The 67443-nt window shown below is 38.1% G+C and overlaps 15 non-coding genes across 15 annotated transcripts; all 15 read left to right on the top strand.

Annotated features, from left to right (window-relative positions):
- The first annotated feature begins 211 nt into the window (after positions 1-211).
- TRNAF-GAA (transfer RNA phenylalanine (anticodon GAA)) lies at positions 212-284 on the top strand. Its single transcript has one exon. It is a non-coding gene; the product is annotated as a tRNA-Phe (tRNA).
- Positions 285-17808: 17524 nt separating this feature from the next.
- Positions 17809-17891, top strand: TRNAL-CAG (transfer RNA leucine (anticodon CAG)). Its single transcript has one exon. It is a non-coding gene; the product is annotated as a tRNA-Leu (tRNA).
- An 872-nt stretch (positions 17892-18763) lies between these two features.
- On the top strand, positions 18764-18836 carry TRNAF-GAA (transfer RNA phenylalanine (anticodon GAA)). Its single transcript has one exon. It is a non-coding gene; the product is annotated as a tRNA-Phe (tRNA).
- Positions 18837-20233: 1397 nt separating this feature from the next.
- Positions 20234-20316, top strand: TRNAL-CAG (transfer RNA leucine (anticodon CAG)). Its single transcript has one exon. It is a non-coding gene; the product is annotated as a tRNA-Leu (tRNA).
- Positions 20317-21188: 872 nt separating this feature from the next.
- On the top strand, positions 21189-21261 carry TRNAF-GAA (transfer RNA phenylalanine (anticodon GAA)). Its single transcript has one exon. It is a non-coding gene; the product is annotated as a tRNA-Phe (tRNA).
- Positions 21262-26706: 5445 nt separating this feature from the next.
- TRNAL-CAG (transfer RNA leucine (anticodon CAG)) lies at positions 26707-26789 on the top strand. Its single transcript has one exon. It is a non-coding gene; the product is annotated as a tRNA-Leu (tRNA).
- An 872-nt stretch (positions 26790-27661) lies between these two features.
- Positions 27662-27734, top strand: TRNAF-GAA (transfer RNA phenylalanine (anticodon GAA)). Its single transcript has one exon. It is a non-coding gene; the product is annotated as a tRNA-Phe (tRNA).
- A 995-nt stretch (positions 27735-28729) lies between these two features.
- Positions 28730-28812, top strand: TRNAL-CAG (transfer RNA leucine (anticodon CAG)). The gene has a single exon. It is a non-coding gene; the product is annotated as a tRNA-Leu (tRNA).
- Positions 28813-30753: 1941 nt separating this feature from the next.
- Positions 30754-30836, top strand: TRNAL-CAG (transfer RNA leucine (anticodon CAG)). Its single transcript has one exon. It is a non-coding gene; the product is annotated as a tRNA-Leu (tRNA).
- Positions 30837-31708: 872 nt separating this feature from the next.
- TRNAF-GAA (transfer RNA phenylalanine (anticodon GAA)) lies at positions 31709-31781 on the top strand. The gene has a single exon. It is a non-coding gene; the product is annotated as a tRNA-Phe (tRNA).
- A 995-nt stretch (positions 31782-32776) lies between these two features.
- TRNAM-CAU (transfer RNA methionine (anticodon CAU)) lies at positions 32777-32859 on the top strand. Its single transcript has one exon. It is a non-coding gene; the product is annotated as a tRNA-Met (tRNA).
- Positions 32860-39112: 6253 nt separating this feature from the next.
- TRNAL-CAG (transfer RNA leucine (anticodon CAG)) lies at positions 39113-39195 on the top strand. The gene has a single exon. It is a non-coding gene; the product is annotated as a tRNA-Leu (tRNA).
- Positions 39196-55488: 16293 nt separating this feature from the next.
- On the top strand, positions 55489-55561 carry TRNAF-GAA (transfer RNA phenylalanine (anticodon GAA)). Its single transcript has one exon. It is a non-coding gene; the product is annotated as a tRNA-Phe (tRNA).
- Positions 55562-60498: 4937 nt separating this feature from the next.
- Positions 60499-60571, top strand: TRNAF-GAA (transfer RNA phenylalanine (anticodon GAA)). The gene has a single exon. It is a non-coding gene; the product is annotated as a tRNA-Phe (tRNA).
- Positions 60572-63483: 2912 nt separating this feature from the next.
- Positions 63484-63556, top strand: TRNAF-GAA (transfer RNA phenylalanine (anticodon GAA)). The gene has a single exon. It is a non-coding gene; the product is annotated as a tRNA-Phe (tRNA).
- Positions 63557-67443: the final 3887 nt, after the last annotated feature.

Genomic DNA, 67443 nt, shown 5'->3' on the forward strand with positions numbered 1-67443 from the left:
ATGTAAAAATTCAATGGCAAAATTGCTGTCTTTTTCTACTCATTCACAAATAGTTAATGAATGTTATTAAATATGTACAGCAAAATGGAAGGCGTTTCAAATAGAAATCATGCTTCAAAAAACAGTCAAATGAAAAATTATAATATATCCCTCCAGGTGTGACACTTGACATTTGCAGAGTGTCAACCCCCCTAGAAAATGTATAGATACGGCCGAAATAGCTCAGTTGGGAGAGCGTTAGACTGAAGATCTAAAGGCCCCTGGTCCAATCCCGGGTTTTGGCAAAATTCTTTTTCTTCACCGTTTCCATTTTAAGGAGATATTAAACAAATCACATGGACTGATTATTTACAGCTAATGTAAAAGGCCTAAAAATCTTAACTATCTACAGAAAACAAAATGTTAAAAATTTGAGAAACGGTAACTTTTTCCTTTTGAACACATGAATGTTTTTTAGTAATTTTTCCTCTATTTTGTTTTATTTCAGATTGACTTAGCTGTAAGAGGATTAAAAGGTAACCTGATAGCTGAAACAGACAGCACTTATCACACTAGCTGAATGATTATAGTCAGCTTGTTTGACTTTGAAACATTGAGGCATTACTGAGACAAATGTCCTTAAAAAATATGCTGTGGACAAAGTCAAAAAGGCAAAAAACACAAGCTCCACACAGGTCCATCATCTTTAATTTGAAATATAGGAGGTTTCTACTTTAATGGTAAGACAAAGCATCTACATATTTGACATTGCTCCAGTGAGTAGAGCCCACTTAAAAATGTATGGGTTGCTTGTCTCTGCAAGCAAAAGCTGGGCACTAAACTGGCATGCTTGCAATGCTGGATGGTTCAGAGTGAAAACACCTATAGGCTGACAATAGTAATTGCAGGTGTTGATTAACTCATTGTGCAAAATAATTTCTAAATTGTGGTCACTTTGGGAGGATTTCTGCTTTTTTGGTACTCTGCAAATTTCATCTGCAAGGTATTCCTGCAAAATCTGCATTGCAAAACCCAAATAGGGCTCTTCCTTTCAAAGCCCTGCTGTGTGGCCAAACAGTAGTTTCTGAAGAAATGTGGTGCATCACCGCATTTGTGAGAAATCTAACATTTCTAATATCCAAACAAAATAAATGGAGGTTTAAAAATTAATGCAGACGAAAAGTACGCATATTAAAAATGTTATTTATTGACTTTTTTGGGGTGGTGGGACAAGTTTTTAATCACAAGAAATGGTAACATTTCTGCTGACTGGCATGGAAGGATTTAAGTTACAAATGCAACACAAAGTCAGGATATCTGAGCGGTCTAAGGCGCTGCATTCAGGTCGCAGTCTCCTCTGGAGGCGTGTGTTCAAATCCAACTTCTGACATCAACTTTTCATTTCAAGAAACTTTATCTTCATATATTGATTAGATGAGGTCAAACAAAACTTAGTAATGTGGTTTTGAAAAATTTCTTCCTGAGAGTCTTTGGAGTGAATCTGAATTTGTCCCCTCAAAAAAGAACTCTAGGAACATCAAACAGATTTTTTGTGCATATGTCTGTTGTTCTTTTGGCACTAGAAAAATCCTTTGGACAGTCAATGAGGAGGGACTATTTAACCTCTTTGTGTTCTCTGTCCCTATTAGGGTAGGGAATCAACCTTCTACAGTGCTGTCATGAAATATATCTAGAATCGGATTTGCTGGTAAGTCTACTTTCATAGTTTTTACCTCATACATCAATAGACCATAACGATACTTAATAAACAAAAACTTAAAAAGTAGGTAATCATAGTTTAAAAAATGTGAAATGCCCATGTCCTTCTGACATTTTTCAGCACATTTTGGGACAAATGGTCTCACTTTTAACATTAACAATCAATAAAATATTTTCTCTAAATTTTTGTCTCTTTTTTGCTCCAATTGTTTGCATCTCATAAAAAACAAAACTTGATGTAACATTATGCATGCAAATTGTGTTTTATGTGTGACCATGACCTATCCTAGAAGCACAGGGTCAGAATTATACTGGTGCATGGAGACAAATTGAAAATGTAAAAATTCAATGGCAAAATTGCTGTGTTTTTCTACTCATTCACAAATAGTTAATGAATGTCATTCTGACATGTTTCACCACATTTTGGGACAAATGTTATCACTTTTAACATTAACAATCAATAAAATATTTTCTCTAAATTTTTGTCTCTTTTTTGCTCCAATTGTTTGCATCTCATAAAAAATAAAACTTGATGTCACTTTATGCATGCAAATTGTGTTTTATGTGTGACCATGACCTATTCTAGAAGCACAGGGTCAGAATTATACTGGTGCATGGAGACAAACTGAAAATGTAAAAATTCAATGGCAAAATTGCTGTCTTTTTTTACTCATTCACAAATAGTTAATGAATGTTATTAAATATGTACAGCAAAATGGAAGGCGTTTCAAATAGAAATCATGCTTCAAAAAACAGTCAAATGAAAAATTATAATATATCCCTCCAGGTGTGACACTTGACATTTGCAGAGTGTCAACCCCTCCAGAAAATGTATAGATATGGCCGAAATAGCTCAGTTGGGAGAGCGTTAGACTGAAGATCTAAAGGCCCTTTTACATTTAGCGATGCACCAGTGATCCAACCAGCGATCCGACCCGGTCAGGATCGCTGGTGCATCGCTAAATGATCGCTAGTGAGCTTTCATACAGAAAGACCTCACAGCGATGCAGCAGCGCACGATACTCACCTTTCACACACAGCGATCCTGACGTCCTCCCGCCCGCCTCCACGCGTCGCTGGACGTCACAGCAGGAAGTCTCAGCAGGAAGCGCCCGACGAGAAATGGAGCCGGACATTCTCGCGCGATCAGCGATGAGCAGCGGGGGAGCCGGTCGGAGGTAAGTATCACACATAGCGATATCACTAGCAATATCGCTATAACGTCACAAAACCAGTGACGTTTTAGCGATATTGCTAGCGATATTGCTTAGTGTAAAACCCCCTTAAAGGTCCTGGGTTTCGGCAAAATGCTTTTTCTTCACCGTTTACATTTTAAGGAGATACTAAACAAAGCACATGGACTGATTATTTACAGCTAATGTAAAAGGCCTAAAAATCTTAACTATCTACAGAAAACAAAATGTTAAAAATTTGAGAAACAGTAACTTTTTCCTTTTGAACACATGAATGTTTTTTAGTAATTTTTCCTCTATTTTGTTTTATTTCAGATTGACTTAGCTGTAAGAGGATTAAAAGGTAACCTGATAGCTGAAACAGACAGCACTTATCAGACACTAGCTGAATGATTATAGTCAGCTTGTTTGACTTTGAAACACTGAGGCATTAGGCCGGTTTCACATTAGCGCATTTTCAGCGCGCGCACGGCCGGGGGTAGCTCCGCCCCGATCCGGCTCTCTGCCCGGCGTGCCCGCCCCTTGCTTGTAGCACCGCCTACTAGCGGACAGCGGCGCCTGCGATCGGCGCACCCTATCTTTAGCATAGGGTGCGCAGATCGTGCGCAGGCCGTGCGCTAGTTGCGCTTTGACCTGTGCTGCGCACTTTTGACGGTGCGCCGTGCGCGCCAAAATCCGAAAAGTTTGATTTTGGCGCGCATGGCGCACCGTCAAAAGTGCGCAGCACAGGTCAAAGCGCAACTAGCGCACGACCTGCGCACGATCTGCGCACCCTATGCTAAAGATAGGGTGCGCCGATCGCAGGCGCCGCTGTCCGCTAGTAGGCGGCGCTGCAAGCAAGGGGCGGGCACGCCGGGCAGAGAGCCGGATCGGGGGCGGAGCTACCCCCGGCCGTGCGCGCGCTGAAAATGCGCTAATGTGAAACCGGCCTTACTGAGACAAATGTCCTTAAAAAATATGCTGGGGACAAATTCAAAAAAGCAAAAAACACAAGCTCCACACAGGTCCGTCATCTTTAATTTGAAATATAGGAGGTTTCTACTTTAATGGTAAGACAAAGCATCTACATATTTGACATTGCTCCAGTGATTAGAGCCCACTTAAAAATGTATGGGTTGCTTGTCTCTGCAAGCAAAAGCTGGGCACTAAACTGGCATACTTGCAATGCTGGATGGTTCAGAGTGAAAACACCTATAGGCTGACAATAGTAATTGCAGGTGTTGATTAACTCTTTGTGCAAAATAATTTCTAAAATGTGGTCACTTTGGGAGGTTTTCTGCTGTTTTGGTACTCTGCAAATTTCATCTGCAAAGTATTCCTGCAAAATCTGCATTGCAAAACCCAAATAGGGCTCTTCCTTTCAAAGTCCTGCTGTGTGGCCAAACAGTAGTTTCTGAAGAAACGTGGTGCATCACCGCATTTGTGAGAAATCTAACATTTCTAATATCCAAACAAAATAAATGGAGGTTTAAAAATTAATGCAGACGAAAAGTACGCATATTAAAAATGTTATTTATTGACTTTTTTAGGGTGGTGTGACAAGTTTTTAATCACAAGAAATGGTAACATTTCTGCTGACTAGCATGGAAGGAGTTAAGTTCCAATTGCATATCGAAGTCAGTATGGCCGAGTGGTCTAAGGCGATGCGTTCAGGTCACAGTCTCCCCTGAACGCACTTCTGACATCAACTTTTCATTTCAAGAAACTTTATCTTCACTTATTGATTAGATGAGGTCAAACAAAACTTAGTAATGTGGTTTTGAAAAATTTCCTGAGAGTCTTTGGAGTGAATCTGAATTTGTCCTCTCAAAAAAGAACTCTAGGAACATCAAACAGATTTTTTGTGCATATGTCTGTTGTTCTTTTGGCACTAGAAAAATCCTTTGGACAGTCAATGAGGAGGGACTATTTCACCTCTTTGTGATCTCTGTCCCTATTAGGGTAGGGAATCAACCTTCTACAGTGCTGTCATGAAATATATCTAGAAACGGATTTGCTGGTAAGTCTACTTTCATAGTTTTCACCTCATACATCAATAGACCATAACGATACTTAATAAACAAAAACTTAACAAGTAGGTAATCATAGTTTAAAAAATGTGAAATGCCCATGTCATTCTGACATGTTTCAGGACATTTTGGGACAAATGGTCTCACTTTTAACATTAACAATCAATAAAATATTTTCTCTAAATTTTTGTCTCTTTTTTGCTCCAATTGTTTGCATCTCATAAAAAATAAAACTTGATGTAACATTATGCATGCAAATTGTGTTTTATATGCGACCATGACCTATCCTAGAAGCACAGGGTCAGAATTATACTGGTGCATGGAGACAAACTGAAAATGTAAAAATTCAATGGCAAAATTGCTGTCTTTTTCTACTCATTCACAAATAGTTAATGAATGTTATTAAATATGCACAGCAAAATGGAAGGCGTTTCAAATAGAAATCATGCTTCAAGAAACAGTCAAATGAAAAATTATAATATATCCCTCCAGGTGTGACACTTGACATTTGCAGAGTGTCAAACCCCCCAGAAAATGTATAGATATGGTCAAAATAGCTCAGTTGGGAGAGCGTTAGACTGAAGATTTAAAAGTCCCTGGTCCAATCCCGGGTTTCGGCAAAATGCTTTTTCTTCACCGTTTACATTTTAAGGAGATATTAAACAAAGCACATGGACTGATCATGATCAAAAGGCCTAAAAATCTTAACTATCTACAGAAAACAAAATGTTAAAAATTTGAGAAACGGTAACTTTTTCCTTTTGAACACATGAATGTTTTTTAGTAATTTTCCTCTATTTTGTTTTATTTCAGATTGACTTAGCTGTAAGAGGATTAAAAGGTAACCTGATAGCTGAAACAGACAGCACTTATCAGACACTAGCTGAATGATTATAGTCAGCTTGTTTGACTTTGAAACACTGAGGCATTACTGAGACAAATGTCCTTAAAAAATATGCTGGGGACAAAAGGGGGTTTTACACTAAGCAATATCGCTAGCAATATCGCTAAAACGTCACTGGTTTTGTGACGTTATAGCGATATTGCTAGCGATATCGCTATGTGTGATACTTACCAACGACCGGCTCCCCCGCTGTCCATCGCTGATCGTGCTAGATTGTCCCCCTCCATTTCTCGTCAGGCGCTTCCTGCTGAGACTTCCTGCTGTGACGATGAGTGACGCGTGGAGGCTGGCGGGAGGACGGCAGGATCGCTGTGTGTGAATGGTAAGTATCGTGCGCTGCGTCGCTGCTGCATAGCTGTGAGATCTTTCTGTATGAAAGCTCACTAGCGATCATTTAGCGATGCACCAGCGATCCTGGCCGGGTCGGATTGCTGGTCGGATCGCTGGTACATCGCTAAATGTAAAAGGGCCTAAAGGCAAAAAACACAAGCTCCACACAGGTCCGTCATCTTTAATTTGAAATATAGGAGGTTTCTACTTTAATGGTGAGACAAAGCATCTACATATTTGACATTGCTCCAGTGAGTAGAGCCCACTTAAAAATGTATGGGTTGCTTGTCTCTGCAAGCAAAAGCTGGGCACTAAACTGGCATACTTGCAATGCTGGATGGTTCAGAGTGAAAACACCTATAGGCTGACAATAGTAATTGCAGGTGTTGATTATCTCATTGTGCAAAATAATTTCTAAAATGTGGTCACTTTGGGAGGTTTTCTGCTGTTTTGGTACTCTGCAAATTTCATCTGCAAGGTATTCCTGCAAAATCTGCATTGCAAAACCCAAATAGGGCTCTTCCTTTCAAAGCCCTGCTGTGTGGCCAAACAGTAGTTTCTGAAGAAATGTGGTGCATCACAGCATTTGTGAGAAATCTAACATTTCTAATATGCAAACAAAATAAATGGAGGTTTAAAAATTAATGCAGACGAAAAGTACGCATATAAAAAATGTTATTTATTGACTTTTTTGGGGTGGTGTGACAAATTTTTAATCACAAGAAATGGTAACATTTCTGCTGACTAGCATGGAAGGAGTTAAGTTCCAATTGCATATTGAAGTCAGGATGGCCGAAGCGGTCTAAGGCTCTGCGTTCAGGTCGCAGTCGCCCCTGGAGGCGTGGGATCAAATCCCACTCCTGACATCAACTTTTAATTTCAAGAAACTTTATCTTCATTTATTGATTAGATGAGGTCAAACAAAACTTAGTAATGTGGTTTTGAAAAATTTCCTGAGAGTCTTTGGAGTGAAACTGAATTTGTCCTCTCAAAAAAGAACTCTAGGAACATCAAACAGATTTTTTGTGCATATGTCTGTTGTTCTTTTGGCACTAGAAAAATCCTTTGGACAGTCAATGAGGAGGGACTATTTCACCTCTTTGTGTTCTCTGTCCCAATTAGGGTTCGGAATCAACCTTCTACAGTGCTGTCATGAAATATATCTAGAAACGGATTTGCTGGTAAGTCTACTTTCATAGTTTTCACCTCATACATCAATAGACCATAACGATACTTAATAAACAAAAACTTAACAAGTAGGTAATCATAGTTTAAAAAATGTGAAAAGCCCATGTCCTTCTGACATGTTTCAGCACATTTTGGGACAAATAGTCTCACTTTTAACATTAACAATCAATAAAATATTTTCTCTAAATTTTTGTCTCTTTTTTGCTCCAATTGTTTGCATCTCATAAAAAATAAAACTTGATGTAACATTATGCATGCAAATTGTGTTTTATGTGCGACCATGACCTATTCTAGAAGCACAGGGTCAGAATTATACTGGTGCATGGTGACAAACTGAAAATGTAAAAATTCAATGGCAAAATTGCTGTCTTTTTCTACTCATTCACAAATAGTTAATGAATGTTATTAAATATGTACAGCAAAATGGAAGGTGTTTCAAATAGAAATCATGCTTCAAAAAACAGTCAAATGAAAAATTATAATATATCCCTCCAGGTGTGACACTTGACATTTGCAGAGTGTCAAACCCCCCAGAAAATGTATAGATATGGCCGAAATAGCTCAGTTGGGAGAGCGTTCGACTGAAGATCTAAAGGTCCCTGGTCCAATCCCAGGTTTCGGCAAAATGCTTTTTCTTCACCGTTTACATTTTAAGGAGATATTAAACAAAGCACATGGACTGATCATGATCAAAAGGCCTAAAAATCTTAACTATCTACAGAAAACAAAATGTTAAAAATTTGAGAAATGGTAACTTTTTCCTTTTGAACACATGAATGTTTTTTAGTAATTTTTCCTCTATTTTGTTTTATTTCAGATTGACTTAGCTGTAAGAGGATTAAAAGGTAACCTGATAGCTGAAACAGACAGCACTTATCAGACACTAGCTGAATGATTATAGTCAGCTTGTTTGACTTTGAAACACTGAGGCATTGCTGAGACAAATGTCCTTAAAAAATATGCTGTGGACAAAGTCAAAAAGGCAAAAAACACAAGCTCCACACAGGTCCGTCATCTTTAATTTGAAATATAGGAGGTTTCTACTTTAATGGAGAGACAAAGCATCTACATATTTGACATTGCTCCAGTGAGTAGAGCCCACTTAAAAATGTATGGGTTGCTTGTCTCTGCAAGCAAAAGCTGGGCACTAAACTGGCATACTTGCAATGCTGGATGGTTCAGAGTGAAAACACCTATAGGCTGACAATAGTAATTGCAGGTGTTGATTAACTCTTTGTGCAAAATAATTTCTAAAATGTGGTCACTTTGGGAGGTTTTCTGCTGTTTTGGTACTCTGCAAATTTCATCTGCAAAGTATTCCTGCAAAATCTGCATTGCAAAACCCAAATAGGGCTCTTCCTTTCAAAGTCCTGCTGTGTGGCCAAACAGTAGTTTCTGAAGAAACGTGGTGCATCACCGCATTTGTGAGAAATCTAACATTTCTAATATCCAAACAAAATAAATGGAGGTTTAAAAATTAATGCAGACGAAAAGTACGCATATTAAAAATGTTATTTATTGACTTTTTTAGGGTGGTGTGACAAGTTTTTAATCACAAGAAATGGTAACATTTCTGCTGACTAGCATGGAAGGAGTTAAGTTCCAATTGCATATCGAAGTCAGTATGGCCGAGTGGTCTAAGGCGATGCGTTCAGGTCACAGTCTCCCCTGAACGCACTTCTGACATCAACTTTTCATTTCAAGAAACTTTATCTTCACTTATTGATTAGATGAGGTCAAACAAAACTTAGTAATGTGGTTTTGAAAAATTTCCTGAGAGTCTTTGGAGTGAATCTGAATTTGTCCTCTCAAAAAAGAACTCTAGGAACATCAAACAGATTTTTTGTGCATATGTCTGTTGTTCTTTTGGCACTAGAAAAATCCTTTGGACAGTCAATGAGGAGGGACTATTTCACCTCTTTGTGATCTCTGTCCCTATTAGGGTAGGGAATCAACCTTCTACAGTGCTGTCATGAAATATATCTAGAAACGGATTTGCTGGTAAGTCTACTTTCATAGTTTTCACCTCATACATCAATAGACCATAACGATACTTAATAAACAAAAACTTAACAAGTAGGTAATCATAGTTTAAAAAATGTGAAATGCCCATGTCATTCTGACATGTTTCAGGACATTTTGGGACAAATGGTCTCACTTTTAACATTAACAATCAATAAAATATTTTCTCTAAATTTTTGTCTCTTTTTTGCTCCAATTGTTTGCATCTCATAAAAAATAAAACTTGATGTAACATTATGCATGCAAATTGTGTTTTATATGCGACCATGACCTATCCTAGAAGCACAGGGTCAGAATTATACTGGTGCATGGAGACAAACTGAAAATGTAAAAATTCAATGGCAAAATTGCTGTCTTTTTCTACTCATTCACAAATAGTTAATGAATGTTATTAAATATGCACAGCAAAATGGAAGGCGTTTCAAATAGAAATCATGCTTCAAGAAACAGTCAAATGAAAAATTATAATATATCCCTCCAGGTGTGACACTTGACATTTGCAGAGTGTCAAACCCCCCAGAAAATGTATAGATATGGTCAAAATAGCTCAGTTGGGAGAGCGTTAGACTGAAGATTTAAAAGTCCCTGGTCCAATCCCGGGTTTCGGCAAAATGCTTTTTCTTCACCGTTTACATTTTAAGGAGATATTAAACAAAGCACATGGACTGATCATGATCAAAAGGCCTAAAAATCTTAACTATCTACAGAAAACAAAATGTTAAAAATTTGAGAAACGGTAACTTTTTCCTTTTGAACACATGAATGTTTTTTAGTAATTTTTCCTCTATTTTGTTTTATTTCAGATTGACTTAGCTGTAAGAGGATTAAAAGGTAACCTGATAGCTGAAACAGACAGCACTTATCAGACACTAGCTGAATGATTATAGTCAGCTTGTTTGACTTTGAAACACTGAGGCATTACTGAGACAAATGTCCTTAAAAAATATGCTGGGGACAAAAGGGGGTTTTACACTAAGCAATATCGCTAGCAATATCGCTAAAACGTCACTGGTTTTGTGACGTTATAGCGATATTGCTAGCGATATCGCTATGTGTGATACTTACCAACGACCGGCTCCCCCGCTGTCCATCGCTGATCGCGCTAGATTGTCCGGCTCCATTTCTCGTCAGGCGCTTCCTGCTGAGACTTCCTGCTGTGACGATGAGTGACGCGTGGAGGCTGGCGGGAGGACGGCAGGATCGCTGTGTGTGAATGGTAAGTATCGTGCGCTGCGTCGCTGCTGCATAGCTGTGAGATCTTTCTGTATGAAAGCTCACTAGCGATCATTTAGCGATGCACCAGCGATCCTGGCCGGGTCGGATTGCTGGTCGGATCGCTGGTACATCGCTAAATGTAAAAGGGCCTAAAGGCAAAAAACACAAGCTCCACACAGGTCCGTCATCTTTAATTTGAAATATAGGAGGTTTCTACTTTAATGGTGAGACAAAGCATCTACATATTTGACATTGCTCCAGTGAGTAGAGCCCACTTAAAAATGTATGGGTTGCTTGTCTCTGCAAGCAAAAGCTGGGCACTAAACTGGCATACTTGCAATGCTGGATGGTTCAGAGTGAAAACACCTATAGGCTGACAATAGTAATTGCAGGTGTTGATTATCTCATTGTGCAAAATAATTTCTAAAATGTGGTCACTTTGGGAGGTTTTCTGCTGTTTTGGTACTCTGCAAATTTCATCTGCAAGGTATTCCTGCAAAATCTGCATTGCAAAACCCAAATAGGGCTCTTCCTTTCAAAGCCCTGCTGTGTGGCCAAACAGTAGTTTCTGAAGAAATGTGGTGCATCACAGCATTTGTGAGAAATCTAACATTTCTAATATGCAAACAAAATAAATGGAGGTTTAAAAATTAATGCAGACGAAAAGTACGCATATAAAAAATGTTATTTATTGACTTTTTTGGGGTGGTGTGACAAATTTTTAATCACAAGAAATGGTAACATTTCTGCTGACTAGCATGGAAGGAGTTAAGTTCCAATTGCATATTGAAGTCAGGATGGCCGAAGCGGTCTAAGGCTCTGCGTTCAGGTCGCAGTCGCCCCTGGAGGCGTGGGATCAAATCCCACTCCTGACATCAACTTTTAATTTCAAGAAACTTTATCTTCATTTATTGATTAGATGAGGTCTAACAAAACTTAGTAATGTGGTTTTGAAAAATTTCCTGAGAGTCTTTGGAGTGAAACTGAATTTGTCCTCTCAAAAAAGAACTCTAGGAACATCAAACAGATTTTTTGTGCATATGTCTGTTGTTCTTTTGGCACTAGAAAAATCCTTTGGACAGTCAATGAGGAGGGACTATTTCACCTCTTTGTGTTCTCTGTCCCAATTAGGGTTCGGAATCAACCTTCTACAGTGCTGTCATGAAATATATCTAGAAACGGATTTGCTGGTAAGTCTACTTTCATAGTTTTCACCTCATACATCAATAGACCATAACGATACTTAATAAACAAAAACTTAACAAGTAGGTAATCATAGTTTAAAAAATGTGAAAAGCCCATGTCCTTCTGACATGTTTCAGCACATTTTGGGACAAATAGTCTCACTTTTAACATTAACAATCAATAAAATATTTTCTCTAAATTTTTGTCTCTTTTTTGCTCCAATTGTTTGCATCTCATAAAAAATAAAACTTGATGTAACATTATGCATGCAAATTGTGTTTTATGTGCGACCATGACCTATTCTAGAAGCACAGGGTCAGAATTATACTGGTGCATGGTGACAAACTGAAAATGTAAAAATTCAATGGCAAAATTGCTGTCTTTTTCTACTCATTCACAAATAGTTAATGAATGTTATTAAATATGTACAGCAAAATGGAAGGTGTTTCAAATAGAAATCATGCTTCAAAAAACAGTCAAATGAAAAATTATAATATATCCCTCCAGGTGTGACACTTGACATTTGCAGAGTGTCAAACCCCCCAGAAAATGTATAGATATGGCCGAAATAGCTCAGTTGGGAGAGCGTTCGACTGAAGATCTAAAGGTCCCTGGTCCAATCCCAGGTTTCGGCAAAATGCTTTTTCTTCACCGTTTACATTTTAAGGAGATATTAAACAAAGCACATGGACTGATCATGATCAAAAGGCCTAAAAATCTTAACTATCTACAGAAAACAAAATGTTAAAAATTTGAGAAATGGTAACTTTTTCCTTTTGAACACATGAATGTTTTTTAGTAATTTTTCCTCTATTTTGTTTTATTTCAGATTGACTTAGCTGTAAGAGGATTAAAAGGTAACCTGATAGCTGAAACAGACAGCACTTATCAGACACTAGCTGAATGATTATAGTCAGCTTGTTTGACTTTGAAACACTGAGGCATTGCTGAGACAAATGTCCTTAAAAAATATGCTGTGGACAAAGTCAAAAAGGCAAAAAACACAAGCTCCACACAGGTCCGTCATCTTTAATTTGAAATATAGGAGGTTTCTACTTTAATGGAGAGACAAAGCATCTACATATTTGACATTGCTCCAGTGAGTAGAGCCCACTTAAAAATGTATGGGTTGCTTGTCTCTGCAAGCAAAAGCTGGGCACTAAACTGGCATACTTGCAATGCTGGATGGTTCAGAGTGAAAACACCTATAGGCTGACAATAGTAATTGCAGGTGTTGATTAACTCTTTGTGCAAAATAATTTCTAAAATGTGGTCACTTTGGGAGGTTTTCTGCTGTTTTGGTACTCTGCAAATTTCATCTGCAAAGTATTCCTGCAAAATCTGCATTGCAAAACCCAAATAGGGCTCTTCCTTTCAAAGTCCTGCTGTGTGGCCAAACAGTAGTTTCTGAAGAAACGTGGTGCATCACCGCATTTGTGAGAAATCTAACATTTCTAATATCCAAACAAAATAAATGGAGGTTTAAAAATTAATGCAGACGAAAAGTACGCATATTAAAAATGTTATTTATTGACTTTTTTAGGGTGGTGTGACAAGTTTTTAATCACAAGAAATGGTAACATTTCTGCTGACTAGCATGGAAGGAGTTAAGTTCCAATTGCATATCGAAGTCAGTATGGCCGAGTGGTCTAAGGCGATGCGTTCAGGTCACAGTCTCCCCTGAACGCACTTCTGACATCAACTTTTCATTTCAAGAAACTTTATCTTCACTTATTGATTAGATGAGGTCAAACAAAACTTAGTAATGTGGTTTTGAAAAATTTCCTGAGAGTCTTTGGAGTGAATCTGAATTTGTCCTCTCAAAAAAGAACTCTAGGAACATCAAACAGATTTTTTGTGCATATGTCTGTTGTTCTTTTGGCACTAGAAAAATCCTTTGGACAGTCAATGAGGAGGGACTATTTCACCTCTTTGTGATCTCTGTCCCTATTAGGGTAGGGAATCAACCTTCTACAGTGCTGTCATGAAATATATCTAGAAACGGATTTGCTGGTAAGTCTACTTTCATAGTTTTCACCTCATACATCAATAGACCATAACGATACTTAATAAACAAAAACTTAACAAGTAGGTAATCATAGTTTAAAAAATGTGAAATGCCCATGTCATTCTGACATGTTTCAGGACATTTTGGGACAAATGGTCTCACTTTTAACATTAACAATCAATAAAATATTTTCTCTAAATTTTTGTCTCTTTTTTGCTCCAATTGTTTGCATCTCATAAAAAATAAAACTTGATGTAACATTATGCATGCAAATTGTGTTTTATATGCGACCATGACCTATCCTAGAAGCACAGGGTCAGAATTATACTGGTGCATGGAGACAAACTGAAAATGTAAAAATTCAATGGCAAAATTGCTGTCTTTTTCTACTCATTCACAAATAGTTAATGAATGTTATTAAATATGCACAGCAAAATGGAAGGCGTTTCAAATAGAAATCATGCTTCAAGAAACAGTCAAATGAAAAATTATAATATATCCCTCCAGGTGTGACACTTGACATTTGCAGAGTGTCAAACCCCCCAGAAAATGTATAGATATGGTCAAAATAGCTCAGTTGGGAGAGCGTTAGACTGAAGATTTAAAAGTCCCTGGTCCAATCCCGGGTTTCGGCAAAATGCTTTTTCTTCACCGTTTACATTTTAAGGAGATATTAAACAAAGCACATGGACTGATCATGATCAAAAGGCCTAAAAATCTTAACTATCTACAGAAAACAAAATGTTAAAAATTTGAGAAACGGTAACTTTTTCCTTTTGAACACATGAATGTTTTTTAGTAATTTTTCCTCTATTTTGTTTTATTTCAGATTGACTTAGCTGTAAGAGGATTAAAAGGTAACCTGATAGCTGAAACAGACAGCACTTATCAGACACTAGCTGAATGATTATAGTCAGCTTGTTTGACTTTGAAACACTGAGGCATTACTGAGACAAATGTCCTTAAAAAATATGCTGGGGACAAAAGGGGGTTTTACACTAAGCAATATCGCTAGCAATATCGCTAAAACGTCACTGGTTTTGTGACGTTATAGCGATATTGCTAGCGATATCGCTATGTGTGATACTTACCAACGACCGGCTCCCCCGCTGTCCATCGCTGATCGCGCTAGATTGTCCGGCTCCATTTCTCGTCAGGCGCTTCCTGCTGAGACTTCCTGCTGTGACGATGAGTGACGCGTGGAGGCTGGCGGGAGGACGGCAGGATCGCTGTGTGTGAATGGTAAGTATCGTGCGCTGCGTCGCTGCTGCATAGCTGTGAGATCTTTCTGTATGAAAGCTCACTAGCGATCATTTAGCGATGCACCAGCGATCCTGGCCGGGTCGGATTGCTGGTCGGATTGCTGGTACATCGCTAAATGTAAAAGGGCCTAAAGGCAAAAAACACAAGCTCCACACAGGTCCGTCATCTTTAATTTGAAATATAGGAGGTTTCTACTTTAATGGTGAGACAAAGCATCTACATATTTGACATTGCTCCAGTGAGTAGAGCCCACTTAAAAATGTATGGGTTGCTTGTCTCTGCAAGCAAAAGCTGGGCACTAAACTGGCATACTTGCAATGCTGGATGGTTCAGAGTGAAAACACCTATAGGCTGACAATAGTAATTGCAGGTGTTGATTATCTCATTGTGCAAAATAATTTCTAAAATGTGGTCACTTTGGGAGGTTTTCTGCTGTTTTGGTACTCTGCAAATTTCATCTGCAAGGTATTCCTGCAAAATCTGCATTGCAAAACCCAAATAGGGCTCTTCCTTTCAAAGCCCTGCTGTGTGGCCAAACAGTAGTTTCTGAAGAAATGTGGTGCATCACAGCATTTGTGAGAAATCTAACATTTCTAATATGCAAACAAAATAAATGGAGGTTTAAAAATTAATGCAGACGAAAAGTACGCATATAAAAAATGTTATTTATTGACTTTTTTGGGGTGGTGTGACAAATTTTTAATCACAAGAAATGGTAACATTTCTGCTGACTAGCATGGAAGGAGTTAAGTTCCAATTGCATATTGAAGTCAGGATGGCCGAAGCGGTCTAAGGCTCTGCGTTCAGGTCGCAGTCGCCCCTGGAGGCGTGGGATCAAATCCCACTCCTGACATCAACTTTTAATTTCAAGAAACTTTATCTTCATTTATTGATTAGATGAGGTCTAACAAAACTTAGTAATGTGGTTTTGAAAAATTTCCTGAGAGTCTTTGGAGTGAAACTGAATTTGTCCTCTCAAAAAAGAACTCTAGGAACATCAAACAGATTTTTTGTGCATATGTCTGTTGTTCTTTTGGCACTAGAAAAATCCTTTGGACAGTCAATGAGGAGGGACTATTTCACCTCTTTGTGTTCTCTGTCCCAATTAGGGTTCGGAATCAACCTTCTACAGTGCTGTCATGAAATATATCTAGAAACGGATTTGCTGGTAAGTCTACTTTCATAGTTTTCACCTCATACATCAATAGACCATAACGATACTTAATAAACAAAAACTTAACAAGTAGGTAATCATAGTTTAAAAAATGTGAAAAGCCCATGTCCTTCTGACATGTTTCAGCACATTTTGGGACAAATAGTCTCACTTTTAACATTAACAATCAATAAAATATTTTCTCTAAATTTTTGTCTCTTTTTTGCTCCAATTGTTTGCATCTCATAAAAAATAAAACTTGATGTAACATTATGCATGCAAATTGTGTTTTATGTGCGACCATGACCTATTCTAGAAGCACAGGGTCAGAATTATACTGGTGCATGGAGACAAACTGAAAATGTAAAAATTCAATGGCAAAATTGCTGTCTTTTTCTACTCATTCACAAATAGTTAATGAATGTTATTAAATATGTACAGCAAAATGGAAGGTGTTTCAAATAGAAATCATGCTTCAAAAAACAGTCAAATGAAAAATTATAATATATCCCTCCAGGTGTGACACTTGACATTTGCAGAGTGTCAAACCCCCCAGAAAATGTATAGATATGGCCGAAATAGCTCAGTTGGGAGAGCGTTCGACTGAAGATCTAAAGGTCCCTGGTCCAATCCCAGGTTTCGGCAAAATGCTTTTTCTTCACCGTTTACATTTTAAGGAGATATTAAACAAAGCACATGGACTGATCATGATCAAAAGGCCTAAAAATCTTAACTATCTACAGAAAACAAAATGTTAAAAATTTGAGAAATGGTAACTTTTTCCTTTTGAACACATGAATGTTTTTTAGTAATTTTTCCTCTATTTTGTTTTATTTCAGATTGACTTAGCTGTAAGAGGATTAAAAGGTAACCTGATAGCTGAAACAGACAGCACTTATCAGACACTAGCTGAATGATTATAGTCAGCTTGTTTGACTTTGAAACACTGAGGCATTACTGAGACAAATGTCCTTAAAAAATATGCTGTGGACAAAGTCAAAAAGGCAAAAAACACAAGCTCCACACAGGTCCGTCATCTTTAATTTGAAATATAGGAGGTTTCTACTTTAATGGAGAGACAAAGCATCTACATATTTGACATTGCTCCAGTGAGTAGAGCCCACTTAAAAATGTATGGGTTGCTTGTCTCTGCAAGCAAAAGCTGGGCACTAAACTGGCATACTTGCAATGCTGGATGGTTCAGAGTGAAAACACCTATAGGCTGACAATAGTAATTGCAGGTGTTGATTAACTCATTGTGCAAAATAATTTCTAAAATGTGGTCACTTTGGGAGGTTTTCTGCTGTTTTGGTACTCTGCAAATTTCATCTGCAAGGTATTCCTGCAAAATCTGCATTGCAAAACCCAAATAGGGCTCTTCCTTTCAAAGCCCTGCTGTGTGGCCAAACAGTAGTTTCTGAAGAAATGTGGTGCATCACCGCATTTGTGAGAAATCTAACATTTCTAATATCCAAACAAAATAAATGGAGGTTTAAAAATTAATGCAGACGAAAAGTACGCATATAAAAAATGTTATTTATTGACTTTTTTGGGGTGGTGTGACAAGTTTTTAATCACAAGGAATGGTAACATTTCTGCTGACTAGCATGGAAGGAGTTAAGTTCCAATTGCATTTCGAAGTCAGGATGGCCGAGCGGTCTAAGGCGCTGTGTTCAGGTCGCAGTCTCCCCTGGAGGCGTGGGTTCAAATCCCACTTCTGACATCAACATTTAATTTCAAGAAACTTTATCTTCATTTATTGATTAGATGAGGTCAAACAAAACTTAGTAATGTGGTTTTGAAAAATTTCCTGAGAGTCTTTGGAGTGAATCTGAATTTGTCCTCTCAAAAAAGAACTCTAGTAACATCAAACAGATTTTTTGTGCATATGTCTGTTGTTCTTTTGGCACTAGAAAAATCCTTTGGACAGTCAATGAGGAGGGACTATTTCACCTCTTTGTGTTCTCTGTCCCTATTAGGGTAGGGAATCAACCTTCTACAGTGCTGTCATGAAATATATCTAGAAACGGATTTGCTGGTAAGTCTACTTTCATAGTTTTCACCTCATACATCAATAGACCATAACGATACTTAATAAACAAAAACTTAACAAGTAGGTAATCATAGTTTAAAAAATGTGAAAAGCCCATGTCCTTCTGACATGTTTCAGCACATTTTGGGACAAATGGTCTCACTTTTAACATTAACAATCAATAAAATATTTTCTCTAAATTTTTGTCTCTTTTTTGCTCCAATTGTTTGCATCTCATAAAAAATAAAACTTGATGTAACATTATGCATGCAAATTGTGTTTTATGTGCGACCATGACCTATTCTAGAAGCACATTGTCAGAATTAAACTGGTGCATGGAGACAAACTGAAAATGTAAAAATTCAATGGCAAAATTGCTGTCTTTTTCTACTCATTCACAAATAGTTAATGAATGTTATTAAATATGTACAGCAAAATGGAAGGCGTTTCAAATAGAAATCATGCTTCAAAAAACAGTCAAATGAAAAATTATAATATATCCCTCCAGGTGTGACACTTGACATTTGCAGAGTGTCAAACCCCCCAGAAAATGTATAGATATGGCCGAAATAGCTCAGTTGGGAGAGCGTTAGACTGAAGATCTAAAGGTCCCTGGTCCAATCCCAGGTTTCGGCAAAATGCTTTTTCTTCACCGTTTACATTTTAAGGAGATATTAAACAAAGCACATGGACTGATCATGATCAAAAGGCCTAAAAATCTTAACTATCTACAGAAAACAAAATGTTAAAAATTTGAGAAATGGTAACTTTTTCCTTTTGAACACATGAATGTTTTTTAGCAATTTTTCCTCTATTTTGTTTTATTTCAGATTGACTTAGCTGTAAGAGGATTAAAAGGTAACCTGATAGCTGAAACAGACAGCACTTATCAGACACTAGCTGAATGATTATAGTCAGCTTGTTTGACTTTGAAACACTGAGGCATTACTGAGACAAATGTCCTTAAAAAATATGCTGGGGACAAAAGGGGGTTTTACACTAAGCAATATCGCTAGCAATATCGCTAAAACGTCACTGGTTTTGTGACGTTATAGCGATATTGCTAGCGATATCGCTATGTGTGATACTTACCAACGACCGGCTCCCCCGCTGTCCATCGCTGATCGCGCTAGATTGTCCGGCTCCATTTCTCGTCAGGCGCTTCCTGCTGAGACTTCCTGCTGTGACGATGAGTGACGCGTGGAGGCTGGCGGGAGGACGGCAGGATCGCTGTGTGTGAATGGTAAGTATCGTGCGCTGCGTCGCTGCTGCATAGCTGTGAGATCTTTCTGTATGAAAGCTCACTAGCGATCATTTAGCGATGCACCAGCGATCCTGGCCGGGTCGGATTGCTGGTCGGATTGCTGGTACATCGCTAAATGTAAAAGGGCCTAAAGGCAAAAAACACAAGCTCCACACAGGTCCGTCATCTTTAATTTGAAATATAGGAGGTTTCTACTTTAATGGTGAGACAAAGCATCTACATATTTGACATTGCTCCAGTGAGTAGAGCCCACTTAAAAATGTATGGGTTGCTTGTCTCTGCAAGCAAAAGCTGGGCACTAAACTGGCATACTTGCAATGCTGGATGGTTCAGAGTGAAAACACCTATAGGCTGACAATAGTAATTGCAGGTGTTGATTATCTCATTGTGCAAAATAATTTCTAAAATGTGGTCACTTTGGGAGGTTTTCTGCTGTTTTGGTACTCTGCAAATTTCATCTGCAAGGTATTCCTGCAAAATCTGCATTGCAAAACCCAAATAGGGCTCTTCCTTTCAAAGCCCTGCTGTGTGGCCAAACAGTAGTTTCTGAAGAAATGTGGTGCATCACAGCATTTGTGAGAAATCTAACATTTCTAATATGCAAACAAAATAAATGGAGGTTTAAAAATTAATGCAGACGAAAAGTACGCATATAAAAAATGTTATTTATTGACTTTTTTGGGGTGGTGTGACAAGTTTTTAATCACAAGGAATGGTAACATTTCTGCTGACTAGCATGGAAGGAGTTAAGTTCCAATTGCATTTCGAAGTCAGGATGGCCGAGCGGTCTAAGGCGCTGTGTTCAGGTCGCAGTCTCCCCTGGAGGCGTGGGTTCAAATCCCACTTCTGACATCAACATTTAATTTCAAGAAACTTTATCTTCATTTATTGATTAGATGAGGTCAAACAAAACTTAGTAATGTGGTTTTGAAAAATTTCCTGAGAGTCTTTGGAGTGAATCTGAATTTGTCCTCTCAAAAAAGAACTCTAGTAACATCAAACAGATTTTTTGTGCATATGTCTGTTGTTCTTTTGGCACTAGAAAAATCCTTTGGACAGTCAATGAGGAGGGACTATTTCACCTCTTTGTGTTCTCTGTCCCTATTAGGGTAGGGAATCAACCTTCTACAGTGCTGTCATGAAATATATCTAGAAACGGATTTGCTGGTAAGTCTACTTTCATAGTTTTCACCTCATACATCAATAGACCATAACGATACTTAATAAACAAAAACTTAACAAGTAGGTAATCATAGTTTAAAAAATGTGAAAAGCCCATGTCCTTCTGACATGTTTCAGCACATTTTGGGACAAATGGTCTCACTTTTAACATTAACAATCAATAAAATATTTTCTCTAAATTTTTGTCTCTTTTTTGCTCCAATTGTTTGCATCTCATAAAAAATAAAACTTGATGTAACATTATGCATGCAAATTGTGTTTTATGTGCGACCATGACCTATTCTAGAAGCACATTGTCAGAATTATACTGGTGCATGGAGACAAACTGAAAATGTAAAAATTCAATGGCAAAATTGCTGTCTTTTTCTACTCATTCACAAATAGTTAATGAATGTTATTAAATATGTACAGCAAAATGGAAGGCGTTTCAAATAGAAATCATGCTTCAAAAAACAGTCAAATGAAAAATTATAATATATCCCTCCAGGTGTGACACTTGACATTTGCAGAGTGTCAAACCCCCCAGAAAATGTATAGATATGGCCGAAATAGCTCAGTTGGGAGAGCGTTAGACTGAAGATCTAAAGGTCCCTGGTCCAATCCCAGGTTTCGGCAAAATGCTTTTTCTTCACCGTTTACATTTTAAGGAGATATTAAACAAAGCACATGGACTGATCATGATCAAAAGGCCTAAAAATCTTAACTATCTACAGAAAACAAAATGTTAAAAATTTGAGAAATGGTAACTTTTTCCTTTTGAACACATGAATGTTTTTTAGCAATTTTTCCTCTATTTTGTTTTATTTCAGATTGACTTAGCTGTAAGAGGATTAAAAGGTAACCTGATAGCTGAAACAGACAGCACTTATCAGACACTAGCTGAATGATTATAGTCAGCTTGTTTGACTTTGAAACACTGAGGCATTACTGAGACAAATGTCCTTAAAAAATATGCTGGGGACAAAAGGGGGTTTTACACTAAGCAATATCGCTAGCAATATCGCTAAAACGTCACTGGTTTTGTGACGTTATAGCGATATTGCTAGCGATATCGCTATGTGTGATACTTACCAACGACCGGCTCCCCCGCTGTCCATCGCTGATCGCGCTAGATTGTCCGGCTCCATTTCTCGTCAGGCGCTTCCTGCTGAGACTTCCTGCTGTGACGATGAGTGACGCGTGGAGGCTGGCGGGAGGACGGCAGGATCGCTGTGTGTGAATGGTAAGTATCGTGCGCTGCGTCGCTGCTGCATAGCTGTGAGATCTTTCTGTATGAAAGCTCACTAGCGATCATTTAGCGATGCACCAGCGATCCTGGCCGGGTCGGATTGCTGGTCGGATTGCTGGTACATCGCTAAATGTAAAAGGGCCTAAAGGCAAAAAACACAAGCTCCACACAGGTCCGTCATCTTTAATTTGAAATATAGGAGGTTTCTACTTTAATGGTGAGACAAAGCATCTACATATTTGACATTGCTCCAGTGAGTAGAGCCCACTTAAAAATGTATGGGTTGCTTGTCTCTGCAAGCAAAAGCTGGGCACTAAACTGGCATACTTGCAATGCTGGATGGTTCAGAGTGAAAACACCTATAGGCTGACAATAGTAATTGCAGGTGTTGATTATCTCATTGTGCAAAATAATTTCTAAAATGTGGTCACTTTGGGAGGTTTTCTGCTGTTTTGGTACTCTGCAAATTTCATCTGCAAGGTATTCCTGCAAAATCTGCATTGCAAAACCCAAATAGGGCTCTTCCTTTCAAAGCCCTGCTGTGTGGCCAAACAGTAGTTTCTGAAGAAATGTGGTGCATCACAGCATTTGTGAGAAATCTAACATTTCTAATATGCAAACAAAATAAATGGAGGTTTAAAAATTAATGCAGACGAAAAGTACGCATATAAAAAATGTTATTTATTGACTTTTTTGGGGTGGTGTGACAAATTTTTAATCACAAGAAATGGTAACATTTCTGCTGACTAGCATGGAAGGAGTTAAGTTCCAATTGCATATTGAAGTCAGGATGGCCGAAGCGGTCTAAGGCTCTGCGTTCAGGTCGCAGTCGCCCCTGGAGGCGTGGGATCAAATCCCACTCCTGACATCAACTTTTAATTTCAAGAAACTTTATCTTCATTTATTGATTAGATGAGGTCAAACAAAACTTAGTAATGTGGTTTTGAAAAATTTCCTGAGAGTCTTTGGAGTGAAACTGAATTTGTCCTCTCAAAAAAGAACTCTAGGAACATCAAACAGATTTTTTGTGCATATGTCTGTTGTTCTTTTGGCACTAGAAAAATCCTTTGGACAGTCAATGAGGAGGGACTATTTCACCTCTTTGTGTTCTCTGTCCCAATTAGGGTTCGGAATCAACCTTCTACAGTGCTGTCATGAAATATATCTAGAAACGGATTTGCTGGTAAGTCTACTTTCATAGTTTTCACCTCATACATCAATAGACCATAACGATACTTAATAAACAAAAACTTAACAAGTAGGTAATCATAGTTTAAAAAATGTGAAAAGCCCATGTCCTTCTGACATGTTTCAGCACATTTTGGGACAAATAGTCTCACTTTTAACATTAACAATCAATAAAATATTTTCTCTAAATTTTTGTCTCTTTTTTGCTCCAATTGTTTGCATCTCATAAAAAATAAAACTTGATGTAACATTATGCATGCAAATTGTGTTTTATGTGCGACCATGACCTATTCTAGAAGCACAGGGTCAGAATTATACTGGTGCATGGAGACAAACTGAAAATGTAAAAATTCAATGGCAAAATTGCTGTCTTTTTCTACTCATTCACAAATAGTTAATGAATGTTATTAAATATGTACAGCAAAATGGAAGGTGTTTCAAATAGAAATCATGCTTCAAAAAACAGTCAAATGAAAAATTATAATATATCCCTCCAGGTGTGACACTTGACATTTGCAGAGTGTCAAACCCCCCAGAAAATGTATAGATATGGCCGAAATAGCTCAGTTGGGAGAGCGTTCGACTGAAGATCTAAAGGTCCCTGGTCCAATCCCAGGTTTCGGCAAAATGCTTTTTCTTCACCGTTTACATTTTAAGGAGATATTAAACAAAGCACATGGACTGATCATGATCAAAAGGCCTAAAAATCTTAACTATCTACAGAAAACAAAATGTTAAAAATTTGAGAAATGGTAACTTTTTCCTTTTGAACACATGAATGTTTTTTAGTAATTTTTCCTCTATTTTGTTTTATTTCAGATTGACTTAGCTGTAAGAGGATTAAAAGGTAACCTGATAGCTGAAACAGACAGCACTTATCAGACACTAGCTGAATGATTATAGTCAGCTTGTTTGACTTTGAAACACTGAGGCATTACTGAGACAAATGTCCTTAAAAAATATGCTGTGGACAAAGTCAAAAAGGCAAAAAACACAAGCTCCACACAGGTCCGTCATCTTTAATTTGAAATATAGGAGGTTTCTACTTTAATGGAGAGACAAAGCATCTACATATTTGACATTGCTCCAGTGAGTAGAGCCCACTTAAAAATGTATGGGTTGCTTGTCTCTGCAAGCAAAAGCTGGGCACTAAACTGGCATACTTGCAATGCTGGATGGTTCAGAGTGAAAACACCTATAGGCTGACAATAGTAATTGCAGGTGTTGATTAACTCATTGTGCAAAATAATTTCTAAAATGTGGTCACTTTGGGAGGTTTTCTGCTGTTTTGGTACTCTGCAAATTTCATCTGCAAGGTATTCCTGCAAAATCTGCATTGCAAAACCCAAATAGGGCTCTTCCTTTCAAAGCCCTGCTGTGTGGCCAAACAGTAGTTTCTGAAGAAATGTGGTGCATCACCGCATTTGTGAGAAATCTAACATTTCTAATATCCAAACAAAATAAATGGAGGTTTAAAAATTAATGCAGACGAAAAGTACGCATATAAAAAATGTTATTTATTGACTTTTTTGGGGTGGTGTGACAAGTTTTTAATCACAAGGAATGGTAACATTTCTGCTGACTAGCATGGAAGGAGTTAAGTTCCAATTGCATATCGAAGTCAGGATGGGCGAGCGGTCTAAGGCGCTGCGTTCAGGTCGCAGTCTCCCCTGGAGGCGTGGGTTCAAATCCCACTTCTGACATCAACATTTAATTTCAAGAAACTTTATCTTCATTTATTGATTAGATGAGGTCAAACAAAACTTAGTAATGTGGTTTTGAAAAATTTCCTGAGAGTCTTTGGAGTGAATCTGAATTTGTCCTCTCAAAAAAGAACTCTAGGAACATCAAACAGATTTTTTGTGCATATGTCTGTTGTTCTTTTGGCACTAGAAAAATCCTTTGGACAGTCAATGAGGAGGGACTATTTCACCTCTTTGTGTTCTCTGTCCCTATTAGGGTAGGGAATCAACCTTCTACAGTGCTGTCATGAAATATATCTAGAAACGGATTTGCTGGTAAGTCTACTTTCATAGTTTTCACCTCATACATCAATAGACCATAACGATACTTAATAAACAAAAACTTAACAAGTAGGTAATCATAGTTTAAAAAATGTGAAAAGCCCATGTCCTTCTGACATGTTTCAGCACATTTTGGGACAAATGGTCTCACTTTTAACATTAACAATCAATAAAATATTTTCTCTAAATTTTTGTCTCTTTTTTGCTCCAATTGTTTGCATCTCATAAAAAATAAAACTTCATGTAACATTATGCATGCAAATTGTGTTTTATGTGCGACCATGACCTATTCTAGAAGCACAGGGTCAGAATTATACTGGTGCATGGAGACAAACTGAAAATGTAAAAATTCAATGGCAAAATTGCTGTATTTTTCTACTCATTCACAAATAGTTAATGAATGTTATTAAATATGTACAGCAAAATGGAAGGCGTTTCAAATAGAAATCATGCTTCAAAAAACAGTCAAATGAAAAATTATAATATATCCCTCCAGGTGTGACACTTGACATTTGCAGAGTGTCAAACCCCCCAGAAAATGTATAGACATGGCCGAAATAGCTCAGTTGGGAGAGCGTTAGACTGAACATCTAAAGGTCCCTGGTCCAATCCCAGGTTTCGGCAAAATGCTTTTTCTTCACCGTTTACATTTTAAGGAGATATTAAACAAAGCACATGGACTGATCATGATCAAAAGGCCTAAAAATCTTAACTATCTACAGAAAACAAAATGTTAAAAATTTGAGAAATGGTAACTTTTTCCTTTTGAACACATGAATGTTTTTTTAGCAATTTTTCCTCTATTTTGTTTTATTTCAGATTGACTTAGCTGTAAGAGGATTAAAAGGTAACCTGATAGCTGAAATAGACAGCACTTATCAGACACTAGCTGAATGATTATAGTCAGCTTGTTTGACTTTGAAACACTGAGGCATTACTGAGACAAATGTCCTTAAAAAATATGCTGTGGACAAAGTCAAAAAGGCAAAAAACACAAGCTCCACACAGGTCCGTCATCTTTAATTTGAAATATAGGAGGTTTCTACTTTAATGGAGAGACAAAGCATCTACATATTTGACATTGCTCCAGTGAGTAGAGCCCACTTAAAAATGTATGGGTTGCTTGTCTCTGCAAGCAAAAGCTGGGCACTAAACTGGCATACTTGCAATGCTGGATGGTTCAGAGTGAAAACACCTATAGGCTGACAATAGTAATTGCAGGTGTTGATTAACTCATTGTGCAAAATAATTTCTAAAATGTGGTCACTTTGGGAGGTTTTCTGCTGTTTTGGTACTCTGCAAATTTCATCTGCAAGGTATTCCTGCAAAATCTGCATTGCAAAACCCAAATAGGGCTCTTCCTTTCAAAGCCCTGCTGTGTGGCCAAACAGTAGTTTCTGAAGAAATGTGGTGCATCACCGCATTTGTGAGAAATCTAACATTTCTAATATCCAAACAAAATAAATGGAGGTTTAAAAATTAATGCAGACGAAAAGTACGCATATAAAAAATGTTATTTATTGACTTTTTTGGGGTGGTGTGACAAGTTTTTAATCACAAGGAATGGTAACATTTCTGCTGACTAGCATGGAAGGAGTTAAGTTCCAATTGCATTTTGAAGTCAGGATGGCCGAGCGGTCTAAGGCGCTGTGTTCAGGTCGCAGTCTCCCCTGGAGGCGTGGGTTCAAATCCCACTTCTGACATCAACATTTAATTTCAAGAAACTTTATCTTCATTTATTGATTAGATGAGGTCAAACAAAACTTAGTAATGTGGTTTTGAAAAATTTCCTGAGAGTCTTTGGAGTGAATCTGAATTTGTCCTCTCAAAAAAGAACTCTAGTAACATCAAACAGATTTTTTGTGCATATGTCTGTTGTTCTTTTGGCACTAGAAAAATCCTTTGGACAGTCAATGAGGAGGGACTATTTCACCTCTTTGTGTTCTCTGTCCCTATTAGGGTAGGGAATCAACCTTCTACAGTGCTGTCATGAAATATATCTAGAAACGGATTTGCTGGTAAGTCTACTTTCATAGTTTTCACCTCATACATCAATAGACCATAACGATACTTAATAAACAAAAACTTAACAAGTAGGTAATCATAGTTTAAAAAATGTGAAAAGCCCATGTCCTTCTGACATGTTTCAGCACATTTTGGGACAAATGGTCTCACTTTTAACATTAACAATCAATAAAATATTTTCTCTAAATTTTTGTCTCTTTTTTGCTCCAATTGTTTGCATCTCATAAAAAATAAAACTTGATGTAACATTATGCATGCAAATTGTGTTTTATGTGCGACCATGACCTATTCTAGAAGCACATTGTCAGAATTATACTGGTGCATGGAGACAAACTGAAAATGTAAAAATTCAATGGCAAAATTGCTGTCTTTTTCTACTCATTCACAAATAGTTAATGAATGTTATTAAATATGTACAGCAAAATGGAAGGCGTTTCAAATAGAAATCATGCTTCAAAAAACAGTCAAATGAAAAATTATAATATATCCCTCCAGGTGTGACACTTGACATTTGCAGAGTGTCAAACCCCCCAGAAAATGTATAGATATGGCCGAAATAGCTCAGTTGGGAGAGCGTTAGACTGAAGATCTAAAGGTCCCTGGTCCAATCCCAGGTTTCGGCAAAATGCTTTTTCTTCACCGTTTACATTTTAAGGAGATATTAAACAAAGCACATGGACTGATCATGATCAAAAGGCCTAAAAATCTTAACTATCTACAGAAAACAAAATGTTAAAAATTTGAGAAATGGTAACTTTTTCCTTTTGAACACATGAATGTTTTTTAGCAATTTTTCCTCTATTTTGTTTTATTTCAGATTGACTTAGCTGTAAGAGGATTAAAAGGTAACCTGATAGCTGAAACAGACAGCACTTATCAGACACTAGCTGAATGATTATAGTCAGCTTGTTTGACTTTGAAACACTGAGGCATTACTGAGACAAATGTCCTTAAAAAATATGCTGTGGACAAAGTCAAAAAGGCAAAAATCACAAGCTCCACACAGGTCCGTCATCTTTAATTTGAAATATAGGAGGTTTCTACTTTAATGGTGAGACAAAGCATCTACATATTTGACATTGCTCCAGTGAGTAGAGCCCACTTAAAAATGTATGGGTTGCTTGTCTCTGCAAGCAAAAGCTGGGCACTAAACTGGCATACTTGCAAGGCTGGATGGTTCAGAGTGAAAACACCTATAGGCTGACAATAGAAATTGCAGGTGTTGATTAACTCATTGTGCAAAATAATTTCTAAAATGTGGTCACTTTGGGAGGTTTTCTGCTGTTTTGGTACTCTGCAAATTTCATCTGCAAGGTATTCCTGCAAAATCTGCATTGCAAAACCCAAATAGGGCTCTTCCTTTCAAAGCCCTGCTGTGTGGCCAAACAGTAGTTTCTGAAGAAATGTGGTGCATCACCGCATTTGTGAGAAATCTAACATTTCTAATATCCAAACAAAATAAATGGAGGTTTAAAAATTAATGCAGACGAAAAGTACGCATATAAAAAATGTTATTTATTGACTTTTTTGGGGTGGTGTGACAAGTTTGTAATCACAAGGAATGGTAACATTTCTGCTGACTAGCATGGAAGGAGTTAAGTTCCAATTTCATATCGAAGTCAGGATGGCCGAGCGGTCTAAGGCGCTGCGTTCAGGTCGCAGTCTCCCCTGGAGGCGTGGGTTCAAATCCCACTTCTGACATCAACATTTAATTTCAAGAAACTTTATCTTCATTTATTGATTAGATGAGGTCAAACAAAACTTAGTAATGTGGTTTTGAAAAATTTCCTGAGAGTCTTTGGAGTGAATCTGAATTTGTCCTCTCAAAAAAGAACTCTAGTAACATCAAACAGATTTTTTGTGCATATGTCTGTTGTTCTTTTGGCACTAGAAAAATCCTTTGGACAGTCAATGAGGAGGGACTATTTCACCTCTTTGTGTTCTCTGTCCCTATTAGGGTAGGGAATCAACCTTCTACAGTGCTGTCATGAAATATATCTAGAAACGGATTTGCTGGTAAGTCTACTTTCATAGTTTTCACCTCATACATCAATAGACCATAACGATACTTAATAAACAAAAACTTAACAAGTAGGTAATCATAGTTTAAAAAATGTGAAAAGCCCATGTCCTTCTGACATGTTTCAGCACATTTTGGGACAAATGGTCTCACTTTTAACATTAACAATCAATAAAATATTTTCTCTAAATTTTTGTCTCTTTTTTGCTCCAATTGTTTGCATCTCATAAAAAATAAAACTTGATGTAACATTATGCATGCAAATTGTGTTTTATGTGCGACCATGACCTATTCTAGAAGCACAGGGTCAGAATTATACTGGTGCATGGAGACAAACTGAAAATGTAAAAATTCAATGGCAAAATTGCTGTATTTTTCTACTCATTCACAAATAGTTAATGAATGTTATTAAATATGTACAGCAAAATGGAAGGCGTTTCAAATAGAAATCATGCTTCAAAAAACAGTCAAATGAAAAATTATAATATATCCCTCCAGGTGTGACACTTGACATTTGCAGAGTGTCAAACCCCCCAGAAAATGTATAGACATGGCCGAAATAGCTCAGTTGGGAGAGCGTTAGACTGAACATCTAAAGGTCCCTGGTCCAATCCCAGGTTTCGGCAAAATGCTTTTTCTTCACCGTTTACATTTTAAGGAGATATTAAACAAAGCACATGGACTGATCATGATCAAAAGGCCTAAAAATCTTAACTATCTACAGAAAACAAAATGTTAAAAATTTGAGAAATGGTAACTTTTTCCTTTTGAACACATGAATGTTTTTTTAGCAATTTTTCCTCTATTTTGTTTTATTTCAGATTGACTTAGCTGTAAGAGGATTAAAAGGTAACCTGATAGCTGAAATAGACAGCACTTATCAGACACTAGCTGAATGATTATAGTCAGCTTGTTTGACTTTGAAACACTGAGGCATTACTGAGACAAATGTCCTTAAAAAATATGCTGTGGACAAAGTCAAAAAGGCAAAAAACACAAGCTCCACACAGGTCCGTCATCTTTAATTTGAAATATAGGAGGTTTCTACTTTAATGGAGAGACAAAGCATCTACATATTTGACATTGCTCCAGTGAGTAGAGCCCACTTAAAAATGTATGGGTTGCTTGTCTCTGCAAGCAAAAGCTGGGCACTAAACTGGCATACTTGCAATGCTGGATGGTTCAGAGTGAAAACACCTATAGGCTGACAATAGTAATTGCAGGTGTTGATTAACTCATTGTGCAAAATAATTTCTAAAATGTGGTCACTTTGGGAGGTTTTCTGCTGTTTTGGTACTCTGCAAATTTCATCTGCAAGGTATTCCTGCAAAATCTGCATTGCAAAACCCAAATAGGGCTCTTCCTTTCAAAGCCCTGCTGTGTGGCCAAACAGTAGTTTCTGAAGAAATGTGGTGCATCACCGCATTTGTGAGAAATCTAACATTTCTAATATCCAAACAAAATAAATGGAGGTTTAAAAATTAATGCAGACGAAAAGTACGCATATAAAAAATGTTATTTATTGACTTTTTTGGGGTGGTGTGACAAGTTTTTAATCACAAGGAATGGTAACATTTCTGCTGACTAGCATGGAAGGAGTTAAGTTCCAATTGCATTTCGAAGTCAGGATGGCCGAGCGGTCTAAGGCGCTGTGTTCAGGTCGCAGTCTCCCCTGGAGGCGTGGGTTCAAATCCCACTTCTGACATCAACATTTAATTTCAAGAAACTTTATCTTCATTTATTGATTAGATGAGGTCAAACAAAACTTAGTAATGTGGTTTTGAAAAATTTCCTGAGAGTCTTTGGAGTGAATCTGAATTTGTCCTCTCAAAAAAGAACTCTAGTAACATCAAACAGATTTTTTGTGCATATGTCTGTTGTTCTTTTGGCACTAGAAAAATCCTTTGGACAGTCAATGAGGAGGGACTATTTCACCTCTTTGTGTTCTCTGTCCCTATTAGGGTAGGGAATCAACCTTCTACAGTGCTGTCATGAAATATATCTAGAAACGGATTTGCTGGTAAGTCTACTTTCATAGTTTTCACCTCATACATCAATAGACCATAACGATACTTAATAAACAAAAACTTAACAAGTAGGTAATCATAGTTTAAAAAATGTGAAAAGCCCATGTCCTTCTGACATGTTTCAGCACATTTTGGGACAAATGGTCTCACTTTTAACATTAACAATCAATAAAATATTTTCTCTAAATTTTTGTCTCTTTTTTGCTCCAATTGTTTGCATCTCATAAAAAATAAAACTTGATGTAACATTATGCATGCAAATTGTGTTTTATGTGCGACCATGACCTATTCTAGAAGCACATTGTCAGAATTATACTGGTGCATGGAGACAAACTGAAAATGTAAAAATTCAATGGCAAAATTGCTGTCTTTTTCTACTCATTCACAAATAGTTAATGAATGTTATTAAATATGTACAGCAAAATGGAAGGCGTTTCAAATAGAAATCATGCTTCAAAAAACAGTCAAATGAAAAATTATAATATATCCCTCCAGGTGTGACACTTGACATTTGCAGAGTGTCAAACCCCCCAGAAAATGTATAGATATGGCCGAAATAGCTCAGTTGGGAGAGCGTTAGACTGAAGATCTAAAGGTCCCTGGTCCAATCCCAGGTTTCGGCAAAATGCTTTTTCTTCACCGTTTACATTTTAAGGAGATATTAAACAAAGCACATGGACTGATCATGATCAAAAGGCCTAAAAATCTTAACTATCTACAGAAAACAAAATGTTAAAAATTTGAGAAATGGTAACTTTTTCCTTTTGAACACATGAATGTTTTTTAGCAATTTTTCCTCTATTTTGTTTTATTTCAGATTGACTTAGCTGTAAGAGGATTAAAAGGTAACCTGATAGCTGAAACAGACAGCACTTATCAGACACTAGCTGAATGATTATAGTCAGCTTGTTTGACTTTGAAACACTGAGGCATTACTGAGACAAATGTCCTTAAAAAATATGCTGTGGACAAAGTCAAAAAGGCAAAAATCACAAGCTCCACACAGGTCCGTCATCTTTAATTTGAAATATAGGAGGTTTCTACTTTAATGGTGAGACAAAGCATCTACATATTTGACATTGCTCCAGTGAGTAGAGCCCACTTAAAAATGTATGGGTTGCTTGTCTCTGCAAGCAAAAGCTGGGCACTAAACTGGCATACTTGCAAGGCTGGATGGTTCAGAGTGAAAACACCTATAGGCTGACAATAGAAATTGCAGGTGTTGATTAACTCATTGTGCAAAATAATTTCTAAAATGTGGTCACTTTGGGAGGTTTTCTGCTGTTTTGGTACTCTGCAAATTTCATCTGCAAGGTATTCCTGCAAAATCTGCATTGCAAAACCCAAATAGGGCTCTTCCTTTCAAAGCCCTGCTGTGTGGCCAAACAGTAGTTTCTGAAGAAATGTGGTGCATCACCGCATTTGTGAGAAATCTAACATTTCTAATATCCAAACAAAATAAATGGAGGTTTAAAAATTAATGCAGACGAAAAGTACGCATATAAAAAATGTTATTTATTGACTTTTTTGGGGTGGTGTGACAAGTTTGTAATCACAAGGGATGGTAACATTTCTGCTGACTAGCATGGAAGGAGTTAAGTTCCAATTGCATAGTGAAGTCAGGATGGCCGAGTGGTCTAAGGTGCTGCGTTCATGTCGCAGTCTCCCCTGGAGGCGTGGGTTCAAATCCCACTTCTGACATCAACATTTAATTTCAAGAAACTTTATCTTCATTTATTGATTAGATGAGGTCAAACAAAACTTAGTAATGTGGTTTTGAAAAATTTCCTGAGAGTCTTTGGAGTGAATCTGAATTTGTCCTCTCAAAAAAGAACTCTAGGAACATCAAACATATTTTTTGTGCATATGTCTGTTGTTCTTTTGGCACTAGAAAAATCCTTTGGACAGTCAATGAGGAGGGACTATTTCACCTCTTTGTGTTCTCTGTCCCTATTAGGGTAGGGAATCAACCTTCTACAGTGCTGTCATGAAATATATCTAGAAACGGATTTGCTGGTAAGTCTACTTTCATAGTTTTCACCTCATACATCAATAGACCATAATGATACTTAATAAACAAAAACTTAACAAGTAGGTAATCATAGTTTAAAAAATTTGAAATGCCCATGTCATTCTGACATGTTTCAGCACATTTTGGGACAAATGGTCTCACTTTTAACAATCAATAAAATATTTTCTCTAAATTTTTGTCTCTTTTTTGCTCCAATTGTTTGCATCTCATAAAAAATAAAACTTGATGTAACATTATGCATGCAAATTGTGTTTTATGTGCGACCATGACCTATTCTAGAAGCACAGGGTCAGAATTATACTGGTGCATGGAGACAAACTGAAAATGTAAAAATTCAATGGCAAAATTGCTGTCTTTTTCTACTCATTCACAAATAGTTAATGAATGTTATTAAATATGTACAGCAAAATGGAAGGCGTTTCAAATAGAAATCATGCTTCAAAAAACAGTCAAATGAAAAATTATAATATATCCCTCCAGGTGTGACACTTGACATTTGCAGAGTGTCAAACCCCCCATAAAATGTTGGGAGAGCGTTAGACTGAAGATCTAAAGGTCCCTGGTCCAATCCCGGGTTTCGGCAAAATGCTTTTTCTTCACCGTTTACATTTTAAGGAGATATTAAACAAAGCACATGGATTGATCATGATCAAAAGGCCTAAAAATCTTAACTATCTACAGAAAACAAAATGTTAAAAATTTGAGAAACGGTAACTTTTTCCTTTTGAACATATGAAAGTTTTTTAGTAATTTTTCCTCTATTTTGTCGCAGTCGCAGGTCGCAGTCTCCCCTGGAGGCGTGGGTTCAAATCCCACTTCTGACATCAACATTTAATTTCAAGAAACTTTATCTTCATTTATTGATTAGATGAGGTCAAACAAAACTTAGTAATGTGGTTTTGAAAAATTTCCTGAGAGTCTTTGGAGTGAATCTGAATTTGTCCTCTCAAAAAAGAACTCTAGGAACATCAAACAGATTTTTTGTGCATATGTCTGTTGTTCTTTTGGCACTAGAAAAATCCTTTGGACAGTCAATGAGGAGGGACTATTTCACCTCTTTGTGTTCTCTGTCCCTATTAGGGTAGGGAATCAACCTTCTACAGTGCTGTCATGAAATATATCTAGAAACGGATTTGCTGGTAAGTCTACTTTCATAGTTTTCACCTCATACATCAATAGACCATAACGATACTTAATAAACAAAAACTTAACAAGTAGGTAATCATAGTTTAAAAAATGTGAAATGCCCATGTCCTTCTGACATGTTTCAGCACATTTTGGGACAAATGGTCTCACTTTTAACAATCAATAAAATATTTTCTCTAAATTTTTGTCTCTTTTTTGCTCCAATTGTTTGCATCTCATAAAAAATAAAACTTGATGTAACATTATGCATGCAAATTGTGTTTTATGTGCGACCATGACCTATTCTAGAAGCACAGGGTCAGAATTATACTGGTGCATGGAGACAAACTGAAAATGTAAAAATTCAATGGCAAAATTGCTGTCTTTTTCTACTCATTCACAAATAGTTAATGAATGTTATTAAATATGTACAGCAAAATGGAAGGCGTTTCAAATAGAAATCATGCTTCAAAAAACAGTCAAATGAAAAATTATAATATATCCCTCCAAGTGTGACACTTGACATTTGCAGAGTGTCAAACCCCCCAGAAAATGTATCGATATGGCCGAAATAGCTCAGTTGGGAGAGCGTTAGACTGAAGATCTAAAGGTCCCTGGTCCAATCCCGGGATTCGGCAAAATGCTTTTTCTTCACCGTTTACATTTTAAGGAGATATTAAACAAAGCACATGGGCTCATCATGATCAAAAGGCCTAAAAATCTTAACTATCTACAGAAAACAAAATGTTAAAAATTTGAGAAACGGTAACTTTTTCCTTTTGAACACATGAATGTTTTTTAGTAATTTTGCCTCTATTTTGTTTTATTTCAGATTGACTTAGCTGTAAGAGGATTAAAAGGTAACCTGATAGCTGAAACAGACAGCACTTATCAGACACTAGCTGAATGATTATAGTCAGCTTGTTTGACTTTGAAACACTGAGGCATTACTGAGACAAATGTCCTTAAAAAATATGCTGTGGACAAAGTCAAAAAGGCAAAAAACACAAGCTCCACACAGGTCCGTCATCTTTAATTTGAAATATAGGAGGTTTCTACTTTAATGGTGAGACAAAGCATTTACATATTTGACATTGCTCCAGTGAGTAGAGCCCACTTAAAAATGTATGGGTTGCTTGTCTCTGCAAGCAAAAGCTGGGCACTAAACTGGCATACTTGCAATGCAGGATGGTTCAGAGTGAAAACACCTATAGGCTGACAATAGTAATTGCAGGTGTTGATTAACTCATTGTGCAAAATAATTTCTAAAATGTGGTCACTTTGGGAGGTTTTCTGCTGTTTTGGTACTCTGCAAATTTCATCTGCAAGGTATTCCTGCAAAATCTGCATTGCAAAATCCAAATAGGGCTCTTCCTTTCAAAGCCCTGCTGTGTGGCCAAACAGTAGTTTCTGAAGAAATGTGGTGCATCACCGCATTTGTGAAAAATCTAACATTTCTAATATCCAAACAAAATAAATGGAGGTTTAAAAATTAATGCAGATGAAAAGTACGCATATAAAAAATGTTATTTATTGACTTTTTTGGGGTGGTGTGACAAGTTTTTAATCACAAGGAATGGTAACATTTCTGCTGACTAGCATGGAAGGAGTTAAGTTCCAATTGCATGTCAAAGTCGGGATGGCCGAGCCGTCTAAGGCGCTGCGTTCAGGTTGCAGTCTCCCCTGGGTTCAAATCCCACTTCTGACATCAACATTTAATTTCAAGAAACTTTATCTTCATTTATTGATTAGATGAGGTCAAACAAAACTTAGTAATGTGGTTTTGAAAAATTTCCTGAGAGTCTTTGGAGTGAATCTGAATTTGTCCTCTCAAAAAAGAACTCTAGGAACATCAAACATATTTTTTGTGCATATGTCTGTTGTTCTTTTGGCACTAGAAAAATCCTTTGGACAGTCAATGAGGAGGGACTATTTCACCTCTTTGTGTTCTCTGTCCCTATTAGGGTAGGGAATCAACCTTCTACAGTGCTGTTATGAAATATATCTAGAAACGGATTTGCTGGTAAGTCTACTTTCATAGTTTTCACCTCATACATCAATAGACCATAATGATACTTAATAAACAAAAACTTAACAAGTAGGTAATCATAGTTTAAAAAATTTGAAATGCCCATGTCATTCTGACATGTTTCAGCACATTTTGGGACAAATGGTCTCACTTTTAACAATCAATAAAATATTTTCTCTAAATTTTTGTCTCTTTTTTGCTCCAATTGTTTGCATCTCATAAAAAATAAAACTTGATGTAACATTATGCATGCAAATTGTGTTTTATGTGCGACCATGACCTATTCTAGAAGCACAGGGTCAGAATTATACTGGTGCATGGAGACAAACTGAAAATGTAAAAATTCAATGGCAAAATTGCTGTCTTTTTCTACTCATTCACAAATAGTTAATGAATGTTATTAAATATGTACAGCAAAATGGAAGGCGTTTCAAATAGAAATCATGCTTCAAAAAACAGTCAAATGAAAAATTATAATATATCCCTCCAGGTGTGACACTTGACATTTGCAGAGTGTCAAACCCCCCATAAAATGTTGGGAGAGCGTTAGACTGAAGATCTAAAGGTCCCTGGTCCAATCCCGGGTTTCGGCAAAATGCTTTTTCTTCACCGTTTACATTTTAAGGAGATATTAAACAAAGCACATGGATTGATCATGATCAAAAGGCCTAAAAATCTTAACTATCTACAGAAAACAAAATGTTAAAAATTTGAGAAACGGTAACTTTTTCCTTTTGAACACATGAATGTTTTTTAGTAATTTTTCCTCTATTTTGTCGCAGTCGCAGGTCGCAGTCTCCCCTGGAGGCGTGGGTTCAAATCCCACTTCTGACATCAACATTTAATTTCAAGAAACTTTATCTTCATTTATTGATTAGATGAGGTCAAACAAAACTTAGAAATGTGGTTTTGAAAAATTTCCTGAGAGTCTTTGGAGTGAATCTGAATTTGTCCTCTCAAAAAAGAACTCTAGGAACTTCAAACAGATTTTTTGTGCATATGTCTGTTGTTCTTTTGGCACTAGAAAAATCCTTTGGACAGTCAATGAGGAGGGACTATTTCACCTCTTTGTGTTCTCTGTCCCTATTAGGGTAGGGAATCAACCTTCTACAGTGCTGTCATGAAATATATCTAGAAACAGATTTGCTGGTAAGTCTACTTTCATAGTTTTCACCTCATACATCAATAGACCATAACGATACTTAATAAACAAAAACTTAACAAGTAGGTAATCATAGTTTAAAAAATGTGAAATGCCCATGTCCTTCTGACATGTTTCAGCACATTTTGGGACAAATGGTCTCACTTTTAACAATCAATAAAATATTTTCTCTAAATTTTTGTCTCTTTTTTGCTCCAATTGTTTGCATCTCATAAAAAATAAAACTTGATGTAACATTATGCATGCAAATTGTGTTTTATGTGCGACCATGACCTATTCTAGAAGCACAGGGTCAGAATTATACTTGTGCATGGAGACAAACTGAAAATGTAAAAATTCAATGGCAAAATTGCTGTCTTTTTCTACTCATTCACAAATAGTTAATGAATGTTATTAAATATGTACAGCAAAATGGAAGGCGTTTCAAATAGAAATCATGCTTCAAAAAACAGTCAAATGAAAAATTATAATATATCCCTCCAGGTGTGACACTTGACATTTGCAGAGTGTCAAACCCCCCAGAAAATGTATAGATATGGCTGAAATAGCTCATTTGGGAGAGCGTTAGACAGAAGATCTAAAGGTCCCTGGTCCAATCCCAGGTTTCGGCAAAATGCTTTTTCTTCACCGTTTACATTTTAAGGAGATATTAAACAAAGCACATGGACTGATCATGATCTAAAGGCCTAAAAATCTTAACTATCTACAGAAAACAAAATGTTAAAAATTTGAGAAACGGTAACTTTTTCCTTTTGAACACATGAATGTTTTTTAGTAATTTTTCCTCTCTTTTGTTTTATTTCAGATTGACTTAGCTGTAAGAGGATTAAAAGGTAACCTGATAGCTGAAACAGACAGCACTTATCAGACACTAGCTGAATGATTATAGTCAGCTTGTTTGACTTTGAAACACTGAGGCATTACTGAGACAAATGTCCTTAAAAAATATGCTGTGGACAAAGTCAAAAAGGCAAAAAACACAAGCTCCACACAGGTCCGTCATCTTTAATTTGAAATATAGGAGGTTTCTACTTTAATGGTGAGACAAAGCATCTACATATTTGACATTGCTCCAGTGAGTAGAGCCCACTTAAAAATGTATGGGTTGCTTGTCTCTGCAAGCAAAAGCTGGGCACTAAACTGGCATACTTGCAATGCTGGATGGTTCAGAGTGAAAACACCTATAGGCTGACAATAGTAATTGCAGGTGTTGATTAACTCATTGTGCAAAATAATTTCTAAAATGTGGTCACTTTGGGAGGTTTTCTGCTGTTTTGGTACTCTGCAAATTTCATCTGCAAGGTATTCCTGCAAAATCTGCATTGCAAAACCCAAATAGGGCTCTTCCTTTCAAAGCCCTGCTGTGTGGCCAAACAGTAGTTTCTGAAGAAATGTGGTGCATCACCGCATTTGTGAGAAATCTAACATTTCTAATATCCAAACAAAATAAATGGAGGTTTAAAAATTAATGCAGACGAAAAGTACGCATATAAAAAATGTTATTTATTGACTTTTTTGGGGTGGTGTGACAAGTTTTTAATCACAAGGGATGGTAACATTTGTGCTGACTAGCATGGAAGGAGTTAAGTTCCAATTGCATGTCGAAGTCAGGATGGCCGAGCGGTCTAAGGCGCTGCGTTCAGGTCGCAGTCTTCCCTGGAGGCGTGGGTTCAAATCCCACTTCTGACATCAACATTTAATTTCAAGAAACTTTATCTTCATTTATTGATTAGATGAGGTCAAACAAAACTTAGTAATGTGGTTTTGAAAAATTTCCTGAGAGTCTTTGGAGTGAATCTGAATTTGTCCTCTCAAAAAAGAACTCTAGGAACATCAAACAGGTTTTTTTGTGCATATGTCTGTTGTTCTTTTGGCACTAGAAAAATCCTTTGGACAGTCAATGAGGAGGGACTATTTCACCTCTTTGTGTTCTCTGTCCCTATTAGGGTAGGGAATCAACCTTCTACAGTGCTGTCATGAAATATATCTAGAAACGGATTTGCTGGTAAGTCTACTTTCATAGTTTTCACCTCATACATCAATAGACCATAACGATACTTAATTAACAAAAACTTAACAAGTAGGTAATCATAGTTTAAAAAATGTGAAATGCCCATGTCCTTCTGACATGTTTCAGCACATTTTGGGACAAATGGTCTCACTTTTAACAATCAATAAAATATTTTCTCTAAATTTTTGTCTCTTTTTTGCTCCAATTGTTGGCAGCTCATAAAAAATAAAACTTGATGTAACATTATGCATGCAAATTGTGTTTTATGTGCGACCATGATATATTCTAGAAGCACAGGGTCAGAATTATACTGGTGCATGGAGACAAACTGAAAATGTAAAAATTCAATGGCAAAATTGCTGTCTTTTTCTACTCATTCACAAATAGTTAATGAATGTTATTAAATATGTACAGCAAAATGGAAGGCGTTTCAAATAGAAATCATGCTTCAAAAAACAGTCAAATGAAAAATTATAATATATCCCTCCAGGTGTGACACTTGACATTTGCAGAGTGTCAAACCCCCCAGAAAATGTATAGATATGGCCGAAATAGCTCAGTTGGGAGAGCGTTAGACTGAAGATCTAAAGGTCCCTGGTCCAATCACGGGTTTCGGCAAAATGCTTTTTCTTCACCGTTTACATTTTAAGGAGATATTAAACAAAGCACATGGACTGATCATGATCAAAAGGCCTAAAAATCTTAACTATCTACAGAAAACAAAATGTTAAAAATTTGAGAAACGGTAACTTTTTCCTTTTGAACACATGAATGTTTTTTAGTAATTTTTCCTCTATTTTGTTTTATTTCAAATTGACTTAGCTGTAAGAGGATTAAAAGGTAACCTGATAGCTGAAACAGACAGCACTTATCAGACACTAGCTGAATGATTATAGTCAGCTTGTTTGACTTTGAAACACTGAGGCATTACTGAGACAAATGTCCTTAAAAAATATGCTGTGGACAAAGTCAAAAAGGCAAAAAACACAAGCTCCACACAGGTCCGTCATCTTTAATTTGAAATATAGGAGGTTTCTACTTTAATGGTGAGACAAAGCATCTACATATTTGACATTGCTCCAGTGAGTAGAGCCCACTTAAAAATGTATGGGTTGCTTGTCTCTGCAAGCAAAAGCTGGGCACTAAACTGGCATACTTGCAATGCTGGATGGTTCAGAGTGAAAACACCTATAGGCTGACAATAGTAATTGCAGGTGTTGATTAACTCATTGTGCAAAATAATTTCTAAAATGTGGTCACTTTGGGAGGTTTTCTGCTGTTTTGGTACTCTGCAAATTTCATCTGCAAGGTATTCCTGCAAAATCTGCATTGCAAAACCCAAATAGGGCTCTTCCTTTCAAAGCCCTGCTGTGTGGCCAAACAGTAGTTTCTGAAGAAATGTGGTGCATCACCGCATTTGTGAGAAATCTAACATTTCTAATATCCAAACAAAATAAATGGAGGTTTAAAAATTAATGCAGACGAAAAGTACGCATATAAAAAATGTTATTTATTGACTTTTTTGGGGTGGTGTGACAAGTTTTTAATCACAAGGGATGGTAACATTTCTGCTGACTAGCATGGAAGGAGTTAAGTTCCAATTGCATATCGAAGTCAGGATGGCCGAGCGGTCTAAGGCGCTGCGTTCAGGTGGCAGTCTCTGTTAAAAATTTGAGAAACGGTAACTTTTTCCTTTTGAACACATGAATGTTTTTTAGTAATTTTTCCTCTATTTTGTCGCAGTCGCAGGTCGCAGTCTCCCCTGGAGGCGTGGGTTCAAATCCCACTTCTGACATCAACATTTAATTTCAAGAAACTTTATCTTCATTTATTGATTAGATGAGGTCAAACAAAACTTAGTAATGTGGTTTTGAAAAATTTCCTGAGAGTCTTTGGAGTGAATCTGAATTTGTCCTCTCAAAAAAGAACTCTAGGAACATCAAACAGATTTTTTGTGCATATGTCTGCTGTTCTTTTGGCACTAGAAAAATCCTTTGGACAGTCAATGAGGAGGGACTATTTCACCTCTTTGTGTTCTCTGTCCCTATTAGGGTAGGGAATCAACCTTCTACAGTGCTGTCATGAAATATATCTAGAAACGGATTTGCTGGTAAGTCTACTTTCATAGTTTTCACCTCATACATCAATAGACCATAACGATACTTAATTAACAAAAACTTAACAAGTAGGTAATCATAGTTTAAAAAATGTGAAATGCCCATGTCCTTCTGACATGTTTCAGCACATTTTGGGACAAATGGTCTCACTTTTAACAATCAATAAAATATTTTCTCTAAATTTTTGTCTCTTTTTTGCTCCAATTGTTTGCAGCTCATAAAAAATAAAACTTGATGTAACATTATGCATGCAAATTGTGTTTTATGTGCGACCATGACCTATTCTAGAAGCACAGGGTCAGAATTATACTGGTGCATGGAGACAAACTGAAAATGTAAAAATTCAATGGCAAAATTGCTGTCTTTTTCTACTCATTCACAAATAGTTAATGAATGTTATTAAATATGTACAGCAAAATGGAAGGCGTTTCAAATAGAAATCATGCTTCAAAAAACAGTCAAATTAAAAATTATAATATATCCCTCCAGGTGTGACACTTGACATTTGCAGAGTGTCAAACCCCCCAGAAAATGTATAGATATGGCAGAAATAGCTCAGTTGGGAGAGAGTTAGACTGAAGATCTAAAGATCCCGGGTTTCAGCAAAATGCTTTTTCTTCACCGTTTACATTTTAAGGAGATATTAAACAAAGCACATGGACTGATCATGATCTAAAGGCCTAAAAATCTTAACTATCTACAGAAAACAAAATGTTAAAAATTTGAGAAACGGTAACTTTTTCCTTTTGAACACATGAATGTTTTTTAGTAATTTTTCCTCTATTTTGTTTTATTTCAGATTGACTTAGCTGTAAGAGGATTAAAAGGTAACCTGATAGCTGAAACAGACAGCACTTATCAGACACTAGCTGAATGATTATAGTCAGCTTGTTTGACTTTGAAACACTGAGGCATTACTGAGACAAATGTCCTTAAAAAATATGCTGTGGACAAAGTCAAAAAGGCAAAAAACACAAGCTCCACACAGGTCCGTCATCTTTAATTTGAAATATAGGAGGTTTCTACTTTAATGGTGAGACAAAGCATCTACATATTTGACATTGCTCCAGTGAGTAGAGCCCACTTAAAAATGTATGGGTTGCTTGTCTCTGCAAGCAAAAGCTGGGCACTAAACTGGCATACTTGCAATGCTGGATGGTTCAGAGTGAAAACACCTATAGGCTGACAATAGTAATTGCAGGTGTTGATTAACTCATTGTGCAAAATAATTTCTAAAATGTGGTCACTTTGGGAGGTTTTCTGCTTGTTTGGTACTCTGCAAATTTCATCTGCAAGGTATTCCTGCAAAATCTGCATTGCAAAACCCAAATAGGGCTCTTCCTTTCAAAGCCCTGCTGTGTGGCCAAACAGTAGTTTCTGAAGAAATGTGGTGCATCACCGCATTTGTGAGAAATCTAACATTTCTAATATCCAAACAAAATAAATGGAGGTTTAAAAATTAATGCAGACGAAAAGTACGCATATAAAAAATGTTATTTATTGACTTTTTTGGGGTGGTGTGACAAGTTTTTAATCACAAGGAATGGTAACATTTCTGCTGACTAGCATGGAAAGAGTTAAGTTCCAATTGCATATCGAAGGTAGGATGGCTGAGCGGTCTAAGGCGCTGCGTTCAGGTCGCACTCTACCCTGGAGGCGTGGGTTCAAATCCCACTTCTGACATCAACATTTAATTTCAAGATACTTTATCTTCGTTTATTGATTAGATGAGGTCAAACAAAACTTAGTAATGTGGTTTTGAAAAATTTCCTGAGAGTCTTTGGAGTGAATCTGAATTTGTCCTCTCATAAAAGAACTCTAGGAACATCAAACAGATTTTTTGTGCATATGTCTGTTGTTCTTTTGGCACTAGAAAAATCCTTTGGACAGTAAATGAGGAGGGACTATTTCACCTCTTTGTGTTCTCTGTCCCTATTAGGGTAGGGAATCAACCTTCTACAGTGCTGTCATGAAATATATCTAGAAACGGATTTGCTGGTAAGTCTACTTTCATAGTTTTCACCTCATACATCAATAGACCATAACGATACTTAATAAACAAAAACTTAACAAGTAGGTAATCATAGTTTAAAAAATGTGAAATGCCCATGTCATTCTGACATGTTTCAGCACATTTTGGGACAAATGGTCTCACTTTTAACAATCAATAAAATATTTTCTCTAAATTTTTGTCAAACCCCCCAGAAAATGTATAGATATGGCCGAAATAGCTCAGTTGGGAGAGCGTTAGACTGAAGATCTAAAGGTCCCGGGTTTCGGCAAAATGCTTTTTCTTCACCGTTTACATTTTAAGGAGATATTAAACAAAGCACATGGACTGATCATGATCAAAAGGCCTAAAAATCTTAACTATCTACAGAAAACAAAATGTTAAAAATTTGAGAAACGGTAACTTTTTCCTTTTGAACACATTAATGTTTTTTAGTAATTTTTCCTCTATTTTGTTTTATTTCAGATTGACTTAGCTGTAAGAGGATTAAAAGGTAACCTGATAGCTGAAACAGACAGCACTTATCAGACACTAGCTGAATGATTATAGTCAGCTTGTTTGACTTTGAAACACTGAGGCATTACTGAGACAAATGTCCTTAAAAAATATGCTGTGGACAAAGTCAAAAAGGCAAAAAACACAAGCTCCACACAGGTCCGTCATCTTTAATTTGAAATATAGGAGGTTTCTACTTTAATGGTGAGACAAAGCATCTACATATTTGACATTGCTCCAGTGAGTAGAGCCCACTTAAAAATGTATGGGTTGCTTGTCTCTGCAAGCAAAAGCTGGGCACTAAACTGGCATACTTGCAATGCTGGATGGTTCAGAGTGAAAACACCTATAGGCTGACAATAGTAATTGCAGGTGTTGATTAACTCATTGGGCAAAATAATTTCTAAAATGTGGTCACTTTGGGAGGTTTTCTGCTGTTTTGGTACTCTGCAAATTTCATCTGCAAGGTATTCCTGCAAAATCTGCATTGCAAAACCCAAATAGGGCTCTTCCTTTCAAAGCCCTGCTGTGTGGCCAAACAGTAGTTTCTGAAGAAATGTGGTGCATCACTGCATTTGTGAGAAATATAACATTTCTAATATCCAAACAAAATAAATGGAGGTTTAAAAATTAATGCAGACGAAAAGTACGCATATAAAAAATGTTATTTATTGACTTTTTTGGGGTGGTGTGACAAGTTTTTAATCACAAGGAATGGTAACATTTCTGCTGACTAGCATGGAAGGAGTTAAGTTCCAATTGCATATCCAAGTCAGGATGGCCGAGCGGTCTAAGGCGCTGCGTTCAGGTCGCAGTCTCCCCTGGAGGTGACATCAACATTTAATTTCAAGAAACTTTATCTTCATTTATTGATTAGATGAGGTCAAACAAAACTTAGTAATGTGGTTTTGAAAAATTTCCTGAGAGTCTTTGGAGTGAATCTGAATTTGTCCTCTCAAAAAAGAACTCTAGGAACATCAAACAGATTTTTTGTGCATATGTCTGTTGTTCTTTTGGCACTAGAAAAATCCTTTGGACAGTCAATGAGGAGGGACTATTTCACCTCTTTGTGTTCTCTGTCCCTATTAGGGTAGGGAATCAACCTTCTACAGTGCTGTCATGAAATATATCTAGAAACGGATTTGCTGGTAAGTCTACTTTCATAGTTTTCACCTCATACATCAATAGACCATAACGATACTTAATAAACAAAAACGTAACAAGTAGCTAATCATAGTTTAAAAAATGTGAAATGCCCATGTCATTCTGACATGTTTCAGCACATTTTGGGACAAATGGTCTCACTTTTAACATTAACAATCAATAAAATATTTTCTCTAAATTTTTGTCTCTTTTTTGCTCCAATTGTTTGCAGCTCATAAAAAATAAAACTTGATGTAACATTATGCATGCAAATTGTGTTTTATGTGCGACCATGACCTATTCTAGAAGCAGGGGGTCAGAATTATACTGGTGCATGGAGACAAACTGAAAATGTAAAAATTCAATGGCAAAATTGCTGTCTTTTTCTACTCATTCACAAATAGTTAATGAATGTTATTAAATATGTGCAGCAAAATGGAAGGCGTTTCAAATAGAAATCATGCTTCAAAAAACAGTCAAATGAAAAATTATAATATATCCCTCCAGGTGTGACACTTGACATTTGCAGAGTGTCAAACCCACCAGAAAATGTATAGATATGGCCGAAATAGCTCAGTTGGGAGAGCGTTAGACTGAAGATCTAAAGATCCCGGGTTTCTGCAAAATGCTTTTTCTTCACCGTTTACATTTTAAGGAGATATTAAACAAAGCACATGGACTGATCATGATCAAAAGGCCTAAAAATCTTAACTATCTACAGAAAACAAAATGTTAAAAATTTGAGAAACGGTAACTTTTTCCTTTTGAACACATGAATGTTTTTTAGTAATTTTTCCTCTATTTTGTTTTATTTCAGATTGACTTAGCTGTAAGAGGATTAAAAGGTAACCTGATAGCTGAAACAGTCAGCACTTATCAGACACTAGCTGAATGATTATAGTCAGCTTGTTTGACTTTGAAACACTGAGGCATTACTGAGACAAATGTCCTTAAAAAATATGCTGTGGACAAAGTCAAAAAGGCAAAAAACACAAGCTCCACACAGGTCCGTCATCTTTAATTTGAAATATAGGAGGTTTCTACTTTAATGGTGAGACAAAGCATCTACATATTTGACATTGCTCCAGTGAGTAGTGTAACGCTAGGGGTACCTAAGATAGAGAGTGGACCCTCTGGATCGCGGATCCGGAGCCCCAGGGTCGAGCACGCCAGGTGAAGACCGACCCCTATACAGGGATCGTTTGGGGCAGGACCACAGAGGACGGAGGCGCGACAGCCGGAACCAAATGGGACGGCTCCACGGACAGAAGGAGAGGGAAGGTAATGGTACGTGGGAGGACCTAGACGGGCAGAAGGAGGAGGACGGCACCGGAGATGGGAGACAGTGCACAGGCAGGCTGGGAGGGAAGGACGCAGGAGACAGAGAGCGACAGGGAGTGTCAGGCGGAACGCGGAAAGCTACAGTAGAACTGTAGAGGCCAGAGAGTGCAGGAAAACTACACGATCGTCAGGCGTCCTCCTAACTGCGAGGACGCCTGAAGTACAGCAGCCCCCGGATGCTCGTCACCCAAACCCGCCCCTCGGCGCCGCCCATCGCAGGGGAGACCAGGCCCGCCCCTCAGCGCCGCCCATCATGGGAGAGAGAGGAAAGACGGCGGCGAGCGCGAACCAGGGGGCGGGAAGGAGGAGCCGAGGAGAAGAGGAACTGACGGCGGGCACGTGACCGAGCGGGAGCGCGCAGGTGAGGGGATGCCGCAGCGGCCGCCGCAGCGAAAGGGGCATCGGCGGGCTTAACCACCGATGTCACAGTACCTCCCCCTTACGGCTTCCCTTAGCGAGATTGGCCAAAAACTTTTTTAGAATGCGAGGGGCGTTGATATTCTCCCGGGGCTCCCAGGACCTCTCCTCGGGACCAAAACCCACCCAATCGATAAGAAAAAGGGTCTTACCCCGGGCTTTTTTCATAGCCAAGATGTCCTTGACCTCGAAGACGTTATCAGAGATGGCAGGAGGAGGAATGATGGAAACCGGTTGGAACCGGTTCAGGACTACGGGTTTCAGGAGCGAGACATGGAAGGCGTTGGGCACCCGGAGCGAAGCAGGCAACCTTAGTTTGTAAGCCACGGCATTAATACGTCCAATCACCTCAAACGGTCCAATGTACCGAGGACTCAGCTTGTAAGAGGGAACTCTCAGACGGATATGTCGAGTTGAAAGCCAGACCTTGTCACCAGGATGGTACGGGGGTACGTCCTTCCGTCTCTTGTCTGCATGCTTCTTGATTCGGTCGTTGGCACTTTTGAGCGCATCCCGGGTCTCTCTCCAAATCTGCGAGAATTTTTTAGCAAGAGAATCAGCTGCGGGTACCTCGGTAGAGGTAGAAAAAGGCAATGGAATATTTGGGTTCTGACCGGTTACCACAAAAAAAGGTGACCTGGTGGTAGATTCACTGGGATGATTATTGTGTGAGAATTCAGCCCAAGGTAAGAGCGCCACCCAGTCGTCTTGATGAGCGTTGGTAAAGTGACGTAGGAAGGTGGTTAACCCCTGATTAATTCGTTCCACTTGCCCGTTGGTCTGAGGATGATATGCGGAGGAAAAGTCGAGAGATGTACCCATAAGCCGGCAAAGTGCCCTCCAGAAGCGGGAGGTGAACTGGACCCCCCGATCCGACAGAATCCGCTGAGGAAGACCATGCAGCCTGAAGACCTGGTGGATGAAGATCTCAGCCAACTTTGGGGCGGACGGTAGTCCCGATAAGGGAATAAAATGGGCCATCTTAGAAAAGCGATCTGCCACGACTAAGATGGTGGTACATCCGGCCGAGCGGGGCAAATCGGTCACAAAGTCCATGGCGATCTGTTGCCAGGGGGCTTCAGGAACTGGCAACGGATGAAGAAGACCGGCGGGCAAGGTCCTAGCCACCTTGTTCTGGGCACAGATTGTGCAAGAGGCCACGTAGTCCATCACATCCTGGCGAAGCGTGGGCCACCAATAATACCGGGAAAGCAGTAAGAGAGTCTTCTTGGTCCCCACGTGTCCAGCAATTTTGGAGGAATGTCCCCAGCACAACACCTCTATACGTTTGCCTGGAGGGACGAAGGTCTTACCGGGCGGAGGGGTAGCAAAATTCACAGGAGCCACGGTGATCATCCTGGAAGGCTCGATGATACAGGATGGGATTTCGTCCCTCTCTGAAGACTGCAACGACCTGGAAAGGGCATCGGCCTTGATGTTCCTATTACCCGGTCGGAAGTGAAGTTGGAAGTCAAAGCGGGAAAAAAACAAGGCCCACCTGGCTTGTCGGGCATTGAGCCTTTGGGCGGATTGCAGATAGGCCAGGTTTTTGTGGTCTGTGAGGATGGTAAAGGGATGTACAGCTCCCTCGAGTAAATACCGCCATTCAGTTAAGGCCATCTTAATGGCCAGTAATTCACGGTCTCCAATGGAGTAGTTGCACTCCGCCGGTGAAAAGATTTTAGAGAAAAAACCGCATGGAACCAGCCGTCCGGACGAAGCCTGCTGGGACAAGACCGCCCCAGCTCCAGTGGAGGAGGCATCCACTTCCAGGACAAAGGGTCTGCTGGCCACAGGCCGATGCAAAATGGGTGCTGAGGCAAAAGAACGTTTCAGAGTTTGGAAAGCTTCCTCCGCTTCAGGGGACCAGCTGTTGGTCTTCGTTCCTTTACGGGTCAGGTTCGTGATGGGTTTGGTAACCGTGGAAAAGTGAGGCACAAACTGGCGGTAATAGTTTGCGAACCCAAGAAACCGCTGGATGGCCTTAATCCCCACAGGACGAGGCCACTTGAGAACCGCATCGAGTTTTTCGGGATCCATGCTTAGACCGGAGTCGGAAACGACATATCCCAAGAAGGGTAGTGACGACTGCTCAAAAAGGCATTTCTCGATCTTGGCGTAGAGTTGGTTCTCTCGGAGACGATGCAAGACCAAGCGTACACTCCTGCGATGAGAAGGCAGATCGGGGGAGAAAACGAGGATGTCGTCCAGGTAGATGACAACACAAGAATAGAGTAGATCCCGGAATACCTCATTGATAAATTCTTGGAACACAGCGGGGGCATTGCAAAGGCCAAATGGCATGACTAGATATTCATAATGCCCGTCACGAGTATTGAAGGCCGTTTTCCACTCGTCCCCAGCACGGATACGGACCAAATTGTAGGCTCCCCGCAGGTCTAACTTCGTGAAGATCCGGGCTCCTCTCAACCGGTCAAAAAGCTCCGGAATCAGCGGAAGAGGGTAACGATTCTTGATGGTGATTTTGTTCAGGCCCCGGTAATCAATGCAAGGCCGCAGTGATCCATCTTTCTTCCGGACGAAGAAAAAACCTGCGCCTGCAGGAGAGGAAGACTTTCGGATAAACCCCTTGGAGAGGTTTTCGTGGATGTATTCCGTCATGGCAGTGGTCTCGGCTGGAGAGAGAGGGTATGTTCTACCTCTGGGAGGAATCGCTCCAGGCATCAGGTCGATGGGGCAGTCATAAGACCGGTGCGGTGGCAGGGAATCCGCCTCTCTTTTGCAGAAAACATCAGCATAAGCGTGATATGGCACAGGAAGACCAGGGAGGTCTGTAGGCTTGCGCTGAGGCTGGGGACGAACCAGGTTACGTAAACAGCTTGCATGGCAGGCGTGCCCCCAGCGCAGGATCTCTCCGGAGCGCCAATCGATAACAGGCTCATGCCGCCTGAGCCAAGGTAGCCCCAAAAGAATGGCGTGGGACAACTGAGGCAAGACATAAAAGGCAATCCTTTCAGAGTGGAGGGCGCCAACTTGCAGGTTTACTTCAGTGGTTACCGAGGTGACGAGCCCAGGAAGAGGTTTGCCGTCAACGGAGGTGATTGCTCGAGGATTACTTAGGACGACCACGGGAATCTGGAGCCTGTCCACCTCCTCCTGGTGGATGAAGTTGCCTGCCGCGCCCGAGTCCACATACGCCTCCACAGAGCTACGCCCCCGTCCTGAAATAAGCAGAGCTGAAACAGTAAGTGGTAGAGAGGGGGTAGAATCACCTAGGGGGCCCTCTCCTACCTGGCCTAGGCGGATGCGTTTCCCGGTCTCTCAGGACAAGTGCGTATGAAGTGGTTGGCCCCTCCACAATAGAGACAGAGTCCCTTGGACATTCTCTCCCTACGCCGTTGTTCAGACAACTTGATACGATCAACTTGCATGGGCTCAGGAGCGGTGTTACTAGGAGGGGCAACGGTGCGCGGAATAGGAGCTTGGTATAACCTAAAGGACCTCTTCTCCCTAGCCGACTCTCGGGCGCGCTCCTGAAAACGCAGATCAATACGAGTAGCCAAGGAGATGAGATCCTCCAGGGTGGTAGGGAGGTCACGCCCTGCCAACTCGTCTTTGATTTTACCAGAAAGTCCTCTCCAAAACGCACCAACCAGGGCTTCATTATTCCACCCCAGCTCCGAGGACAAGGTCCGAAAACGGATGGCGTATTGCCCTACCGTAAGGGACCCCTGGCAGAGGTTAAAAAGGGCCTCAGTGGAGGAAGCAAGGCGTCCAGGTTCATCGAAAACCTTGCGAAATGTCTCCAAAAAACACTGGATGTTGGTCACCACCGGGTCATCCCTCTCCCATAATGGATTCACCCAAGCCAACGCCTCCCCCTCAAGGTGGGAGATTATAAAGGCCACTTTAGCACGGTCCGTAGGATACTGTTGGGGCGAAAGATCAAAGTGCAACCTGCACTGATTTAAAAATCCCCTACACAATTTTGGGTCCCCACAGTACCTGGGTGGTTTACCGAGACGGGGAGGGGGAGTAGAGACGGTGTCCCGGGCTAGGGTGGAAGCGGCCGTAGAGGACTGCAAAGAAAGCAGCCTATCATCCACGGAGGCCATATACCCCAAAATGTGAGACTGAGCATCGCGCTGTTGTGCGAGCTCCTGCTGGAGACTGACTAATAGGGGTGCGTGTGCTGGGTCTGCGGTCTGAAGAGCGGAGAGCCGGGTGTCCATGGACTTCATGAATGACATGATACGGTTCTGATTTTCTCTAAGGAAGAGCAGTTCCTTTTGAGTGGCAGCCGCGGCACCGGCGGGGTCCATGGCCTGACGATACTGTAACGCTAGGGGTACCTAAGATAGAGAGTGGACCCTCTGGATCGCGGATCCGGAGCCCCAGGGTCGAGCACGCCAGGTGAAGACCGACCCCTATACAGGGATCGTTTGGGGCAGGACCACAGAGGACGGAGGCGCGACAGCCGGAACCAAGAGGGACGGCTCCACGGACAGAAGGAGAGGGAAGGCAATGGTACGTGGGAGGACCTAGACGGGCAGAAGGAGGAGGACGGCACCGGAGATGGGAGACAGTGCACAGGCAGGCTGGGAGGGAAGGACGCAGGAGACAGAGAGCGACAGGGAGTGTCAGGCGGAACGCGGAAAGCTACAGTAGAACTGTAGAGGCCAGAGAGTGCAGGAAAACTACACGATCGTCAGGCGTCCTCCTAACTGCGAGGACGCCTGAAGTACAGCAGCCCCCGGATGCTCGTCACCCAAACCCGCCCCTCGGCGCCGCCCATCGCAGGGGAGACCAGGCCCGCCCCTCAGCTCCGCCCATCATGGGAGAGAGAGGAAAGACGGCGGCGAGCGCGAACCAGGGGGCGGGAAGGAGGAGCCGAGGAGAAGAGGAACTGACGGCGGGCACGTGACCGAGCGGGAGCGCGCAGGTGAGGGGATGCCGCAGCGGCCGCCGCAGCGAAAGGGGCATCGGCGGGCTTAACCGCCGATGTCACAAGTAGAGCCCACTTAAAAATGTATGGGTTGCTTGTCTCTGCAAGCAAAAGCTGGGCACTAAACTGGCATACTTGCAATGCTGGATGGTTCAGAGTGAAAACACCTATAGGCTGACAATAGTAATTGCAGGTGTTGATTAACTCATTGTGCAAAATAATTTCTAAAATGTGGTCACTTTGGGAGGTTTTCTGCTGTTTTGGTACTCTGCAAATTTCATCTGCAAGGTATTCCTGCAAAATCTGCATTGCAAAACCCAAATAGGGCTCTTCCTTTCAAAGCCCTTCTGTGTGGCCAAACAGTAGTTTCTTAAGAAATGTGGTGCATCACCGCATTTGTGAGAAATCTAACATTTCTAATATCCAAACAAAATAAATGGAGGTTTAAAAATTAATGCAGACGAAAAGTACGCATATAAAAAATGTTATTTGTTGACTTTTTTGGGGTGGTGTGACAAGTTTTTAATCACAAGGAATGGTAACATTTCTGCTGACTAGCATGGAAGGAGTTAAGTTCCAATTGCATGTTGAAGTCAGGATGGCGGAGCAGTCTAAGGCGCTGCGTACAGGTCGCAGTCTCCCCTGGAGACGTGGGTTCAAATCCCACTTCTGACATCAATATTTAATTTCAACAAACTTTATCTTCATTTATTGATTAGATGAGGTCAAACAAAACTTAGTAATGTGGTTTTGAAAAATTTACTGAGAGTCTTTGGAGTGAATCTGAATTTGTCCTCTCAAAAAAGAACTCTAGGAACATCAAACAGATTTTTTGTGCATATGTCTGTTGTTCTTTTGGCACTAGAAAAATCCTTTGGACAGTCAATGAGGAGGGACTATTTCACCTCTTTGTGTTCTCTGTCCCTATTAGGGTAGGGAATCAACCTTCTACAGTGCTGTCATGAAATATATCTAGAAACGGATTTGCTGGTAAGTCTACTTTCATATTTTTCACCTCATACATCAATAGACCATAACGATACTTAATAAACAAAAACGTAACAAGTAGCTAATCATAGTTTAAAAAATGTGAAATGCCCATGTCATTCTGACATGTTTCAGCACATTTTGGGACAAATGGTCTCACTTTTAACATTAACAATCAATATAATATTTTCTCTAAATTTTTGTCTCTTTTTTGCTCCAATTGTTTGCATCTCATAAAAAATAAAACTTGATGTAACATTATGCATGCAAATTGTGTTTTATGTGCGACCATGACCTATTCTAGAAGCACAGGGTCAGAATTATACTGGTGCATGGAGACAAACTGAAAATGTAAAAATTCAATGGCAAAATTGCTGTCTTTTTCTACTCATTCACAAATAGTTAATGAATGTTATTAAATATGTGCAGCAAAATGGAAGGCGTTTCAAATAGAAATCATGCTTCAAAAAACAGTCAAATGAAAAATTATAATATATCCCTCCACGTGTGACACTTGACATTTGCAGAGTGTCAAACCCACCAGAAAATGTATATATATGGCCGAAATAGCTCAGTTGTGAGAGCGTTAGACTGAAGATCTAAAGGTCCCGGGTTTCGGCAAAATGCTTTTTCTTCACCGTTTACATTTTAAGGAGATATTAAACAAAGCACATGGACTGATCATGATCAAAAGGCCTAAAAATCTTAACTATCTACAGAAAACAAAATGTTAAAAATTTGAGAAACGGTAACTTTTTCCTTTTGAACACATGAATGTTTTTTAGTAATTTTTCCTCTATTTTGTTTTATTTCAGATTGACTTAGCTGTAAGAGGATTAAAAGGTAACCTGATAGCTGAAACAGTCAGCACTTATCAGACACTAGCTGAATGATTATAGTCAGCTTGTTTGACTTTGAAACACTGAGGCATTACTGAGACAAATGTCCTTAAAAAATATGCTGTGGACAAAGTCAAAAAGGTAAAAAACACAAGCTCCACAAAGGTCCGTCATCTTTAATTTGAAATATAGGAGGTTTCTACTTTAATGGTGAGACAAAGCATCTACATATTTGACATTGCTCCAGTGAGTAGAGCCCACTTAAAAATGTATGGGTTGCTTGTCTCTGCAAGCAAAAGCTGGGCACTAAACTGGCATACTTGCAATGCTGGATGGTTCAGAGTGAAAACACCTATAGGCTGACAATAGTAATTGCAGGTGTTGATTAACTCATTGTGCAAAATAATTTCTAAAATGTGGTCACTTTGGGAGGTTTTCTGCTGTTTTGGTACTCTGCAAATTTCATCTGCAAGGTATTCCTGCAAAATCTGCATTGCAAAACCCAAATAGGGCTCTTCCTTTCAAAGCCCTGCTGTGTGGCCAAACAGTAGTTTCTGAAGAAATGTGGCGCATCACCGCATTTGTGAGAAATCTAACATTTCTAATATCCAAACAAAATAAATGGAGGTTTAAAAATTAATGCAGACGAAAAGTACGCATATAAAAAATGTTATTTATTGACTTTTTTGGGGTGGTGTGACAAGTTTTTAATCACAAGAAATGGTAACATTTCTGCTGACTAGCATGGAAGGAGTTAAGTTCCAATTGCATATCGAAGTCAGGATGGCCGAGCGGTCTAAGGCGCTGCGTTCAGGTCGCAGACTCCCACTTCTCCCACTTCTGACATCAACATTTAATTTCAAGAAACTATCTTCATTTATTGATTAGATGAGGTCAAACAAAACTTAGTAATGTGGTTTTGAAAAATTTCCTGAGAGTCTTTGGAGTGAATCTGAATTTGTCCTCTCAAAATAGAACTCTAGGAACATCAAACAGATTTTTTGTGCATATGTCTGTTGTTCTTTTGGCACTAGAAAAATCCTTTGGACAGTCAATGAGGAGGGACTATTTCACCTCTTTGTGTTCTCTGTCCCTATTAGGGTAGGGAATCAACCTTCTACAGTGCTGTCATGAAATATATCTAGAAACGGATTTGCTGGTAAGTCTACTTTCATAGTTTTCACCTCATACATCAATAGACCATAACGATACTTAATAAACAAAAACTTAACAAGTAGTTAATCATAGTTTAAAAAATGTGAAATGCCCATGTCATTCTGACATGTTTCAGCACATTTTGGGACAAATGGTCTCACTTTTAACATTAACAATCAATAAAATATTTTCTCTAAATTTTTGTCTCTATTTTGCTCCAATTGTTTGCATCTCATAAAAATAAATCTTGATGTAACATTATGCATGCAAATTGTGTTTTATGTGCGACCATGACCTATTCTAGAAGCACAGGGTCAGAATTATACTGGTGCATGGAGACAAACTGAAAATGTAAAAATTCAATGGCAAAATTGCTGTCTTTTTCTACTCATTCACAAATAGTTAATGAATGTTATTAAATATGTACAGCAAAATGGAAGGCGTTTCAAATAGAAATCATGCTTCAAAAAACAGTCAAATGAAAAATTATAATATATCCCTCCAGGTGTGACACTTGACATTTGCAGAGTGTCAAACCCCCCAGAAAATGTATAGATATGGCCGAAATAGCTCAGTTGGGAGAGCGTTAGACTGAAGATCTAAAGGTCCCTGGTCCAATCCCGGGTTTTGGCAAAATGCTTTTTCTTCACCGTTTACAAGTGGTTCAAATCCCACCTCTGACATCAACTTTTAATTTCAAGAAACTTTTTTCTTCATTTATTGATTAGATGAGGTCAAACAAAACTTAGTAATGTGGTTTTGAAAAATTTCCTGAGAGTCTTTGGAGTGAATCTGAATTTGTCCTCTCAAAAAAGAACTCTAGGAACATCAAACAGATTTTTTGTGCATATGTCTGTTGTTCTTTTGGCACTAGAAAAATCCTTTGGACAGTCAATGAGGAGGGACTATTTCACCTCTTTGTGTTCTCTGTCCCTATTAGGGTAGGGAATCAACCTTCTACAGTGCTGTCATGAAATATATCTAGAAACGGATTTGCTGGTAAGTCTACTTTCATAGTTTTCACCTCATACATCAATAGACCATAACGATACTTAATAAACAAAAACGTAACAAGTAGCTAATCATAGTTTAAAAAATGTGAAATGCCCATGTCATTCTGACATGTTTCAGCACATTTTGGGACAAATGGTCTCACTTTTAACATTAACAATCAATAAAATATTTTCTCTTAATTTTTGTCTCTTTTTTGCTCCAATTGTTTGCATCTCATAAAAAATAAAACTTGATGTAACATTATGCATGCAAATTGTGTTTTATGTGCGACCATGACCTATTCTAGAAGCAGGGGGTCAGAATTATACTGGTGCATGGAGACAAACTGAAAATGTAAAAATTCAATGGCAAAATTGCTGTCTTTTTCTACTCATTCACAAATAGTTAATGAATGTTATTAAATATGTACAGCAAAATGGAAGGCGTTTCAAATAGAAATCATGCTTCAAAAAACAGTCAAATGAAAAATTATAATATATCCCTCCAGGTGTGACACTTGACATTTGCAGAGTGTCAAACCCACCAGAAAATGTATAGATATGGCCGAAATAGCTCAGTTGGGAGAGCGTTAGACTGAAGATCTAAAGGTCCTTGGTCCAATCCCGGGTTTCGGCAAAATGCTTTTTCTTCACCGTTTACATTTTAAGGAGATATTAAACAAAGCACATGGACTGATCATGATCAAAAGGCCTAAAAATCTTAACTATCTACAGAAAACAAAATGTTAAAAATTTGAGAAACGGTAACTTTTTCCTTTTGAACACATGAATGTTTTTTAGTAATTTTTCCTCTATTTTGTTTTATTTCAGATTGACTTAGCTGTAAGAGGATTAAAAGGTAACCTGATAGCTGAAACAGACAGCACTTATCAGACACTAGCTGAATGATTATAGTCAGCTTGTTTGACTTTGAAACACTGAGGCATTACTGAGACAAATGTCCTTAAAAAAATATGCTGTGGACAAAGTCAAAAAGGCAAAAAACACAAGCTCCACGCAGGACCGTCATCTTTAATTTGAAATATAGGAGGTTTCTACTTTAATGGTGAGACAAAGCATCTACATATTTGACATTGCTCCAGTGAGTAGAGCCCACTTAAAACTGTATGGGTTGCTTGTCTCTGCAAGCAAAAGCTGGGCACTAAACTGGCATACTTGCAATGCTGGATGGTTCAGAGTGAAAACACCTATAGGCTGACAATAGTAATTGCAGGTGTTGATTAACTCATTGTGCAAAATAATTTCTAAAATGTGGTCACTTTGGGATGTTTTCTGCTGTTTTGGTACTCTGCAAATTTCATCTGCAAGGTATTCCTGCAAAATCTGCATTGCAAAACCCAAATAGGGCTCTTCCTTTCAAAGCCCTGCTGTGTGGCCAAACAGTAGTTTCTGAAGAAATGTGGTGCATCACCGCATTTGTGAGAAATCTAACATTTCTAATATCAAAACAAAATAAATGGAGGTTTAAAAATTAATGCAGACGAAAAGTACGCATATAAAAAATGTTGTTTATTAACTTTTTTAGGGTGGTGTGACAAGTTTTTAATCACAAGAAATGATAACATTTCTGCTGACTACCATGGAAGTAGTTAAGTTCCATTTGCATATCGAAGTCAGGATGGCCGAGCGGTCTAAGGCGCTGCCTTCAGGTCGCAGTCTTCCCTTGAGGTGTGGGCTCAAATCCCACTTCTGACATCAACATTTAATTTCAAGAAACTTTATCTTCATTTATTGATTAGATGAGGTCAAACAAAACTTAGTAATGTGGTTTTGAAAAATTTCCTGAGAGTCTTTGGAGTGAATCTGAATTTGTCCTCTCAAAAAAGAACTCTAGGAACATCAAACAGATTTTTTGTGCATATGTCTGTTGTTCTTTTGGCACTAGAAAAATCCTTTGGACAGTCAATGAGGAGGGACTATTTCACCTCTTTGTGTTCTCTGTCCCTATTAGGGTAGGGAATCAACCTTCTACAGTGCTGTCATGAAATATATCTAGAAACGGATTTGCTGGTAAGTCTACTTTCATAGTTTTCACCTCATACATCAATAGACCATAACGATACTTAATAAACAAAAATTTAACAAGTAGGTAATCATAGTTTAAAAAATGTGAAATGCCCATGTCATTCTGACATGTTTCAGCACATTTTGGGACAAATGGTCTCACTTTTAACATTAACAATCAATATAATATTTTCTCTAAATTTTTGTCTCTTTTTTGCTCCAATTGTTTGCATCTCATAAAAAATAAAACTTGATGTAACATTATGCATGCAAATTGTGTTTTATGTGCGACCATGACCTATTCTAGAAGCACAGGGTCAGAATTATATTGGTGCATGGAGACAAACTGAAAATGTAAAAATTCAATGGCAAAATTGCTGTCTTTTTCTACTCATTCACAAATAGTTAATGAATGTTATTAAATATGTACAGCAAAATGGAAGGCGTTTCAAATAGAAATCATGCTTCAAAAAACAGTCAAATGAAAAATTATAATATATCCCTCCAGGTGTGACACTTGACATTTGCAGAGTGTCAAACCCCCCAGAAAATGTATAGATATGGCCGAAATAGCTCAGTTGGGAGAGCGTTAGACTGAATATCTAAAGGTCCCGGGTTTCGGCAAAATGCTTTTTCTTCACCGTTTACATTTTAAGGAGATATTAAACAAAGCACATGGACTGATCATGATCAAAAGGCCTAAAAATCTTAACTATCTACAGAAAACAAAATGTTAAAAATTTGAGAAACGGTAACTTTTTCCTTTTGAACACATGAATGTTTTTTAGTAATTTTTCCTCTATTTTGTTTTATTTCAGATTGACTTAGCTGTAAGAGGATTAAAAGGTAACCTGATAGCTGAAACAGACAGCACTTATTAGACACTAGCTGAATGATTATAGTCAGCTTGTTTGACTTTGAAACACTGAGGCATTACTGAGACAAATGTCCTTAAAAAATATGCTGTGGACAAAGTCAAAAAGGCAAAAAACACAAGCTCCACACAGGTCCGTCATCTTTAATTTGAAATAAAGGAGGTTTCTACTTTAATGGTGAGACAAAGCATCTACATATTTGACATTGCTCCAGTGAGTAGAGCCCACTTAAAAATGTATGGGTTGCTTGTCTCTGCAAGCAAAAGCTGGGCACTAAACTGGCATACTTGCAATGCTGGATGGTTCAGAGTGAAAACACCTATAGGCTGACAATAGTAATTGCAGGTGTTGATTAACTCATTGGGCAAAATAATTTCTAAAATGTGGTCACTTTGGGAGGTTTTCTGCTGTTTTGGTACTCTGCAAATTTCATCTGCAAGGTATTCCTGCAAAATCTGCATTGCAAAACCCAAATAGGGCTCTTCCTTTCAAAGCCCTGCTGTGTGGCCAAACAGTAGTTTCTGAAGAAATGTGGTGCATCACTGCATTTGTGAGAAATATAACATTTCTAATATCCAAACAAAATAAATGGAGGTTTAAAAATTAATGCAGACGAAAAGTACGCATATAAAAAATGTTATTTATTGACTTTTTTGGGGTGGTGTGACAAGTTTTTAATCACAAGGAATGGTAACATTTCTGCTGACTAGCATGGAAGGAGTTAAGTTCCAATTGCATATCCAAGTCAGGATGGCCGAGCGGTCTAAGGCGCTGCGTTCAGGTCGCAGTCTCCCCTGGAGGTGACATCAACATTTAATTTCAAGAAACTTTATCTTCATTTATTGATTAGATGAGGTCAAACAAAACTTAGTAATGTGGTTTTGAAAAATTTCCTGAGAGTCTTTGGAGTGAATCTGAATTTGTCCTCTCAAAAAAGAACTCTAGGAACATCAAACAGATTTTTTGTGCATATGTCTGTTGTTCTTTTGGCACTAGAAAAATCCTTTGGACAGTCAATGAGGAGGGACTATTTCACCTCTTTGTGTTCTCTGTCCCTATTAGGGTAGGGAATCAACCTTCTACAGTGCTGTCATGAAATATATCTAGAAACGGATTTGCTGGTAAGTCTACTTTCATCGTTTTCACCTCATACATCAATAGACCATAACGATACTTAATAAACAAAAATTTAACAAGTAGGTAATCATAGTTTAAAAAATGTGAAATGCCCATGTCATTCTGACATGTTTCAGCACATTTTGGGACAAATGGTCTCACTTTTAACATTAACAATCAATATAATATTTTCTCTAAATTTTTGTCTCTTTTTTGCTCCAATTGTTTGCATCTCATAAAAAATAAAACTTGATGTAACATTATGCATGCAAATTGTGTTTTATGTGCGACCATGACCTATTCTAGAAGCACAGGGTCAGAATTATACTGGTGCATGGAGACAAACTGAAAATGTAAAAATTCAATGGCAAAATTGCTGTCTTTTTCTACTCATTCACAAATAGTTAATGAATGTTATTAAATATGTACAGCAAAATGCAAGGCGTTTCAAATAGAAATCATGCTTCAAAAAACAGTCAAATGAAAAATTATAATATATCCCTCCAGGTGTGACACTTGACATTTGCTGAGTGTCAAACCCCCCAGAAAATGTATAGATATGGCCGAAATAGCTCAGTTGGGAGAGCGTTAGACTGAAGATCTAAAGGTCCCTGGTCCAATCCCGGGTTTTGGCAAAATGCTTTTTCTTCACCGTTTACAAGTGGTTCAAATCCCACCTCTGACATCAACTTTTAATTTCAAGAAACTTTTTTCTTCATTTATTGATTAGATGAGGTCAAACAAAACTTAGTAATGTGGTTTTGAAAAATTTCCTGAGAGTCTTTGGAGTGAATCTGAATTTGTCCTCTCAAAAAAGAACTCTAGGAACATCAAACAGATTTTTTGTGCATATGTCTGTTGTTCTTTTGGCACTAGAAAAATCCTTTGGACAGTCAATGAGGAGGGACTATTTCACCTCTTTGTGTTCTCTGTCCCTATTAGGGTAGGGAATCAACCTTCTACAGTGCTGTCATGAAATATATCTAGAAACGGATTTGCTGGTAAGTCTACTTTCATAGTTTTCACCTCATACATCAATAGACCATAACGATACTTAATAAACAAAAACGTAACAAGTAGCTAATCATAGTTTAAAAAATGGAAATGCCCATGTCATTCTGACATGTTTCAGCACATTTTGGGACAAATGGTCTCACTTTTAACATTAACAATCAATATAATATTTTCTCTAAATTTTTGTCTCTTTTTTGCTCCAATTGTTTGCATCTCATAAAAAATAAAACTTGATGTAACATTATGCATGCAAATTGTGTTTTATGTGCGACCATGACCTATTCTAGAAGCACAGGGTCAGAATTATACTGGTGCATGGAGACAAACTGAAAATGTAAAAATTCAATGGCAAAATTGCTGTCTTTTTCTACTCATTCACAAATAGTTAATGAATGTTATTAAATATGTACAGCAAAATGGAAGGCGTTTCAAATAGAAATCATGCTTCAAAAAACAGTCAAATGAAAAATTATAATATATCCCTCCAGGTGTGACACTTGACATTTGCAGAGTGTCAAACCCCCCAGAAAATGTATAGATATGGCCGAAATAGCTCAGTTGGGAGAGCGTTAGACTGAATATCTAAAGGTCCCGGGTTTCGGCAAAATGCTTTTTCTTCACCGTTTACATTTTAAGGAGATATTAAACAAAGCACATGGACTGATCATGATCAAAAGGCCTAAAAATCTTAACTATCTACAGAAAACAAAATGTTAAAAATTTGAGAAACGGTAACTTTTTCCTTTTGAACACATGAATGTTTTTTAGTAATTTTTCCTCTATTTTGTTTTATTTCAGATTGACTTAGCTGTAAGAGGATTAAAAGGTAACCTGATAGCTGAAACAGACAGCACTTATTAGACACTAGCTGAATGATTATAGTCAGCTTGTTTGACTTTGAAACACTGAGGCATTACTGAGACAAATGTCCTTAAAAAATATGCTGTGGACAAAGTCAAAAAGGCAAAAAACACAAGCTCCACACAGGTCCGTCATCTTTAATTTGAAATATAGGAGGTTTCTACTTTAATGGTGAGACAAAGCATCTACATATTTGACATTGCTCCAGTGAGTAGAGCCCACTTAAAAATGTATGGGTTGCTTGTCTCTGCAAGCAAAAGCTGGGCACTAAACTGGCATACTTGCAATGCTGGATGGTTCAGAGTGAAAACACCTATAGGCTGACAATAGTAATTGCAGGTGTTGATTAACTCATTGGGCAAAATAATTTCTAAAATGTGGTCACTTTGGGAGGTTTTCTGCTGTTTTGGTACTCTGCAAATTTCATCTGCAAGGTATTCCTGCAAAATCTGCATTGCAAAACCCAAATAGGGCTCTTCCTTTCAAAGCCCTGCTGTGTGGCCAAACAGTAGTTTCTGAAGAAATGTGGTGCATCACTGCATTTGTGAGAAATATAACATTTCTAATATCCAAACAAAATAAATGGAGGTTTAAAAATTAATGCAGACGAAAAGTACGCATATAAAAAATGTTATTTATTGACTTTTTTGGGGTGGTGTGACAAGTTTTTAATCACAAGGAATGGTAACATTTCTGCTGACTAGCATGGAAGGAGTTAAGTTCCAATTGCATATCCAAGTCAGGATGGCCGAGCGGTCTAAGGCGCTGCGTTCAGGTCGCAGTCTCCCCTGGAGGTGACATCAACATTTAATTTCAAGAAACTTTATCTTCATTTATTGATTAGATGAGGTCAAACAAAACTTAGTAATGTGGTTTTGAAAAATTTCCTGAGAGTCTTTGGAGTGAATCTGAATTTGTCCTCTCAAAAAAGAACTCTAGGAACATCAAACAGATTTTTTGTGCATATGTCTGTTGTTCTTTTGGCACTAGAAAAATCCTTTGGACAGTCAATGAGGAGGGACTATTTCACCTCTTTGTGTTCTCTGTCCCTATTAGGGTAGGGAATCAACCTTCTACAGTGCTGTCATGAAATATATCTAGAAACGGATTTGCTGGTAAGTCTACTTTCATAGTTTTCACCTCATACATCAATAGACCATAACGATACTTAATAAACAAAAATTTAACAAGTAGGTAATCATAGTTTAAAAAATGTGAAATGCCCATGTCATTCTGACATGTTTCAGCACATTTTGGGACAAATGGTCTCACTTTTAACATTAACAATCAATATAATATTTTCTCTAAATTTTTGTCTCTTTTTTGCTCCAATTGTTTGCATCTCATAAAAAATAAAACTTGATGTAACATTATGCATGCAAATTGTGTTTTATGTGCGACCATGACCTATTCTAGAAGCACAGGGTCAGAATTATACTGGTGCATGGAGACAAACTGAAAATGTAAAAATTCAATGGCAAAATTGCTGTCTTTTTCTACTCATTCACAAATAGTTAATGAATGTTATTAAATATGTACAGCAAAATGGAAGGCGTTTCAAATAGAAATCATGCTTCAAAAAACAGTCAAATGAAAAATTATAATATATCCCTCCAGGTGTGACACTTGACATTTGCAGAGTGTCAAACCCCCCAGAAAATGTATAGATATGGCCGAAATAGCTCAGTTGGGAGAGCGTTAGACTGAAGATCTAAAGGTCCCTGGTCCAATCCCGGGTTTTGGCAAAATGCTTTTTCTTCACCGTTTACAAGTGGTTCAAATCCCACCTCTGACATCGACTTTTAATTTCAAGAAACTTTTTTCTTCATTTATTGATTAGATGAGGTCAAACAAAACTTAGTAATGTGGTTTTGAAAAATTTCCTGAGAGTCTTTGGAGTGAATCTGAATTTGTCCTCTCAAAAAAGAACTCTAGGAACATCAAACAGATTTTTTGTGCATATGTCTGTTGTTCTTTTGGCACTAGAAAAATCCTTTGGACAGTCAATGAGGAGGGACTATTTCACCTCTTTGTGTTCTCTGTCCCTATTAGGGTAGGGAATCGACCTTCTACAGTGCTGTCATGAAATATATCTAGAAACGGATTTGCTGGTAAGTCTACTTTCATAGTTTTCACCTCATACATCAATAGACCATAACGATACTTAATAAACAAAAACGTAACAAGTAGCTAACCATAGTTTAAAAAATGTGAAATGCCCATGTCATTCTGACATGTTTCAGCACATTTTGGGACAAATGGTCTCACTTTTAACATTAACAATCAATATAATATTTTCTCTAAATTTTTGTCTCTTTTTTGCTCCAATTGTTTGCATCTCATAAAAAATAAAACTTGATGTAACATTATGCATGCAAATTGTGTTTTATGTGCGACCATGACCTATTCTAGAAGCACAGGGTCAGAATTATACTGGTGCATGGAGACAAACTGAAAATGTAAAAATTCAATGGCAAAATTGCTGTCTTTTTCTACTCATTCACAAATAGTTAATGAATGTTATTAAATATGTACAGCAAAATGGAAGGCGTTTCAAATAGAAATCATGCTTCAAAAAACAGTCAAATGAAAAATTATAATATATCCCTCCAGGTGTGACACTTGACATTTGCAGAGTGTCAAACCCCCCAGAAAATGTATAGATATGGCCGAAATAGCTCAGTTGGGAGAGCGTTAGACTGAATATCTAAAGGTCCCGGGTTTCGGCAAAATGCTTTTTCTTCACCGTTTACATTTTAAGGAGATATTAAACAAAGCACATGGACTGATCATGATCAAAAGGCCTAAAAATCTTAACTATCTACAGAAAACAAAATGTTAAAAATTTGAGAAACGGTAACTTTTTCCTTTTGAACACATGAATGTTTTTTAGTAATTTTTCCTCTATTTTGTTTTATTTCAGATTGACTTAGCTGTAAGAGGATTAAAAGGTAACCTGATAGCTGAAACAGACAGCACTTATCAGACACTAGCTGAATGATTATAGTCAGCTTGTTTGACTTTGAAACACTGAGGCATTACTGAGACAAATGTCCTTAAAAAAATATGCTGTGGACAAAGTCAAAAAGGCAAAAAACACAAGCTCCACGCAGGACCGTCATCTTTAATTTGAAATATAGGAGGTTTCTACTTTAATGGTGAGACAAAGCATCTACATATTTGACATTGCTCCAGTGAGTAGAGCCCACTTAAAACTGTATGGGTTGCTTGTCTCTGCAAGCAAAAGCTGGGCACTAAACTGGCATACTTGCAATGCTGGATGGTTCAGAGTGAAAACACCTATAGGCTGACAATAGTAATTGCAGGTGTTGATTAACTCATTGTGCAAAATAATTTCTAAAATGTGGTCACTTTGGGAGGTTTTCTGCTGTTTTGGTACTCTGCAAATTTCATCTGCAAGGTATTCCTGCAAAATCTGCATTGCAAAACCCAAATAGGGCTCTTCCTTTCAAAGCCCTGCTGTGTGGCCAAACAGTAGTTTCTGAAGAAATGTGGTGCATCACCGCATTTGTGAGAAATCTAACATTTCTAATATCAAAACAAAATAAATGGAGGTTTAAAAATTAATGCAGACAAAAAGTACGCATATAAAAAATGTTGTTTATTAACTTTTTTAGGGTGGTGTGACAAGTTTTTAATCACAAGAAATGATAACATTTCTGCTGACTACCATGGAAGTAGTTAAGTTCCATTTGCATATCGAAGTCAGGATGGCCGAGCGGTCTAACGCGCTGCCTTTAAGTCGCAGTCTTCCCTTGAGGTGTGGGCTCAAATCCCACTTCTGACATCAACATTTAATTTCAAGAAACTTTATCTTCATTTATTGATTAGATGAGGTCAAACAAAACTTAGTAATGTGGTTTTGAAAAATTTCCTGAGAGTCTTTGGAGTGAATCTGAATTTGTCCTCTCAAAAAAGAACTCTAGGAACATCAAACAGATTTTTTGTGCATATGTCTGTTGTTCTTTTGGCACTAGAAAAATCCTTTGGACAGTCAATGAGGAGGGACTATTTCACCTCTTTGTGTTCTCTGTCCCTATTAGGGTAGGGAATCAACCTTCTACAGTGCTGTCATGAAATATATCTAGAAACGGATTTGCTGGTAAGTCTACTTTCATAGTTTTCACCTCATACATCAATAGACCATAACGATACTTAATAAACAAAAATTTAACAAGTAGGTAATCATAGTTTAAAAAATGTGAAATGCCCATGTCATTCTGACATGTTTCAGCACATTTTGGGACAAATGGTCTCACTTTTAACATTAACAATCAATATAATATTTTCTCTAAATTTTTGTCTCTTTTTTGCTCCAATTGTTTGCATCTCATAAAAAATAAAACTTGATGTAACATTATGCATGCAAATTGTGTTTTATGTGCGACCATGACCTATTCTAGAAGCACAGGGTCAGAATTATACTGGTGCATGGAGACAAACTGAAAATGTAAAAATTCAATGGCAAAATTGCTGTCTTTTTCTACTCATTCACAAATAGTTAATGAATGTTATTAAATATGTACAGCAAAATGGAAGGCGTTTCAAATAGAAATCATGCTTCAAAAAACAGTCAAATGAAAAATTATAATATATCCCTCCAGGTGTGACACTTGACATTTGCAGAGTGTCAAACCCCCCAGAAAATGTATAGATATGGCCGAAATAGCTCAGTTGGGAGAGCGTTAGACTGAATATCTAAAGGTCCCGGGTTTCGGCAAAATGCTTTTTCTTCACCGTTTACATTTTAAGGAGATATTAAACAAAGCACATGGACTGATCATGATCAAAAGGCCTAAAAATCTTAACTATCTACAGAAAACAAAATGTTAAAAATTTGAGAAACGGTAACTTTTTCCTTTTGAACACATGAATGTTTTTTAGTAATTTTTCCTCTATTTTGTTTTATTTCAGATTGACTTAGCTGTAAGAGGATTAAAAGGTAACCTGATAGCTGAAACAGACAGCACTTATTAGACACTAGCTGAATGATTATAGTCAGCTTGTTTGACTTTGAAACACTGAGGCATTACTGAGACAAATGTCCTTAAAAAATATGCTGTGGACAAAGTCAAAAAGGCAAAAAACACAAGCTCCACACAGGTCCGTCATCTTTAATTTGAAATATAGGAGGTTTCTACTTTAATGGTGAGACAAAGCATCTACATATTTGACATTGCTCCAGTGAGTAGAGCCCACTTAAAAATGTATGGGTTGCTTGTCTCTGCAAGCAAAAGCTGGGCACTAAACTGGCATACTTGCAATGCTGGATGGTTCAGAGTGAAAACACCTATAGGCTGACAATAGTAATTGCAGGTGTTGATTAACTCATTGGGCAAAATAATTTCTAAAATGTGGTCACTTTGGGAGGTTTTCTGCTGTTTTGGTACTCTGCAAATTTCATCTGCAAGGTATTCCTGCAAAATCTGCATTGCAAAACCCAAATAGGGCTCTTCCTTTCAAAGCCCTGCTGTGTGGCCAAACAGTAGTTTCTGAAGAAATGTGGTGCATCACTGCATTTGTGAGAAATATAACATTTCTAATATCCAAACAAAATAAATGGAGGTTTAAAAATTAATGCAGACGAAAAGTACGCATATAAAAAATGTTA

The sequence above is a fragment of the Dendrobates tinctorius genome, unplaced genomic scaffold (genome assembly GCF_039654945.1).
Source record: "Dendrobates tinctorius isolate UK_male_01 unplaced genomic scaffold, ASM3965494v1 ptg000350l, whole genome shotgun sequence".
In the NCBI taxonomy this organism is placed as follows: Eukaryota; Metazoa; Chordata; class Amphibia; order Anura; family Dendrobatidae; genus Dendrobates; species Dendrobates tinctorius.